We start from the raw sequence: 71,553 nt of genomic DNA, 5'->3' as shown, positions 1-71,553 counted from the left end.
TTTGAGGGTCTGTGAGTGTGAGACCTTAAGAGAGCTGTAGAATTGCATGTGTCCTGGGATCCAACTGAATAATCATTACAGAGTCTAGAATGATAGAATCAGACAGGTTGGAAGAGACCTCCAAGATCATCCAGGCCAACCTATCACCCAGCCCTAGCCAGTCAACTAGACCATGGCACTAAGTGCCTCATCCAGGCTTTGCTTCAACACCTCCAGGGATGGTGCCTCCACCACCTCCCTGGGCAGCCCATTCCAATGCCAATCACTCTCTCTGGCAACGACTTCCTCCTAACGTCCAGCCTAGACCTCCCCTGCCGCAACTTCAGACTGTGTCCCCTTCTTCTGTTGCTGGTTGCCTGGGAGAAGAGGCCAACCCCCACCTGGCTACAAACTCCCTTCAGGTAGTTGTAGACAGCAATAAATCACCCCTGAGCCTCCTCTTCTCCAGGCTGCACACCCCCAGGTCCCTCAGCTTCTCCTCACAGGTCTGTGCTCCAGGCCCCTCACCAGCTTCATTGCCTTTCTCTGGACATGTTCCAGCACCTCAACATCTCTCTTGAATTGAGGAGCCCAGAACTGGACACAGCACTCAAGGTGTGGCCTGACCAGTGCTGAGTACAGGGGAAGAAGAACCTCCCTTGTCACACTGCCCACACTGCTCCTGATGCAGGCCAGGATGCCATTGTCTCTCCTGGCCACCTGGGCACACTGCTGGCTCATGGTTAGCTGCTATCTACCAGTACCCCCAGGTCCCTTTCTGCCTGGATACTCTCCAGCCACTCTGGCTCCAGCCTGTAGCACTGCTTGGGGTTGTTGTGGCTGAAGTGCAGAACCCTGAACTTGGCCTTGTTAAATCTCATCCCATTGGCCTCTGCCCACCCTTCCAGCCTGTCCAGGTCCTGCTGCAGGGCTCTCCTACCCTCCAACAAATTGACACCTGCTCCTAGCTTGGTGTCATCTGCAAACTTACTGACGCTGGACTCAATCCCTTGCTCCAGATTATCAATAAAGATGTTGAACAGGACTGGGCCCAGCACTGATCCTTGGGGCACACCACTAGTGACAGCTGCCAACTGGATGTGGCACCATTCACCACCACTCTCTAGGCCTGGCCTTCCAGCCAGTTCTTGACCCATATCAGAGTGAATCTGTCCAAGCCACAAGCTGTCAGCTTTGCCAGGCATCTAAAAGGTAAGCCCTTCTGATCCTTTTTTTTTTTTCCTTGGGATAAATTTCCTAGTGCACTTTAAGTGTCAAAGTGCAAGTTCCTGTGAGTTTCACATATGCTTCATGTGATGGATATTTGTCCCAAGAGACATGGTTCAACGTTTGGAGCTTGTGCTACTTAAGTAGTTAATGTTAGGTAAGGTTAAGCAGTTACTGTTGTCTTTCTTTTCTCCTACTCAAACTGCTCATTCCAACTTGTTGAGGGTTAACCCTCCTGGGAGAGTAGTCTTGACCCTGACCCCAGGTCCTCCTGACTCCTCCCCAGGGGTGGGCCCAACCCTTACTCCAGGTGGTGTTTAGCCCACTCCCACTTCCAGTCTAGCCCCCTATAAAAACAGAGGAGCTGCTTGTTTTGCTCTCTCTCACTCTGCTTCCTTGCTTGCCGGCATTGCCTTCCTGTTTTCCTGCTGCTCTTTGTTTTACCAGCTGGCCGTCAGTGCACGAGGTGTGGGAAACCCACTGCCATCAATCTGGTTGTTTATATATTGCATCTACTTTCCCTTCCCTATACCTTTTAGTAACTCCCCTACCTTTTATTTATTGTTAAAGTTTTCCTTTTTTCACTTCCAAATTGAAGTGAGACTATTTTGCTGTGTTATATCTTTTCCTCTCTACGTCCAATTCCTTTGCTTTGGGAAAAAGGAGGAAGAGGGAAAGGCATCCTATAAATTGTTATTGGTTCTATTAACTATATTTGAGTCTCTGGGAAACTTCAACTAGAACTGAGACACAGCTTTTGAACCAACTCCTGCAATGTGTCTTTGAACCAAATCCAGCTGGAATGAGTCAACTGAAAAGTAACCTACTGCAGAGTGCTGGGTCTGTCTCGTTGGTTCCCAGGCTATGGAAAGCAACAGCAAGTGAGAATGAGACAAGAGTAAGTGCAGCAGACATGTTGGTGCTGCTGGCTCTCTTGGCTCTCAGGGAGGGACTTTGTAGTTTGTGGAGCACCTCTTAACTATATGCATATCTGCAGGTACCCCTAGGAAAACCTACTAACCACTTATGCTGTGCTGCCATGGCCATTTCAGTGGCCTTTTCCAACTATTCTCGGAAGAATAAGTAGGATGGTGCCTGGGATGTCTCAGTACTGAATTTCAGCCACTTCCTCAGATGGTAGTACTGTTTTCTTCCTGTCATTTTACTCCTTTAAATACATTCCCAAAGACTATTCAAGAGCTCTTTTTGCTCCTAATTAAATCAAAAGAAAAACTTATATTTGCTGGCTTTTGAGGGAGCAGGTTCTGACCACACCATGGAATTAAAACATAAAGCATTGTGCTTCCCTGACAGCTGTGTGCCTCCTGTGAGGGGAGGCCAAAACTCAGCAACAAAAGTCGGTTTGCTTGGGCTGCTTCAAAGTAGGATAGTGGCAAGAGGAAAATACTTAGAAATGTCAGTGTTGGCAAGGAAAGCAGCAAGTCTGTCACCTTTAAGCATGCAGAGCTACTGCATACTGAGGATTTCTGCCTTAGTTATTGAGCTTCTCAGCTGTATGCTGTAGAGGGAAACGTGTATCCTTAAGACTCACCACAAAAGAGCTTTATTTTTTACTCACAGAATCAACCAGGTTGGAAGAGACCTCCAAGATCATCCAGTCCAACTTAGCACCCATCCCTATCCAGTCATCTAGACCATGGCACTAAGTGCCTCAGCCAGGCTTTGCTTGAACACCTCCAGGGACAGTGACTCCACCACCTCCCTGGGCAGCCCATTCCAATGGCAATCACTCTCTCTGGCAAGAACTTCCTCCTAACATCCAGCCTAGACCTCCCCCACCACCACTTGAGACTGTGTCCCCTTGTTCTGTGGCTGGTTGCCTGGCAGAAGAGATCAACTCCTACCTGGCTACAGCCTCCCTTCAGGTAGTTGTAGACAGCAATTTTTTTTACAGTTTGTAAATGTTTTTCTCTTTATTGTGTGTTAAGTTATTTAAATGAGTTTTTCATATAGTAGTATGCAGCAATCTATTATATTTGAAGTAAAACTGTTCCTGCTTTAGGTTTTGGTAATTTATTCCTAATACTCAGGGCACATAAAATGAATTGTTTTATTTGTTTACCATGATTTGCAGGGATATTATTTCATGACAAGGTTACATTGACCTATCATTTCATGCATCAGCAGTTCTTCTATTTCACTGATTTGATCAAGCCTAGTGGATAAAAGAGGAGCAATCCACCCAGTGGACCAAATTAGAATTATAATAAAAAGTGCACATTCTGAAGGGCAAAGTAGTTAAGTATGGTACTTACTGCACTTGGCATGGTTTTGGTGATGTATCCAACTTTACACTTTTTTCATAGTTGTTTGTTCAAACTTCTACATTAAAATATTGTGCTTTGGATTTACCTAAGTGGTGGTGTAGCTACAGTCAAGGAAAAAGAAAAGGCTTTGTAGTTGCCAGAGGCTTTTCTAGGTGAGGTGCTTGTGAAAGTGCAATAAATCTTTCCTATTTTGAACTCAGACATTTCTGGGTATCTCTTTCCTATCTGACTCTAAATAGTGCTGTTGCTCCTTATGCTGAAAAACTTCACTATTTCAGAGTCACGAAATGTCAAACCTAGCTTGGGATCTGCTCACTAGAGTGAAAAGGGACTGCATGGCCTGCAACTTCATGCTGTTTCTAGAGCTGTTTTGTTGCCATTTACTGTCCTTGAATGCTAATAGCTCATGGAGTCAGGAGGGGCTGTATGCTACCTGTTCTCTCCCAGGTAGGTTTTAAGCTGCTTTTTTCCAAGGAATGGTCCAATGTACCTGTAAATTAACTGTCGTGGCCTCAAACATTATTGTAGTAAGATGAAGCATCTTCAAATGACTCAGGAGTAAGATATGTGGAAGTTATAACATAGATGTTTCTCTGATGAAAAAGAGTATATATTAGACACACTTTAAAGACCTTGATGTGCTTGTCTATATTGCTGTGTTGTAATAACCTGCTAGTACTACTTCATCAGTCTGCACTGATGAAGGTTTACTAACAGTGTGAAATTAAGGCCATTGGAAATGCTGATTACAAATTCTAGCACCTCATAAATTCTCAAGAGTGTAATAGTAGCATTCATGTGATTTACTTACTAAAGAATCCACAAAGAAATTCATCACACAAGTTTTAGTGATCTCAATAGGATATGAGAATTGGGTAGAACATGAACATCTATAGAATCAACCAGGTCGGAAGAGACCTCCAAGATCCTCCAGTCCAACCTAGCACCCAGCCCTGGCCAATCAACTAGACCATGGCACTAAGTGCCTCAGCCAGGCTTTGCTTGAACACCTTCAGGGACGGTGCCTCCACCACCTCCCTGGGCAGCCCATTCCAATGCCAATCACTCTCTCTGCCAACAACTTCCTCCTAACATCCAGCCTATACTTCCCCTGGCACCCCTTGAGACTGTGTCCCCTTGTTCTGTTGCTGGTTGCCTGGCAGAAGAGACCAACCCCCACCTGGCTACAGCCTCCCTTCAGGTAGTTGTAGACAGCAATGAGGTCATCCCTGAGCCTCTTCTTCAGTGCTTTGCTGGATAGATCACTTCTAATAGAGATGGAGATCCTGAGGAAGAAGCTTCCCCTCAAGAGCTTGCAGAAAACCCTGGGGAAACCCTGATTAGTTTTCTTTGGTTTGTTTATTGGGATTTTTTTCTTTGTCTGAGTTAGATGTTAAGTTTGCATGAATTAATTGCTTCAGTAACTGATGCTGAGTGAAAACATGTTGTCCCAAGATTTAACAATAAAGCTGAAATGTTTGATTTGTATTGCCATTGAATGTCTATTTGGGCAAACTGTGGTCCCTACACAGTTTGGGGGGGTGTATTTTTTTCTTTTCCACTCAATAGAGTTGCTTAAAAGAGAAAGATGCTGAGCAAGTAAGCATTGTCTTCCTCCAGAATTTAAATATGTACCTTGATTAGTCTAATTTCTTATTTAGACATTCTGTTGAATGATGTTTTAAGTTCCATTGCTTTGAATGTTCATGTAGTAGCCAAATTTTCAGTTGTTTGTGTAGATTTGTGTTGAAATTGCTGAGACGTTTCACTGCCTCAGGAATTTAATGAATAGAAGGTTAATGCTTTATAAAGTTGCTGTTCCTATTTTGGCATCAAACACCTAAAGAAAAAAAGTGGTTTAAGGCCTAAAGGTAAGCTACTTAACAACTGCTGACTTTAAAAACAGTACTTGCTTTAAAATACTTCTTACTTAATTGGGGAAATGTAAGTAAATATGAGGTTGAACAATTTGGTAGTGCATATTTCATAGAATCATAGAATCAACCAGGTTGGAAGAGACCTCCAAGATCAGCCAGTCCAACCTAGCACCCAGCCCTAGCCAGTCAACTAGACCATGGCACTAAGTGCCTCAGCCAGGCTTTTCATGAACACCTCCAGGGACAGTGACTCCACCACCTCCCTGGGCAGCCCATTCCAATGGGAAATCACTCTCTCTGAAGAACTTCCTCCTAACATCCAGCCTATACCTCCCCCAGCACAACTTGAGACTGTGTCCCCTTGTTCTGTAGCTGGTTATCTGGGAGAGGAGACCAACCCCCACCTGGCTACAACCTCCCTTTGGGTAGTTGTAGACAGCAATGAGGTCACCCCTGAGCCTCCTCCAGGCTAAACAACCCCAGCTCCCTCATAGGGTTTGTGTTCCAGGCCCTTCACCAGCTTTGTCACCCTTTGAAGTGGAACCTTTTACAAGATCACCATACAGCTTCAAATTAAAGAAAGCAAAGTTGAGGAAAAATTTGCATAAGGTGAACCAAAATGTGAAACAGCTGTTTTGTATTTGCCCCTCCAAAGTGGTTGCTGAATCAATTCAAGCAGCCCCATGGTAAGAAGATGCTTTGCAGCTGATCTATTACATGCCTTTTTAAGCAATTAGAGCTTGATAGTGCAATCATTTGTCACCCAATTCATTTTGAAAGACTGGAAATGCATGGATGAACTCTTCAACCTGTGGTTCACTTGGTTATTCAGATCAAAATGCAAAAACATTATTAACAATGAGCAAACTACATCATGGGAACTCAACACCTTCATGTTCTGTGACTTGTAATTCAATTTTAAAATCTTTTTTTTATCATTAGTATAAATTAACTTAGATAAACAAATGTAGCATGGTTTTGGTTGATGCAGAAACTGTAAACTCATTACAGCTGGGCACAATACAAGTTTCTACCCTGTATTATCCTCAGTTTTGAAAACCTTGAGGACTGAAGCTAAAGTTCTTAGTCTTCGAAGAAAAAGGTGTAAGTATGCCAAAGTAAACTAAACCCTATGCTGCTTTTTCTATTCCTAATCTCAAAGTCATGATGCTGTTTAAGGTCATTTAGATGTGGCACTTAGTGGCATGGCTTAGTGGTTAAGTAAGGTTGATGGTTGGACTTGATGATCTCAAGGGTCTTTTCCAGCCTGAATGATTCTATGATTCTATTTCAGTGCATCAGAAGGATGCTTCACAACAAGAATCCTGCCTGAAGGGAGTTTGTAACCAGGTGGGGGTTGGTCTCTTCTCCTGGGCAATCAGCAATAGAACAAGGGGACACAGCCTCAAGTTGTGCTGGGGGAAGTATAGGCTGGATGTTAGGAGGAAGTTCTTGTCAGAGAGAGTGATTGGCATTGGAATGGGCTGCCCAGGGAGGTGGTGGAGTTGCTGTCCCTGGAGATGTTTAAGCAAAGCCTGACTGAGGCACTTAGTGCCATGGTATAGTTGGCTGGCTAGGGCTGGGTGCTAGGTTGGACTGGCTGATCTTGGAGGTCTCTTCCAACCTGGTTGATTCTATGAATCAGCTCCTCCCTGAGAGGGGCAATATAAAGGCAGCTTTTGCATGCAAAGTGTACTGAGACCTAGTTTCTGGAGTTTCTGTGCTGAACTTGTACACACTGCAACTGCTGACTCAGATTTGGTATTTTTGAAAGGAGGTGTATGTATTTTGGAATAATAGGTGTTCCAATATGATTTTGGAGATCATCTGCTCTAATGCTCTACTCAAACCAGCAATCTCATGCTGCTCAGGACTTCATCCAGTGGAGAATCAAATGTCTCCAAGGATGGAGATTGCACAGCCTCACTGAGCAGCTTATTTTGCAGTGTTTTGCTGTCCTCATAATGAAACAGTGTGGAGTTTGTTTTCCCTGATATCTAACTCTAAAGTATAAAAAGCAGAAATATGTATCTTCTTGCTTCAGCTAATCTGAAAACTTGGTATTTTCACCTTCTTGGTCTGTGACTTGGTCTGCATTTTGCCTTTAGATGTTGCATTGGTAAACTCACCTTGAGTTGCCAAACTGGCAGCTTATTTGTACAAATGTAAACTGGGGATAATGCTAAGGACTTCAAGGGCACACATCTAGAATCATTCTTATGTAACGCTAACCAGAAATGTGATGATTTTTTTCCCTGATACATGTTACTGGAAAGATGCTTCTCTCTGTAAAGAGACTGAGTCAATGCTGTGTATGTACATGCACAATTAATTTAAAAATAGGGACATTTAGCTCTAGAAAGGTGTGGTGGTTTGGGTGTTACCTGCCCCCCCCTCCCCCTTAAGAAAATCACACAAACTAGATGCAGCTGAGCTGGAAATTAAGGAATGGAGCTTTGTATTTACAGCTTAGCACAGTATACAGGCAGGTATTTACAACATATACAGCTATAGACAGAAATATGAGTTAAAAAGTAATACAGAACCACAACACTCCTCCCAGAAACCAGAGTCCCCAGGAGGGGCTCCCAACCATCCTTCCACCTCCTTTCTACCCCTCTACCTTATCCCAGACTTTGCCTTATGTTCAAGGTGAATTTGGAGGGTCAGCCAGGGGGATTAGGAAGCAGAAGGATTAGTCACACAGACAGCAGGTTAGGGAGAGAGAAGTGCATGCAGTCAGAGCCCAAGAGCAACTGTGTTATGTCTGTCTGTGTGCTTGGTTTTATCCATCTCAGCAAGCCTGTGAGTGCAGTAGACCTCACCATTGTTTCCTTTTCACAGCCTATAATCTAAGTCTTCTCGATAAAATATCCCAGCTAGGCTCAAACTAGCACAGAAGGTACAATAAAGGTTATTCTTTGTAATTGCAGTCTGATAGAGGAAGATTGCTTGACCGTAATGTGCACATTAGGATAACACCTTCCAGCCTAAAGTGGCTATTTTGTTACCTCTGTAGTTTTCATTACGTTTGAGATTGCTTACTCAGTGAAGGAACTTCTGTATGTGTAAGACTACAGACCTAATCTTGTTGAGTACATTTGTATGGCTCCAGAATCAAAAAAACTTCTTAGACTAGAAGTGGAATTTCTGCTTATTTAGCCCTAAATAGGCATGGTTGGCAGAGACCATTCCTAACTCGAAGGGGGCCCTGAGGCAAAGGTTTTCTTACAGAGTTATTTATGCAGAGGCTTTCACAGACTCCCATCTAACTGAGACAATTATTCCTCCCCCTTGTTACATATTCATGATGTATGACTCATTGAGTGTTTGCAGGCCTGTGCAGATACAGTGGGGTGCCTTTCCCATCTAATGTCAGAGGACACATTCTCTAGCTGTTAGTGTTCAATTGCAAGGGTAAATTTTACAGTATACCAAAGAAAGAAGAGGAGTCAGGTATCTTGCAAATTTAGAAACAGTCTTTTAACCTCAAAATGGACTGGATGATCTCCAAACATCTGTCTCAGTGTCGTATCACAGAATCAGCCAGGTTGGAAGAGACCTCAAAGATCAGCCAGTCCAACCTAGCACCCAGCCCTAGCCAATCAACTAGACCATGGCACTAAGTGCCTCATCCAGGCTTTTCCTGAACACCTCCAGGGACGGTGACTCCACCACGTCCCTGGGCAGCCCATTCCAATGCCAATCGCTCTCTCTGGCAACAACTTCCTCCTAACATCCAGCCTATACCTCCCCTGCCACAATCTGAGACTGTAACCCCTTCTTCTGTTGCTGCTTGCCTAGAATAGACCAACCCCCACCTGGCTACAGCCTCCCTTCAGGTAGTTGTAGACAGCAATGAGGTCAGCCCTGAGCCTCCTCTTCTCCAGGCTGCACACCCCCAGCTCCCTCAGCCTCTCCTCACAGGGCTGTGTTCCAGGCCCCTCACCAGCTTTGTTGCCCTTCTCTGGACACGTTTAAGTATCTCAACATCTCTCTTGAATTGAGGAGCCCAGAACTGGACACAGGACTCAAGATGTGGCCTGACCAGTGTTGAGTACAGGGGCAGAATAACCTGCCTTGTTCATCCAAATCACCAGAGAAGACCTTAAACTAGTCTGACTCACCCTGTGGAAAATGACTGAAGAAAACTCAGCCTTGAGCAGGAAGCATCCGTTAGAGTGTATGTAATAATCAACAAAGGGAAAAAAGACATTTGGTGACACTCTGAGATGTTACCTGTGATCAAAGCAATTGAATTGTGCCAAAATGCCAGCCACTTTTATAATGAAATGGGTGTTAGGCTTAAGGCTATTAACCTGAATATGTCCCTCTAAATTCTGTAAGAGGAAAGCAGTGAGAATCACTAAGACTATCCTGGGACACTCAGAGGGCCTGGTTTAAATATATGTTTTCTTCTTTTATGGACTTCACTTCAGCTTATATCACTTATTCATGATCAAGACTTCTTAGTACTTTATCAATTAGGATATAGGATACCTGGGGCAGGAGGTAGAAAGGGGAAAACTTCTGTTCTCTTGCTGCTGTGTAGCTGCAGGAAACGGGAATGACAAAGAAGCTTTAACAGTGACTTGATTCATCTGAGCGTTCTCCCATAAATGAATGACTTTTCTGGTGACCAGCTGTGCTGGCTGTGTTGAGCCTGTTCCAAGTGCAAAGTGCTCACAGCACATTTCAGGATAGAAGCTGACTTTATATCTTGAGCTCTGCAGTCTGCTGCACAATCATTACAGGTATTTCTTTACTTACTAGAAAGGATAATTCGTAGTTAATGATTTAACTGAAAATAGGTGAAGCTGGTTGCCCTACTTGCTTCTTTTTAATTTCTTTTTAATATAAGAGGCAGAGTAGTGATGAATGATCATGTGTATTTTTATGGCAGAAGCAGCACAGAAACTTGCCAGTGGGGAGAGTGAAGATGGTAGTGACAGGACTAGGGGGGATGGAGCAAAGCTGGAGGTGGGGAGATTCAGACTGGACGTGAGGAGGAAGTTGTTCACCATGAGAGTGGTGAGAGGCTGGAATGGGTTGCCCAGGGAGGTGATTGAAGCCTCGTTCCTGGAGATGTTTAAGGCCAGGCTGGATGAGGCTGTAGCCAGCCTGCTCTAGGGTAGGGTGTCCCTGCCCCTGGCAGGGGGGGTTTAAACTGGATGATCCTTGTGGTCCCTTCTAACTCTGATTATACAATGAAGAAACAAGTGATGAAATCAGTGACAGTGGCACAGAGTAGTAGCTGTTCAAATAGCAATGATGACGAAAATTAAGCAAGTTCTGATAATCCCAAGAAAAAATAGTTTGAGGATTCTACAGTTTTTCAGTTGATGATTTTTATTCTCCAACAGGCACATTGAAGTATACTGTACAGTCATAATCTTCCTTACCAATTTCAGTAGTCATCTCTAACACTGATATCAGGTATTAGAATGTTTGTAGTCCTTGTCGTATTTTCAAACCTATGCCTGCAAACGTTACCTTGTTCTGTGACTTGGTGACACATGAAAATTGTATGTATACAGAAGTAATTGATAGAATATTTTCTTCTTGGAGCAGCAAGTCACATGGAAACTGTCACAGTGATTATCAGTTGAGCAAAACTTAGTCGTTGAAGCTGGTGAAGGGCCTGGAACACAAACCCTATGAGGAGAGGCTGAGGGAGCTGGGGGTGTGCAGCCTGCAGAAGAGGAGGCTCAGGGGTGACCTCACTGCTGCCTACAACTACCTGAAGGGAGGCTGTAGCCAGGTGGGGGTTGGTCTCTTCTAGGCAAGCAGCAACAGAAGAAGGGGTTACAGTCTCAGATTGTGGCAGGGGAGGTCTAGGCTGGATGTTAGGAGGAAGTTCTTCCCAGAGAGAGCAATTGGCATTGGAATGGGCTGCCGAGGGCGGTGGTGGAGTCACTGTCCCTGGAGGTGTTGAAGAGAAGCCTGGCTGAGGCACTTAGTGCCATGGTCTAGTTGATTGGATAGAGCTAGGTGGTAAATTGAACTGGATGATCTTGGAGGTCTCTTCCATCCTGGTTGACTCTAAGAGTATTAAGAGCTGTACCACTCAAACAAGGCAAAGCAAATCTTCCAGTGTGATTATATGAAGCTTCCTATTCCATAGAATGGTTATGTAGTTTTTGAGTGACAGAGATGCTGCCTTAAAAACAGCACTTGCTGAAAATTGTTGTGACTTTCATAGTCTTGACAATAAGAAAATAGTTGTTAAGAATATTTGCACTGAAATCTTTGTAAAAATGTATACATGCAGAGAAATTCTCTTGCCTGTATTTGGAAATAAACAGTATAGCACTGCTGAATAAGTGCCAGGTGTAGATCTAGAACTGATGAAATTGTGACTTGTACCAACTTTTGTATTCATTTACTGTTAACAATTATAAGAATTACAGACAGACATGAACTACAGTAGAGACGACCGGATAGAGCTGGGTGCTAGGTTGGACTGGATGATCTTGGAGGTCTCCTTCAGCCTGGTTGATGCTGTGATTCTATAGTAACTGTTGCTGCGGTGTGAAACACCCATATTCACCTGGGGAAGTTTGAGTTCATACTCCTGCTGGGTTTGGTCTGCATACAAAGATTGTATGACCGAGGCTCTTGAGTACATTTACTGCAGATATTCAGCTGTTTCTCTGGCCACAAATGTGCTGCAAAAAGAACATAAATTTAGTTTCTAGAAATGGATAAAAGGTGAGTACACTAATTGTGTTCCAGAGGGAAGTAAACATCTCACTTCTCCCTTCTCACTTAAACTGAAAGAAATTAAAATGATTAACCTCTTTGAGGTTGTGATTCCTGAATTACTAATATTCATTTTAATGCCCACATAACTTAGTTGTTTTTTTCCCATTAATAGAACTTCTTTTTTTGTTGTTGTTGTTAAGAGAACTTTCTCAAGACCTAAATAAATTCCCATTTCATGCTTTTTAAAATGACAGGGAAAGTTCTACTTTACAACTCTGGGTTTTTTTTTCTGAACTGGCATTAAAGCTTTAAAATGATTCAGATATGCTAAAATCCCTTTTTGTATAGCATCTCAAAAATAGATGGGAAGCATAAACTCAAGGTGCTTTACATTTTGTGCTTGTATCTTCTGCTGTTTTTAATGCAGACATCTAAGTAGTATGTCTGCCATATGTATTACCTCAAATCAGTTGGTGTCCACATGGTGAGGACTAAGTGAACCATGTTACAATGCTGAAAGAAGTAGATAATAAGTTAAGCACTTTTAAGAGTTCAGCTAAAACTGGCTGGCATGCCTGTAAAAAGATATGCATCTAACAGCTGGCAGTGCAACTCTCTTGGTTTAAAATTATGAAAGCATACTGTGAGTAAGTCATGTTACTTCAGGTAAGGCTTGAACCCAACTCCCAATGTATTTTCAGGGTGTGTTTTGTTTTTTAATAGCAAGAATTTAATTGTACAAAACCTTAAGTTATATAGGGATGGAGAATTGGGCTGACTAATCACATTGAGGAAAGCCAACTAATGAAAACCAAACATGCTGCTTTGGAGTAGGCAGAAGAAAAGAAGCAATAAACATATTTTATTAAACATGTGAGTACTTTAAAGTTCAGTATTGTTTTTCACTACAAAAATTCTAAGACATGATACTAATGTTTAAGACTATATAGTAGCTATTCCATGCTATAATCTTAAGGGTGTTTTTTAAGCTTTTACCTCAGTGCAAGAAAAAAATCTGCTTGCCCATGCTGCATCTACATGTTGAATAAATGTTTGGCGTGATCTTATTCTTACAAAAAATAAATGCTCACATAATGACATTATCTATGGTTTTATGTCTCAGATAAGTAATTGGCTAATCTTATCACACTTAGGTAGATGTGCCTATAGAAGAAAACTTACATTGGTTTCTTATTGCCTTTAGCTGCTGGTATGTTGTGTTATTTTTCACTAATTCCTGATGCAGATCTGTCTGAGTAAATACAACAGAGATGCTTATCAAATACTTGTTGCTCTTAACAAGGCTTAGATTTGTGATGTCTGTTTAATTCTAGGAGCATAAAGGACATCAAACTATGGATTTTGAGATAATTTATTTCACTTGAAGAGGTTTTTCTGTGTTGCAGAGGTGCCTTTGCAGTTCTTCAGTACTTAATCTTCATACAAGGTAAAATGTTTCTGTACCTTGCTGGCTTCTAATGTCATTCCTGGGTCACTGTCATTGCCACCATATTCTCTTTCTTCATAGAATCAACCAGGTTGGAAGAGACCTCCAAGATCAGCCAGTCCAACCTAGTACCCAGCCCTAGCCAGTCAACTATACCATGGCACTAAGTGCCTCAGCCAGGCTTTGCTTGAACATCTCCAGGGACAGCAACCCCACCACCTCCCTGGGCAGCCCATTCCAATGCCAATCACTCTCTCTGGCAAGAACTTCCTCCTAACATCCAGCCTACACCTCCCCCACCACAACTTGAAACTGTGTCCCCTTGTTCTATTGGTGGTTGCCTGGCAAAAGAGACCAACCCCACCTGGCTACAGCCTCCCATCAAGTAGTTGTAGACAGCAATGAGGTCACCCCTGAGCCTCCTCTTCTCCAGGCTAAACAACCCCAGCTCCCTCAGCCTCTCCTTATAGGGTTTGTGTTCCAGGCCCTTCACCAGCTTCATTGCCCTTCTCTGGACACGTTCCAGCACCTCAACATCTCTCTTGAATTGAGGAGCCCAGAACTGAACACAGTACTCAAAGTGTGGCCTGACCAGTGCTGAGTACAGGGGATGAATAACCTCCCTCGTCCTACTGGCCACACTGTTCCTGATACAGGAACATGTTCATGTTTCTTCTAGAGAATTACTGCAAAGTGAAAGAGAAGGATAAGTGTGGGTCTCTTTTTTCTTTAATTACTTTCAAAATGGGCCTGTCATGTGCTTTCACAGTCCCATGCTCATGAAAAAGGTGAGGTATATGTTGCAATACTCAGTAAGTGTCCCTCTGGGAATGAGGAGTGCTTAAAGTAGTCCAAAATTCAAATGATTGCTATAGACATTTTGTTGTTACTTTCATACAGTGTCCATAAATGAGACCAGGAGAAACTGACATACTCTTGTAGAGGAATTCAACATAGAAGCATAAGCAAAGACAAATGGACTAATAGAAAGGTCTGTGAAGGACATTGAAGTTTTACTTAAACTAATTCTGTCCTGTTATTCAAAATTACAAACCTGTAGGGAAGATCAACCTAGTGACTGATAATGATGAAAGTTATTTTGAGTAGCTAAAACTGAACATGGAAAGCAAAGTGGCAAAGTGAAGGAATTTTTACCTCTTCAGCTGAAGCCATTTAAAGGCTTTTAATGATGTTTTTCAGGGCTTCTCAGTACTGTCTGAGAATCAGAATTCTGCTAAAAATAATTTAAGGAAAATAAGTAATTAATCAAATATCTTGGGTTTCATTTCTTATGTGTAATGGTACTAGATCCTGGTGGTCCTTTCCAACTGTAGTGATTCATAGTGATTAGATGTGCTGAGGGATTTGGTTTAGTCAAGGACTTATCAGTGTGAAACTAATGATTGGACTCGATGATCTTGAAGGTCTTTTCCCATCTAAGGATTCTGTGAAAGTATATTTATAACTGTAAAACTAATTTTCACTCTGCTGAATGTTTAAACAAACTCCCAACACATTAGTAAACACTTGTTTCTTGATCTGTTGAAAGGTTGAAATTGGTCAAATAATTTCTGATAGGGCTTTGGTTTAAAATTTGCCTTTTCAAACTGGCTGCTGACCAGCAAATATTTTAAAGCAGCAGAACAATCTGTAAATCCCTTACTTGAACAAGAACTTCATTAAACTCTTGGCAGTTATCCATCACTCACAATAAATATAACATTTTTCTTGATATTGAAAAACAAAAAACAGAATGCAGCCATACTGGTCTTGCTTCCTGCAGTCTGTTGCAGTGATTCATAGCCTGCTTCTAGCAAGCAATAGACATGTTAACATCTGAACTCATTGAGGGCTAACACCAATACACAAGCCAGATTCTGTGTCTAATAGTTCAGATACTGGAGAGGGGCAATCCTGGAAAATCTAGGAGCTGGCCCTTTTGCAGTATTCAGTTCCCTAAAACCTTTATACAGAATTTTCTCTGAAGGAAGAAAACAGTGGAACTACAACTCTAACTTAAAACTTTTCCATATGGCATTAATGACATGAGCTGGGATATCTGACAAAGCTTGCAGAAGTTTTGCTAGCTCACCATACAGTTGGTGTAGTTTAGACTTCTGTTGAAAGAGATCATCAACCTCTGAGTAAAAAGATATGTCCAGTATAAAATGCTGAGGAGTGAAGTCCCAGATTGGTGCTTGCTCTTTGTTCCCAGAGGAGTGCAAGTCACCTGTTACCTCTGTCCTGTGGAGAACGAGGCTGTCAGAAACCAAAGCACTGTCCATTATACTCACTTGAATCCCTTCCCAGAGACTTCCTTTAAACCCTTGCAAATACTAAGTATCTCTTAGGATCATAAAAAATGAAGTTATGCTTCATTGTTCAGAGCAGTGTTGCTTTTTATCTGAACTGCATAAGCTTTAAAGAATGTGTTATGACTAAATATGAACTACTGAAGATGACATGGCTAAGTTATGTCTCTTGTTCTAGTACTGAGTAGCTAACAGGGCCCCAGATGAAAGCAGCTCTTCTTTTTCCTGTGGTCATCTTCTGGTGCAGCTATCAAAATGCCAACAAGAGGAGTCAAGAGTATAAGGTAAATGTTGGGCTTGCAGAGAGTTTTGGAGGGCCAAATTAGAGGAAAAGAATTTACTACATAACCAGATCAGAATGTGTTTCTGTAACATGACAACTGTAATCTGACTTTTTTGCCTGGAACCTGAGGTCTTCAGTGACTCTTAATCTGGGTGAAGAGTCTTTTCCTTGAACTGCCCCCCTCTGCTCTCATGATCTTCTGGACTAATACTAAAAAGAGAGGCAAGTGTAGCAGCTGGTGGCTCACTCACTTCTGCATTATCTCAGAATAGGAATCTGTTTATTGAAGGTGACAACTAAATCTGCTCAGACTAAGGAATATGAACTAATTAGAGAAAAAGAAGTTTGTTTTTTTTTCTTGCTTGACCATCTGGATTTTCTGGTGGACAAATGCAGTATCTGACTCTTCAGAGTACAGTGTGGCAATGGTCCAGTTTTGTAGCTCTTCATGTTTCTGTGCTATGTTTGCACCTTTTAATAAAATGTAGGTACTGATTTTCTGCTTAAACCACTTTCATTTCAGTCAGGTGCACTTAACCTCCATTTTGGAAAAGGGTTTTTTGGGGGTTGGGTTCTTTTCCTAGATTCCTGTAATATCACAGCTAAAAAGAAAACAGAATGTTGAAGGATTTCAAGTACAGTGCTGCAGATGGCTTACTATGTCACTAGTACTGATGACTATTCAAGGTGAACTGACAAACCCATCAAAGCAAAATCCAACTTATCCACCAGAGGGAAAAGAAAAACAGCCACAACAAAACCACAACACGCAGACACGAAACCAAAAACCTAGTTTAAGCTCACAACTGTAATGATGCTAAAGACTGTTGAGACTTAAGAAAGCCCACACATGAGGTGGAACTACTGAGAAGTCTTTTAAAAAGCAGCAGAAAAGCCCACATTTCATTATTTCATGGGAATTATTTATGAAATATACTTAATTTAAATAAATCATGTATTAAAAGATCCCAGAGTTCAGCTCTCCAAATTCAGTCTGAGGTTTGAGAACCAAACTGCATTATCTCCTGCAACAGTGCTACTGAAATTACTGCATGTTCTCATTGTAAACTGATGCTTTTCTATGGGATAAAAATATATAGTTCAGTGAGACTGAACTACAGGCTGGGGGAAGAAGTGGCTGGAGAGCTGCCTGGCCAAAAGGGACCTTGGGAGTGTTGGTGGACAGCCAGCTGAACATGAGCCAGCAGTGTGCCCAGGTGGCCAGGATGGCAAACAGCATCCTGGCTTGTATCAGAAATGGTGTGACCAGCAGGAGTAGGGAGGTGATCATGCCCCTGCACTCGTGAGACCACATCTGGAGTACTGTGTCCAGTTTTGGTCACCACAGTATAGAAGAGACATTGAGGTGCTGGAGAGGGTGCAGAGAAAGGCAGCGAGGCTGGAAAGAGGTCTGGCAAACATGACTTATGAGGAGCAGCTGAGAGAACTGGGGTTGTTTAGTCTGGAGAAGAGGAGGATGAGAGGGGACCTTATTGCCCTCTACAACTACCTAAAAGGAGGCTGGAGCTGGTCTCTTCTCCCGAATTACAAATGATAGGACAGGAGGAAATGGCTTCAAGTTGTGTCAGGGGAGGTTTAGGTTGGATGTTGGGAGGAAGTTCTTTACTGAGTGGGTGGTCAGGCACTGGAACAGGCTGCCCAGGGAGGTGGTAGAGCTGCCATCCCTGGAGGCATTTAAAAGGAGAGTGGATGTGGCGCTTGAGGCTATGATCTAGTGATTAAGGATGCTAGGATGAAGGTTGGACTGGATGATCCTGGTGGTCCTTTCCAACCATAGCAATTCATAGGGATTAGAAGTTGTGCTGAGGGATTTGGTTTAGACGAGGATTTATCAGTGTGAAACTAATGATTGGACTCGATGATCTTGGAGGTCTTTTCCAATCTAAGAGATTCTGTGATTCTGTGAGACATTTAATAATTATTATGACAGCAAGTCACAAGAGCAAAATCTAAGCATTAGTTGTCATGACTCTACAGGGTAAGTGAGGTAGGTGGGAAATAAATCTTGTTTCAAGCATGGGGTAAACAGTTGCAGTTCCCTAAAACTGGTAGACCATGAACTTACTGGGTGTATTATCACGGCTGTTATTTTGTCACACCACAGTTACAGATCCCCAACTTAATTAATTTTATTAGATCCATCTAGATAAGGTTTTCTGCAGGGTTTTAATTTCTTATAGTTTAGAAGCAAGAGGGTTCTTTGCTTATTTCCATGTATGCTTTGGGATATTGATAATTTGGATTTGCTGCTGCTATTGTTTCAGGAAGTGGCTGGTTCTCTGGATGTTTTTCAGATGAAGCAGATCAAAATGGACAGCAACGTAGAATCAGTCAGGGTTGGAAGAGACCACAAGGATCATCCAGTTCCAGCTCCCCTGCCATGGACAGGGACTCCTTACCCTAGAGCAGGGTGCCCACAGCCTCATCCAGCCTGGCCTTAAACACCTGCACAGATGGGGCCTCAACCACCTCCCTGGGCAACCCATTCCAGGTTCTCACCGTTCTCATGGTGAACAACTTCCTCCTCATGTTCAGTCTGACTCTCCCCACCTCCAGCTTTGCTCCATTCCCCCTTAGTCCTGTCACTCCCTGAGAGCCTAAAAAGTCCCTCCCCAGCTTTTTTGTAGGCCCCCTTCAGATACTGGAAGGTCACAAGAAGGTCACCTGGGAGCCTCCTCTTCTCCAGATGGAACAGCCCCAACTCTTTCAGTCTGTCCTCGTGGGAGAGGTACTGCAGCCCTCTGATTATCCTCGTGGCTCTTCTCTGGACACACTCCAGCTTCTCCACATCCCTCTTGGGTCTCCAAAACTGGATGCAGTACTCCAGATGCCAGTGTGGATCAGGAAGAGGACATCTTGAAAGATGAAGCCACAAAGTACGTAAACCAGTGTGATTCAGATTAGTCTTTTCTAAATGCTCTTCATTGCAGCAGTGATGAAATGTTCTACCTGGAAGCTTATCTTGAGATGTCTTTGAAATTCAAGGGATGGACATGATCCTTAAACATGGGACAATTGGGTACATCAGTGGAGTGATTATAAACTCCAGAGCAAACTTAGCACTCACCATCAGCACGTTTTTATCAAGTGCCATAACCCAGCAGAAGTTATCTGTAGAATAGGAGCATAAATACATAGTCTTCACTAGATTTCAAACTCTAGAATTTTCTAGGCAGGGCCAAATAATGAAAGCAATAGTTTGTTATTTTTCCTTGGCATGTTCTTTTGTTGTTGTACAGTAATTTATATCTCTGTTTTTAACACTGCAGGTAATACCAGGAAAGTTATGAAATACTTTGTTTTGAATGGTTTTCCAGTTCTTCTTTGTCAAGTGTTAAGGAAACTTATCACTTCCATTACTCCATTCTATCAAACATAACAGGTAAATGAAACATAATTGTGTGCCAGAAGTGGTGGGAAAAGAAACAGGTACCTGATTCAACCTGATAGAATAATATCCTGGCTTACAAATTGTTCTAAATTTGTGCCTGATGGAGAAAGAAAAAATAATCATAGACTGCAAAGATATAAATACAAAACCACAGTGTTCCAAGGTTAGTGTACATACCCTTGTATACATTTTTAATGAAAGAGCATTCCTCATCCCAAACAGCTAAAATACTGTGACCAGTTCTGGGCTCCTCAATTCAAGAGAGATGTCGAGATACTTAAACGTGTCCAGAGAAGGGCAGTGAAGCTGGTGAGAGGCCTGGAGCACAGCCCTGTGAGGAGAGGCTGAGGGAGCTGGGGGTGTGCAGCCTGGAGAAGAGGAGGCTCAGGGGTAACCTCATTGCTGTCTACAACTACCTGAAGGGAGGCTGTAGCCAGGTGGGGGTTGGTCTCTTCTGCCAGGCAACCAGCAACAGAACAGGGGCACACAGTCTCAAGTTGTGTCGGGCAAGGTCTAGGCTGGATGTTAGGAGGAAATTCTTGCCAGAGAGAATGATTGGCACTGGAATGGGCTGCCCAGGGAGGTGGTAGAGTCGCTGTCCCTGGAGGTGTTCAAGCAAAGCCTGGCTGAGGCACTTAGTGCCATGGACTAGTTGACTGGCTAGGGCTGGGTGCTAGGTTAGACTGGCTGATCTTGGAGGTCTCTTCCAACCTTGTTGATTCTATGATTCACAGTCCAAACAAAATGACAAAAGGCAGCAGACAGAACACTCATGGAGGAAAAAAATCATAATTGCTAGAAGGTTATTTTATTGCTTTGGTATGGTGAAATGCATATATAACTTGCCTAGAGGTCAAAATAAGAAGAAAGGAAATACAGTATGTCACAAATATACCCTGTGTTTGCTTTTCCATTGGCATGTAGTTACATTGTGAACTCCTTACAGTGTAGGCAGGAGGTGCTCCTGTCTATTTGGTGTGGATAAATGCATATATAGCTTGAATAGAAGTCAAAATAAGAAGGAAAGAGATGCAGTCACAAATGTGTCCTGTGTTTGCTTTTCCATTGGCATGTAGTTACATCATCAACTCCTTATGGTGTAGGCAGGAGGTGGTTCTGTATCTTAAAATATAGTGTGCAGGTCCTAACAAAATGACTCCTCAAACCCATAGGCTGCAATACAAATAATGATTTTCTTCTGTTCAGTGGTCATTTTTATACATCTACAGTTTATTGTATAATCATTGACTGGTCTTTGTTGCTAAGGATGTTTATGACATAAATCCTGTGCCCATCCAGGGTATTCAAGATTCATATTTTAGCATGTTCAGCTTGTGGATGGAGTTCATCTTAAAAGATGATCCGTGTTCTGGCTTTTGAAAGGAAGTTACAAGCTTCAGCTAAGAGAAATACACATCTGTATCCTGCTGCCTTGCTGATACTGTGGGTTAGTATTTTTTTCCTGTGTGTTTCCAGTCCTCGGTAAATGTCTGGGTTCAAATCAAGGCTGAATTCTGAGCCTCCACCCTGCAGCGGGATGCCTTGTAGCCTCTGCCTGCGCTTTGCTCGAGCAATAGCCACAGGGAAGGGGCTGACATGGGGAAAAGAAAACAGCAAAGAGGGGCTGAGCAGAAAGCTCAGGCAGGGCAAATGGAGGGGAAGGCAGTGAACTGTCACACTGAAACCCGTACCTCCCTGAGCCACCCCGCCTGGGCGTGTGCATCTGACGAGGAGGTTTCAAAGGTCTCAGCTGCTTTGGCTGGTACTGAATGAAGCCTCCAGAGCGCTTTTGGATCGATTATAAGGCAGTTAGTTGCAAATGAGTTCCCAGGCGTTTCTCATTGCGGTGTGTCAACCGCGCCGTAGGCGAGCGAGGGGGGTACCCGTGGAGCCCCGAGTTTGCTGCGAGGCTGCGGGAGCGCTCGTAGCAGCGGCTGGGAAGAGCCGCGGCCGCCCTGAGCGGGCCCTGCGCGGGGCTCTTTGCTGCGAGGCCTGCGCTTGGGACACAGCACCACCTAGAGGCCACCGGGCTTCGGCGTGCTCTTGCCGGCCTAGGCGAGAGGGGAGCTGAGCCCCCGGCTGGGGCCGCGCAGGGCGGATGCATTTGCCGCCCGGGGCCGCACCGCTGACCTTGGGCAGCGTGGAAGGCGCGGCAGAAACGGGGCGGGCGCTGTCCGTGGTGCTGAGCTGCCAAACTGCGCCCGGGCCCAGCGCGGCGCTGGAGGCATCGAAGTGCTGGCGCGACTACTTTGCAGCGAGCGGAAAGCCCGCTGCTCCGGACTGTCTCCGGACACGCCTCAGCTTTTCCCAGGGTGTAAATGCTTATATTCAAATATGTCTGTTTACTCCTGACACAGGCGCTGCTGGGAGGCCAGAAGGCAGGGGGCCAGCGCACATACAGTGTGCCACACGTGTGCCCGCCGGGCGCAGACCCAGCAGGGTCGCGCTTTGCAGTGACTGGAGTTCTTTGTGTAACCTTGCGTAGGCTCTTCGCATGGCGATCACGCCACGATTTCTTATTAGTGTTTATTTGTGTAAAGACGATTACCTGAAGTTATATTAGTATTTCTCACGCTTTGCACTGAGCAAACATTTTGCCCGATTTGTTGAAACCACTTTTAAAAGGATAGATGGGAAAAGGTCATGTCGGTTAGAATTGTTGATACCTTTAAAAATGGCTTTTTAAAAGAGAGCTTTTGAGCTGTCAGTGTTTTCGTTACACGTCCAGTTCCTAGGCAGTAGATGTGCTCGGCAAAGCAATCGTTTGGGCTGCTTAACGCTGTCAGTTGGACGGTCTCCTTTCCCAAAACGGCTTATAAGTTTTTGCTCTTTGCTCGAGTCCTTCAAGAAGGACACATTCTTCCTGACGATTGTGCTGCCCAGCACACGCACTTCTCCACAGGGGATTAAATTCTCTGGTTCCACCAGGCTCTTTCCCTTCCTCCTGTCTCATTGCAGATTCCTACCGGCCCCTTACGAGCCATCTTTGTGAGAAAGGTTTGGTTTAGGCATCTGCGTAGCTACCACGACATGCTGAAGTGTAGCACCGGCGTTACCACTGCAAAATGTTGTCAAAGGATATGGAATGGAGAAACACAGATTTGGGGTTGTCGGGGGTACAAAAAAAAAAACCAAAACAAACCACAAACCAGAATTAATGTTTCTCGTTTTATCGAAAGGATATCTGGTATAAAACTGCAATCCAACAGCAACAACTGAGGGCAGGTGACAGGAACCCAGGTGTTCCCCTGCGGCCGGGAAGACAAGCAGAGAGGTAGTGCCTGTGCCTCTGCCACCATCTGGTGGTTGCCGGTGGCCGGCCGCGGCCAGCGCCGGGGTAGACAGCGACGCACATCGAACCCTCGACACAGAGAAGGGGGGTTTTGCTAAGATACGGCTCACACGGAGCAGGGGGTTTTGCTGAGCTACAGCTCACCTGATTCATTCGGTGCCTGCACTGTGCGCAGGGCAGTGCGAGGACTGCAGGAACGGTAAGAGCGGGAGTCCGCCGCTGCTCTGCCGTCTGTTAACACAGCCGACGACCTCGGGTCAAGCCAGTGCTATCTAAGGAAAGCCTCCAACACCGTCCGCGTAAGGACCTCAACGAGAGACACGCACGGCAGACACCCACGCCTGGGTTGCCTCCCCCACAGCTCCGAGGCAGCCCCACCCGCCGCCCCGGGGCGAAGCAGACCGGCGGCGGCATCCGAGCCGCCCCTTCCCGCCCCAACCGGCCGCCCCGGCGGTCCCCAGCCCTCGTGCGGAGGGGGTGGCGGCAGCTCTGTGACTCATGCCTGCGTCGAAGCAGATCAACCAGCGATTCACTCTTTTAAAAAAGCAAATCCGAGCACTTCTGGAAAAAAAGGTCATCTCGCATTAAATTCCGCGGCGCAATTGGTATTCCGACGTCGTTTCTGGCGGAGTTTATAAGCGGCGGGTCGCTCCTAGACTGGAGTCGCCCTGCCTGCCTGGACTCCGGCAGCAAGAGTGTCCGCTCGCCCCTCCGGTAAGTGTCCTCTAAACAGCACCTTATTTTTTCAAACCTTTGGGAACCTCTTTCAGGATTTGAAGTTTTTTTTCCCCCCTTAAACCCGGGTTTGCTCGCTGTCGTACCTAGGGAGAGATAATGGGTATTTTGAGACAGAGCTTTAGCCATTGTTTTAACCTGTTACTTCACTTCCAGGCATTGTCTAGAGAATCTCTTCTGCTTGATGGTTGTTTTCTTTTTCCTGATGGAAAAAGCGAAATGTATGTTTTCCTTTGAAATCTTTGATCCGTCGCGTTTACACGCGGGCATAAATCCGCCCAGCAGTGGAAATTAATCGGTAGCTACTGACTTGAAAAAAGCCACTAACAAAGAAAACGTTCGTTCATTACCGCGACCTTCATTTTCTTTACAAGGGGACTAAAATAAATCTCAGGTAGCTACGAGAACAAAGAAAGGAGAGGCGCGCTGACCCGGCAATTTTCGATCAGCGACTCTGTATTGGTTATCGGACCGCCGTCCGCCAGGAAAGAGCTGAACATCTGGCGAGAAGCGAGGGCTGGTCCAGCACCTTCCCTCTCCAGACATGCCTTCTCCTGCATTTGTGCCGGTGAAGAGAGCGCGGGCACGGGAGAGCGCTGGCTAGTGCTGAAGCACGTACTGGTCCCGATCTGCTGAAACGTGTGTGTGAAAATACACGTGTGTGGGGCCTGTCAGTGGACCTGGGCAAAGCACACCATTGCGCTGGCGGGGATCTTTCGGTCAGTCTTTCCTGAACGCTTATCCTGGCGTGTGTCTGGGGCTCGGATGATAACGAACAGAAGCGGGCTCCGCGTGGAAGTGTAGGTCATTTGGGCTGATAATTTCCAAGCCCGCTTTGTGAGCTGGTATTCATTTGACGTGATCCACATAATTGCCCTGCTCAGCGGCCGCCGATATAATTGCGATAGACTTCATGCTCCGCTAAACCCGCCACTCAGGCGCTGGGGGCAGCGCCTTGGCGCCCAGCGAAAGGACGAGTCTTCTCCTCAGTCTCCCGAGCCGTTTTCGCCGCGCGCCCCTTGCGCCCGGTCCCGCGGCCCCTGCACAGCCGCTCGAGCCCGCCGGCCTCTGCCCGTCCTGCCGCCGCCCCGGGACCTGCGCGGCGCACTCCGGGCTGCAGGCTGCTGCCCGCCGGTCTCCGGACGGGACTCCGGTGCGGGTCTCCATGAGACAGGACTGCTAAAACAGCCTTTTCTTCCTTTCAGCAAATTCCTTGCTGCCCACCCCTCAGAGGAAAGCCGGGCTCCGGGGAGTGGGGCCCTTCTGAAGAGATGGCTTCCTCTGCTCCCTCGTCCTCCAACGACGCTCCGGATCCCACCCCAACTAATTTACGACCCACAAGTAGGTTTTGTTCTTTTCCTCGTTTAATGTGCTTTGGGAAGCTTTCTCCACCTAGGCTTGGGAAGACCAATTTTGGAACGAAACGATAAATCCGTTAAGCCCTATTCCGCACCGTTAAGCAAGGTACGGAAAGTGCTCTACACAAAGAAACCGCCTTCCTGGTGAGAGCAGGAAAGGTTGGTCCATGGCGAATAAAACACTGAGAGGAAAATCCCACCTCAGAGGCCAGCGCTGCCTTTATCTCACAGACACATTTGTGTTGTTTAGACACTAAGCTGAAGCCCCAGATGGCCCGAAAATAGAGACGTTGTAAGGAAAATAGAGAAATTTAACAGTTAAAGGGCGAAGTTACACCAGTGGCTTTAAAGCGGGTGTGGCCCCCCTTGTATTTTATAAATGCTAATGTTGCAGCTTCCTTTCAGCCTGCGCTGAAGCCTGTAATCAAGCGAAATTTGGATGCTAATTGTAGCTTTTCAAAGCCTTGTGTTCCTAATTGCTCTGAATTCGCCTTGAGTTATTGAGGTGTGAGTGGGAAGCAGAGGCTGCTGCAGGTGGGTAGAGAATCAGTTGATAGCCCTGCCAGGCAATTCAGACCGTCGCCTGATGAAAATAAACAAAAAAGAGGCCCGATGCAATAAGGCATCAGAGACAAAGAGCGGGCAGCAGTGCGAAATGAAAGGTTGTCAGGCACAGCAAAGCGGGAAATAGCTTTTAGCCTAAAACGGCTACGAGGCACGAGCTTCGGAGTCGTTGTCATTATTCTGCAAGCAGAATGAACGGGGCAGGGGGCGAAACGCAGCATCGGGTCTTGTTCCAAGCATGGGTGACAGGCACTGCTGCCTTCGGCAGAGGTGGCACATGTAGAAAACGAATTAAGCGGGAACGTGGCTAAAACCGAAATAACCTCTGACAGCAGCACCCCGCCCTGCCCTCCCAGTGCTTCCCTCCTGCCCGCGCGGGGAGCGCCCCTGCCCAGAGGGCTCCTTCGCTGGGTCAGCGGTGCAGGAGGCTCTTTCCCCGCTTATTTCCCCACGGAAGCCCGGCTGCTGCCCTCCCCGCCTAGGTGAGCGTCCCCAGCCCCTCTGCCGTCTTTCCTCTTCACGCCCCAACGACTCTTCGGCCCCGCCAGCGCCCTCCTTCCTCCTCGGTCGCCCCTGGGGTCGCGGCGGCCGCTGCTGCCGCTGCTGGGTATGCCGTTCCTGAGGGGCTGCAGGCGAGGCGCCAAAGAGACTCAGCTGAGCCAAGGTCGACACCCCCACCATCTAAACTCCGGGCTTCGCTCCCCGCTCCCCCCGGACTCAGCTGGGGCCGATCGGGGCGTGACCGGGCGGCGCCTCACAGGGGCTGGGAGGGAACCTGTCAGCTCCGTCGGAGCGGGCTCGTCCTTGGCGTTGCCCGCACTCAGGAGCATCTCGGCAGTGTTTCCTTGGGCATGCACGGCTGGCTAGTGAAGGGCTGCGGGCCCCGACGCCACTGTGTAGTAGGCCGGGTCGGCTGAGCCGTGAGACACAGGGCAACGGCCGCGCCGGGAGCGTCCCTGGTTTGGCCCCTGGCGGCTCGTTAGTCCAGCGGAGACTTAGTCATGCAAGTCCGATCATCTAGTCAAATACCATTTTTCACCCAATTAATTCCTGAACTCTTTCGTGACCCCATTTCACGCCACTTTATTTTAAGATGCCGCTTCCCTGGAGCCCCGCCAGTAAATTATTAGATGTTTGTGTCCCAGGTGCCTTTCCCTCTCCTTTTGGCTGGCCAGCTTGTCACCTCACTGTCACCAGCTCCTGGCACGCTCAGAAAGCCACCTTTCTTCCCAGCGAGGGGGCTGCGGGGATGTGCAGGGGGCCGGGAGGGCTGCGCAGCGGCCGGGCTCTGGGCTCTAGGGAAACGACTCTCTTCTCTCTTCCAGCTTACGACTCGTGGTGCGGCGTGGCTCACGGGTGCACCAGGAAAATCGGGCTGAAGATATGCGGTAAGTCCGCCCGTGCGACACGCTTCACACGGCGCTGCGCGATGCGCCCTGTCTCTGTCGCCGCGGGCGGCCCTGCTGCCCCGGGGCAGCGCCGGCCTCGGCCGCCCCCTGCTGGCCGCACAGTGGCTCCGCTCCGCGGCCCTGTGCGCGACCCACCGGCCGCCGTGCCCTCCCCTGGATTTGCGTTGTTCGAGGCCTTGTCCGCCGCGGAAGGAATGGCTTCTCCGCCCCTCCCTCAATAAACGGGGGTGGGCAGGAGCCGGCAGCCCCCGGCGGGGGAAATGCAAGGCCCACCGGAGAGGTCGGCATCGAGAAATGAGCCGCGGGGTTGGCCGCCTCTTACTGTCTGAATTTTTTCAGCCTTATCTGACTAGAAAATACGGATCTCCTGGGGGGGGAAAGATTAACGAGAGCCTTATTAAAGAGCAATTCGTCAGCTTGCTGTTCTGGTAAGATAGCGCTGGCAGCCAGTCAGCGAGCAGGCACATGAAATGCAGGAAGGGAAACAAATGCACAATCAGATCACAACGTTATAGCAAGAGATTCATTTGCAGATAACAAGCTGTCTGCCTTCTCCAGATCCTCGGCAGCGCCTTCGCTTTCAGAGAGAAACAGTCAAATCTTCATTTTCTGATGGGGAGAATCATTCAGCTTAGTCTGTGCCCTTATGAATAGAAATTATTTCCCATTTCCCCCAACTATCTATTTTTTTGTGCGGATGGGAAATTAACTCGTCTGAGAAACTGGCCTCTTTTCAAAGCAAACATATATATAAAACTCTTGCCCTACTTGCCCAAGTTGAAGCTCATTTGGTAAGTGTTTTGTTGCCTGGAAGTCTGGACTGAAAAGGATCACAGTGCGACTGTTTAGCCCTGTGTCTATTAGAGATTTCATTGGCACCCGCAGGCGATATTAACGAGTAGTCGCTTAGTTCTATAAATAGCTCCTGATCTGGGTTTAATGGACCGTTTCCTTACCAGTCCCTTCAGTGGCTAGAGCAATGGGCTTTTTCATCATCATTTTAATTTAGCCCGGCAAGCAGAACTGATAAAGTAACGCACCGTTAGGTTTGCTCCGTGTTGCTAGACTACCGGGGTTACAGGGGGACAGCGCAGCTTCTCTCCATGAGATCAAATACACTGAAAATTAAATACCCCACCATTTTGGATTTGAGAAAGGCAACAGAGAGTGTAGCAGAGGCTTTGTGACGGGAGTTCAAAACCAGCAAGGCTGCTGTATTTTTGGTGCTTGTTATTCCCTTTCTGGCTCTTCTCTGTTTTACACGAAAACCAAACCAAAACATACTCTTAATAGCAACGATAATTCGAAACAATCGAATGTGAACGTGACCGCTGGTTTTGCTTGTACGAACTCTCCCGGTCCGCTTTGGTAAACGTGTAGTTTGATGTATTAAAGGTACCAAGAATCCTAATTAAACATGCTAAAACAGGTTGACGTTTGACTATTAGGGATGGTATATCACTCACTCTTACCTTTCACGGGACATCATTCCACACCCTATATATTGTGCAGTCATAAAGCGATAGTAAAGCAGGGGGCTCGGAATTGTTCTTTCTATGTGCATCACAGAGCCATCGATTAATTCTGAATGCAAACTTCAAATAAGGGTTGAGGTCAAAGAAAAGGCAGGTCTTGAACAATGAGTCCTTCCACCGATGTTGTATGTTATGTGTTTGACATTTTCAGTAATTACATATTCAAGATATGTGTAATTTCTTCTCAAACAACTGACCGATTTTAGGATTAGTTCCTTTCTGTTTGAAAGCCACCTCCTGAAAAGAGCCCTGCCACTGCCACACCCCCACACTCTTGCCTCTGCACATATCCGCTGGGGAAACAAAACAAAACAAAACAAAACATTTTTTTTTTGGGTAAGCGGTTTAATGAACTGTCGCGGCGGGCAAAGTACGGGCAGATCTCTCCCATCTTCCTTTCACTCCCACCTCAGCAATTATGATTGCTGTTGGGACCGATCCTGCTAACGTTTTCTTGGCATCAGTGGAAATACTCGACGTAGTAAAACTGCTCAGATGCATCTTTGGCTGTTTGGCCCCGGCCAGATGACGGTTCCCAGCCCAGCGCAGAAGAGTGGGATTTCAAAAGCAGTCATGTGTATTAGAAACTCACTTTGTCTCCGGAGTCGGTGGGATTTACGCTGTCAAATCACGCAGGCGGTGCCGAAACCGTGGCCGCGGAGGAGCCAGGATCTCTCCAGATGTGCTGCGGCCCCAGCCCGGCAGGTCTGTCCCTACAGGGCAGAGAGGCTGGGCTGGGGAATGATGTCATATGCCTACCTTCTACAAAACCCTATGTGGAGTCATGCCGGACTTAATCGTCACCCTGTGGACTGAGAACTCTCTCACCAGTCTGGGCTCACTCGTCTTTTTGAAAATACGATCTGTTAAAGCACATCGATGAAAATACCTGTCAGTGGAGTATCTGCGGGGAGTAGCCGCTGCTGCCGGGGGAGAGCTGCGTTCTCCGCTGCTGCAGGAGAAGCAGCGCGTACGCTATTTTTGCGCTGCTGCTTGCTGAATCTCTCATACACCGACCTTGCTTTTCACATAGGATACAGATGAAAGGTTTTCTATAGTCAAGTGCTTCCCTTCGGGCGTGGAAAGAGTCATCGAAGGCAGGCTGCCGCGCCCCCCGCTCACTCCCGGAGAGGAGCTCATTGAACAAGGGAGCCCCAAAGCAGGAGGCTGGCTGTGCCCCGCTGGACTCCCCCGTGTGCTAAGCCTTTCAGTTCCGTTAGATTCTGCGGCGACCGAAGGACTTGGGCAAACGACGGTTATCTACAGCCGGATGGGCTGATGCTGGGATGCCGGGCGGCAGAACGTTCCTCCCTTCGGTTCGTTGGTTGTTGGTTGTTGTCTTTAATTTAATCTCCGCCCTCGAGCCGGTCCACGCGTGGCTGCGCAGCCTCCACGCTGCCAGGCCCTGTGCGAAGCCGCTCCGTTCCCTAGCTGATCCCTGCCGCCGGTTTCGATGCACAGTGCCAGGGCCTGGAAGCCCTCCTGGAAAGTAATTTGGGCAAGGGGTGTCACTTCCCTGGCGCAGAACTTAGGCTAGATCTCTCTTCAGAGAGCCCCGGCTTCACTGAGCCTTATACGAGCCTAACCGGAGGCAGCTGCATCCTGTGTCGGTTACTGAAGCGCTGCCCTCGCCTTTCCCCGAGCCTCCTAGGCACGCCTGTCCGCACGCCGAGAAGAGGCCAGCTGTGCGGGATGAGCGTTGCTGTTCCTGCAGACACCTCTTTTCATGTAACTATTCCCACTGGGCATCGTCACCCAGAGCCTAAGAAAAAAAAGACAGGCGAAGAAATAAAGCAAAATGAAGCCACGAGACCTGGGGAAAAGGAATCTCTCCGGCATTCAGTCCAGACTGCTTCGATATTAGCTGCTCCACCTCAGGAGCCGGCGAACAGCGCTAGCTGTTGCAGGACCTTTAAAAGCAGTAGCAACAAACATAACATTAAATATAAACCGAGGTCGATCCTGAACAACTGCTCTTAACTTATGCACGAAGAGAGTTTCCGTTAAATATTTTTTTCTCATATAACTCCTGCTCTTAAAACCGTCATAGAAAGAATCTAGCAAGTAGAATATCAATATTAAAAGGCAAAACGTGAAGTTTGCTGAAAGGATGGGCTTAAACATACCTGCCTGCAAACAACCCTCTTGGAGTTCGTTCCGGCGCCTGACTGCTGCGGAAGGGATTCGGTAGCTCTTATGGGACTAATAGCTGGCAGCAGGGTCCAAGGCACAAGCATCGTGCTGGGAGCCATTCGCCCAGAGGCTCCCGAGTCACTGCCTTTTCTTCTCACGGAAGGGCAGCCCCTGGGCCAGATCCAGCCACAGCAGCCCGGAGTGGGCCGGCGTGAGCGTCCGGCATGAGGAGCCCGAAGTCCCGTCTCGCCGTCGGTGTTCCGGGAACGGCGTCATATGGCTGGAAAACGGAGGGCGCTGTAGAGAAATGGCGTCCGGAGACGTCTAAGAGCGAAGTTACAGAGTCGGTTTTCCTCCTCTCTGGTTGATATTCGCTGCCGCCACGAGCATTGATTTCAGTCGTTACTTGTTTTAAAAGAAATTGAAGGGGGAAAGGCCGGTGCTGCCGTATTGTCCTCTCCAAACAGAGCAGGCTACTAGCTGCAACCTGGAAGGTTAATCCCTTGCCTTCGTTAATAACGGAAAACTCAACACCACGCATGTTTTAGGGAGCATGGATGCAATGGGTCAGATCCTGAACATTAATTGATCTCCCTGCCTTGTTAAAATAGACATGTCTCGTTACTTTCTAGGGGCCATCCTTGGCGCTCACCGCTGTAACTATGAGGTTAGGGGATTTATTCTTGCTGCTGCATCTAACAGCACCAATTGTGGTCAGCTGCTGGGTGTCAGGGATGCGTCTCCCGTGAGAGCGGGTCTCTGTGGACCCCGGAGGTAGTCAGTGTTAGTATCAAAGCATCTTTCCATGTGGAAAATCCGCATCTCCTGAACCTGTGCCGGTACGTACTCAGAACAGGAAGGTGGGGTTGATGAGTGCTTAGAGCTTCAGCGCTTATGGATGCTTTCTTGTTCTCATGCCTTTTGTATGTGAGGGCACCACGAGGAGAACTGAAAATGGCCCTGATTTTAAGCACACATCATTGCCCCTGTCTGCTAGGTCCATAAACTTCGCCTACAGGCTGAAATAGCATTGACTCATCCTGAACTCTCTTCCAGTGGCTGATTACTGAAGTGGAATCTGTCTGATCGACTTAATAAGAATTTACCACTGCACTAAATGACGGTTTTGTGTGTGTGTGCGTGTGCATGGCTGAGTTTTTGTAGTTGATGGCATTTTGAGCTCTCCTTCCTGGAGGCAAACAATCCCCATAAATACTCTTATTCCTGACCTCATTAGTCAGATCCAGAGCCAGCGCTGCTTTGAACTGTTGTCTGGAGAGCTGCTTTTAGATATCTCTAAACATGTTGGGAAGTGAGAAAACTCTGACCTGTGCACCTTGCAATAACAATGTAGGGTTCCTGCAAAGGACCAACAGCCTGGAAGACAAGGGCCGGATCGTCAGCTCCCTGAAGGAAAGGCAGTCTTCTAAGAGCCTGCTGGCGTGCGAGAACAGCGAGAAGGAATCCAGGTTTCGGCGGACCGAGACCGACTTCTCTAATTTGTATGCCAGAGGTAAATGCTCTCTACAGCTTTTGCTTGCTACGTCTCGGACGAGTCCCTTAGCAGCCTGCCCTCGCCTTCCTTAGAAGTGCAGCCACGTTCAGACTCTGCTTTCTCTTGATTGATTGTGAGGGAGGTTCTGTGTATTCGTGTGTTTGCTTAGGGTCGCACTGGCGATGTGTACGATTTTCCTGAAATCCAGTTTTACATACACTGGGCGGATGTTCTGCAGCTCAGCCCCCGCTGTTCCTCGGGGGTGACTCCAGATCCATCCCCTGGGAGGGGAGTAATTTCATGTTTTATTTCCTTCTCAGTAAAATAGCAATGAAATCGCTTGGTGCGGGGCCCTTGACGAGGAGGGTGGGGAAGAGAACGATCCTTATGTGGGGCCTGAGGCGGAGCGTTGCAGGAGAAAGGCAGGTTCAGATTTGGGGAACTCTTGCCCCCCATAAGGTGAGTGCCCCTTACTGAGCAGCGTTGTAGGGTGCGTTGGAGGTGTCCTCGCTGTTCCCATAGGCAAGCTATGCTCACCCTTTTCCACCGAGTGAGGGAGGCCAGGAGTCCCGGGGACAGTGGCGGACTTCACAGCCAGGCTGAGTCGGGGCGAGGGCTTCAAGGCTCGGGAGGAGCTGCGGGCGACAGTCTGGATCATCTTCACCTCTCACTCCCAAAGCAAGCGCTGACAGCCGTTTTACCCCGCAGATTTGCTGCCCGCAAAGAATGGCGAGGAACAGACCATGCAGTTCCTGCTTGAAGTCGTGGACATTCTTCTCAATTACGTGAGGAAAACGTTTGACAGATCCACCAAAGTGCTGGACTTCCATCACCCGCATCAGCTCCTGGAGGGCATGGAGGGCTTCAACCTGGAGCTCTCGGACAACCCCGAGTCCCTGGAGCAGATACTGGTGGACTGTCGTGACACGCTGAAATACGGCGTGAGGACAGGTAGGTTCCCGCACACTACCCTGGAGAATCCCTCCTGGGACTTTTCTCAGTCCCAGGGTAGAAGGGAGCCAGCTTAAGTCTATGAAGGTAAGCCCACCACCCTCCACACCTTCATCTGTGCCTTCCTGGAGGCTCAAATCCAGGGCTGTCTGCAAGTGCAGGAAATGTCTCTGCTCAGAAAGTTAAGTTAGTGATGCTTCACCCGTCCCCAGCGGGCAGGGCTCGGTGCTGTTTGCAGAGCCCAGAAACAAGTTTTTAAGACGTAATCTCTTTCACTTGATGAAATGCGAGCTGTCTGTATCTCCGGGGAGCAGTATAATTAGGTAAATGAGGGCATAAATGACACAGAATCTGCAGTTTTTCTTCTTTATGTTCAACAGACGTTTAATGAAAAAGAGAGACTGAAATCCTAGGAATCATCAATAAAAGAACCCTGTGGATTTCACCCAGGAGCCCCGCCTCTTCAGATCCTTCTGAATCAGATAGAAATGCCCTTGTATGATCACTGTTTTTACAGGGTGAGCTGTAGCCAAGCTCTAGAGAAAAGTCTCTGTTCTCTCAGGATGTTTGGCATGGAAGGTTTTACATCTGTACCAGTAGAAAGCTCGGCTGGCAGCAAGCCCTGGCAGCTATACGTACTCTGGCAGGTACTGTAGCGGTAATAGGGAGGGCGGCGGTCCCTCCGCTGGGTTGGAGCGGCGGGAGCTCGTAGAAGGGGGCTTTTGTTTGAGAGTCTCTCGCTGTACATCTGCGAGCTATGGCAAGTGAGGGACGGGGCGCTGCCCTCTGCAGCTGTGAAAACCCAACGCAGTGCGTTCAAGGAACAAAACCTTGACAGGAAATGTGGCCATTAACTTCGTGCCTTTCCCCATTTATCAGTAGTGGTTTGATTTATCCACGAGCATCAGGGTCACGTTTTGATGTTGTGCCCCTAATCAAAAGAGAGCCTGTTCTACTCCCAAAGCCCGTGGGTGGTGGAACAGGTGTAGGTGGCAAAGCCAGTCACTGCGGTCCGCTGACCACTGCACTTGGCAGTCGACCGGGATGTCGAGATGGAGCAGAGATGCAGGTATCAGATCAGATACAAGCTCTGTTCGAAGCAGCATCTGATGCAGCTTTAGAGTTGTTCAGACCGTGTGACAAACCAGGACATACGCCTTGTCTTCCCAGTCTCCCAGGCTCACGTTGTTTTTCCAGGCGAAGCTGCAGCCCAGCCTCAGGAGGCCTCGGGCTAGACGACAGCTTTGGGAGGTCAGCGAAATGTCTCTTAAAATAACTTTCCAAATTGCGTATCGTGGCAAGGGAGCGAAGTGCCGATTTGCAAAGCAAATAGCCAAGCCCCGGCTCCCCGAGGCGGGAGCAGCTCTTTCGCTTCGCCAACACGTACCGCCCGTTTCCGCGGCAGCCCGGACGTGCCGAGGTCTGGCAGCGCCGGCAGGCTCCCGCCTCCCAAAGGCTCCCGCTGACACCGCTCGGAGCGGATTCACATTTATTTCTTTATGTCAAAAAGATGCTGAACATCAGCCAAATGCGATGTGACAGGGTCCCTCCGAGCATCGAGCGCTGACCTACCCTCTCGGGCTGGGCTGTCCCCAGCGTGTTATCTGTGTGTCCTATCCTAAGAGAACAGAGATGAGGGATAAATTGTGACAACTTCCCCCCGCAAGTCCATCAACTTTATTTAGGAATTTCGTATCTTCATGCTAGTAAAGTACAGAACAGAATTAACCAGGTTGGAAAAGACCTCTCAGATCAAGTCCAGCCTATCACCTAATCCTTCTAATTAACTAAACCATGGTACCTTCATCCAGCCTCCTTTTAAACACCTTCGGGGATGGTGACTCCACCACCTCCCCGGGCAGCCCATTCCAATGGGCAATCATTCCGTGAAGAATTTCTTCCTAACGTCCAGCTTAATCTTGCCCTAGCCCAGTTTGGGACTGTGTCCTTTTATTCTGTCACTGGGTGTATGGGAGAAGAGACCAACCCCCGCCTGGCTACAGCCTCCTTTCAGGTAATTGTAGAGAACAGTGAGGTCTCCCCTGAGCCTCCTCTTCTCCAGGCTGAACAACCCCAGCTCCCTCAGCCGCTCCTACTAGGGCTGTGCTCCAGGCCCCTCACCAGCCTTGTTGCCCTTCTCTGGACACTTTCAAGCATCTCAGCATCTCTCTTAAACTGAGGGGCCCAGAGCTGGACACAGTACTGAAGGTGTGTCCTAACCAGGGCTGAGTACAGTACGTTCCCAAGCTTATAAAAGTTGTTTAAGCAAACAGGAATATGCCTGACTTCGGTTCCATAGCAAAGCCTTTGCTCATGAGGTGAATCGCATGGGGAAGACGCCCATGCCGAGGAGCTTTTGAGGGGCCGCCAGCACCCCGCTGCAAGAGGACACTTGTAGCCGGAACCTCGCGAAACGCCGCTCCCAGGGCAGTGCAGCCCATCGCAGTCATCCCTACAGGTGGACGAGTTTTTTTCCCCTCCATTCAAATGCAAATGAACCATCACCTGCAGGTTATTACTGCTAAGTACCTCGCCGCCGCGCCCTCCAGTTCACAGCACAGTAGAGGTCTGTGGCGGCTCTGGAGCTGGGTTAGCTCGGTCCCTTGCACAGGTTTCGGAGGTGGTTTACAGGCTCAGTCTCCTCTGAGGTGCTCTCTTTTCATTTTAGCACTAACGATTCCATACAGGAGCGGTTTTTCACTTCAAGTGTGTTATGAGCGCAAACCTATCGTCTGTGTCAGAGGAGCTGGATGGTTTAAAATGAAAACGTGAGCGATACCTACGGAGTTGTTCTAAAGTGCTTTCAATTCTCTTTTCAGGTCATCCTCGCTTTTTCAATCAGCTGTCCACAGGGCTGGACATTATCGGCTTGGCTGGAGAGTGGTTGACATCAACTGCTAACACAAACATGTAAGCACTATCTTGTCAGCGTCTGTGGTTGGTGCTTACAGGGGCTGCTACTCACAATAATAGACATGTCACAGACGTGTATAATTTTATTCTTTAAACGGTAATTGCTGTGTATTTTCAATGAAGTAATCTTGTGTTTTTCGTACTGTGGCAGTAGTACAGTGAAAACAGTTACATAAAGTTAAACAGTTTTACATGTCTGATAAACAGAAATATCCCAGAGCACAAGGCAAGTAAGATGATGGTTCTAATTTTAAAAAAATCAAATAATTCTTCTTTTGGACTGATCTTCTTTATGTGTTCCCCATTTGTTTGGTTGGTTTTGTTTTTAAGCTTTGTCTCTAGGCTAATTCTGTACTTATGCATGTATTAACACAAGAATACAAAATATGGAAGTTTATTGCCTTCTTAAGGCAATTTAAGACTGCCATCTTCAATTTTAAACTATCATTAGAAAATTAAATGTCACTGTGAAGGTAATACAGTAAGCATAATAAGCTTCCCACATTGACTTGATAATAATGTATCAGTGTGATGCACATAGTTCAATCACTAATCATATGGCCTTCAGGGTGGAAATAGAAGTTTCCATTATCCATCCAGCTCTAGGGAACTGTAGCACAGGGCATTTGCTTGCCATGCAGCAGCCCGATGAGGTTAGAAAGCAGTGTTTTCTGGAAGTTCTCTTTATGCCCACTGTTAGCCAAAATGAGAAAACTGGTATTTCCAGTGTTATGCACTTAAGAAAATATGTCAGAAAAAAAAGTAAAATGCTCCACCTTTATTCTCAGAATGCTTTTTTACGTACTGGGAAACAGGAGAATAGCTTGTTCGAATGATTTGGCCTGATAAATTGATTTGGCCTTTATGTGAGAGCAGTACTGATGCAGCACTACCCACTATCAAAAAGCACCATTCATTTATTCTGGTAGTTAAGAGCTGAGGGTCATGACTGTTTTAGTTAATCCATAGGAATACTTGTAAAGGTTGTAACTGTGCAAGAAATCAAATCAGTATTTTTGTCAGGAGATTGGTTCTGCAGTCTACATACAAGCCAAACACATTTCTGCATTTAACTGAATAGCTCAAAATCATTTAAGTTTAAAACAAACAAGTTGGAGTGAACTTTAGCAAGATGTGATTTTTTTAAAATCATAGCCATCTTTTAAAGTAGCTGCATTGATCTTACCATTTATAACAACATACAGTATTTTATTTCATTATCAGTCCTCAGAGACTTAGAAAGTAATTGCATAATAAAATAAACACTGGTTTACTTGGAATTACTCAAAAATGTCCTTGTATTTCATAATTTATATATATATAAACCAACATATAATGTGATTTATATATATAACAGTCTATGTATATTTGGACAAATTCTTCTGGAGTGTACATAGAGATCAATGTGCAAGGTCTTAGGACAAAAATCAAAGCATGATCCAACTGGCAGAAGAAAAATCACATTATCTTCAGTGTATCTTCTATTAGGCTTCAGTGATCTATGATTTAGGCAAGTTCCTGTTAATTTCAGTTGGTAATTCTGCCTAAATAAAGACTTGAATGTATCCTAGATTTACAGTGCTTAAAATAAAATCAGAAACCCCCCAATGTTAGGAGGTACTCACTGATTTACTAATCTTGTCTTTCTAAATATTGACAGCCCTAAAACTCAGATAAGTGTTCAGTTATCTGTCTCTGGCAGTTCTAATAATAATAGAAGCAAAATAAGCAGTGTTTTGGCCTCTGACAATAGCAATTACAACAAATCACAAACGTTTGATCTTAAAGGAATATGTTTTAAATAGTTTGAGTGTTTCTCTGATAGATTAAGGGCAGTTAAGGTTTGAAACAAAAAGTATTTTGATTCACCAGCGTAGTTGTAAATAAAAGGAAAGCTTTTTGGACACACATTCCCTTCTTCATATCATGTGCCTCCTTGAGGGTGGCTGCACCTATTCTCAAAATGTCATTTTAGTGATAGAGAGACAACACAGATATTTTGGTGAAATTCTTCAAGTGGAACCCATCAGTCAGATCCAAAGTATCAGAGCATCATATTCTTGCAGACTGTCTTGGAAATAACAAGTTAATGGTTTAGTTTCTTTCTGTTTTCTTCCTCCCTGACTTTTTTTTTTTGGGGGGGAGGGGGGATGACAAGGATGGGAGGAGGATTGGCTTACAGAGCAAACAGAATTTGTTTACAGTGGTATCAATTTATCCATCTACCTTGATCACCAAAAAATGGTTGTATGGCTGTCACTTTCCATCCAAATAGCTGTCTGTGGCATTAGGCTATACCAGACCATGCAGTGGGTTTTTTTTTCCCTCATTAAGTGGATATAGTAGTTGATTGCTGACTTGTTTTTGGAAACTGGTAATTAGAAAATCATCATTTATAATTAGTCTTGACAGTTATTGATCACATGGTATTGTAGAAATAAGTTGTCCTTGGAAATCATCAACAGAATAAATCCACATCATTAATTGTATTTAGACTTTGAAGCCCTAGCTCAATACTTCTAATTATGGTTGAGTTTAACTCAGTGAAGTTCACTCTTTTCATAAGGATTTGGCAATGTTATTCCACAAATTTGGAATTGGCACTTTGGGAAACAAATGTGCAATCTTGTACAGCAGCCAGCAGAGCTGAATGAGTCTTATATTGGTTATATGGAAAGATGCAGAAGAGCTCATTCTGTAGTTCTTATTGACTGATATTTCCAGTATTGTCTTCCTGAGGATTTTTTTTTCTTGGGTAATGATTGCAGTATCAGAACCTCAATTTATAGGAGAGATTTCAGGAATCTTGAGCATTTTCACAAAGAATCATAGACTAGGATTTTTTGGTGTGTTTTTAGAATCTATGTTTGATTTCTTTCATTGGTTGTCAGTCTGGTCTTTGTTTGTTTGTTTTATCCATATAGGTTTACCTATGAAATTGCTCCTGTTTTTGTCCTCATGGAACAAATAACACTTAGAAAGATGAGAGAAATTATTGGATGGTCAAATAAAGATGGTGATGGGATATTCTCACCTGGTGAGTTTTTTCCTATGTTTTGGTGGTTTGACTCAAACTTCAAAAGCTTATATAAACATAAGGTATGTCTGAATGCCTACATTATCTGCAACACAAAACAATGCACCTGATATTTAGAAGTAGGAATGCTTTATTTAAACATACCACTAAATAAAAAAGGGAAATAATAATAAATTATTAATATTAATATTATTGTTATTATTATTATTGTTATTATTATTGTTATTGTTATTATTATTGTTATTATTATTATTATTATTATTTTAGTATGGCTATGTATCATGGCTGGTCAGCATTACAAAACTAGACTACAAGCTGTTATAATTAAGCATTTAAGCACCCTTTAATTGCACTTAATTTATGGAGGTGCTGAGCAACCACCATTCCTGATGATTGAGAGCTCTCAAGAATCATATATTGATGTCAGTGAGGATTTGGACTTCCAGTCAGGAAAAGGTTGTGACTGTCTCTCACTTTCTGGAACATATTATATGTGAACTAATCTGATTGGATTCACAAGTATCACACCAGTATGAACAGAAGTGTCTTCCCATGAAGGTGATATAAAGGCTGTCAGCAGTAACAGAAAAGACTGGTAAATCATATGGGGGGTCCTGGGCCTGTGTGTGAATAACACAGGTGGCCAGCAGTGTTCCAGAGTTCTTGATTTGGTATGGAGGAATGTCCTCCTGTTCAGTAGGATGAAAGATAATTTCACCTCCTTTTGCAACAGCCCACATAAAATCCAGCAACACGCACTTGCTTGGTCTCCAGTCTTGTCTGCTAGGGAAACAATGCTCTTGTTGATGAAGAAATATAAGAGGAAGAACTTACCCTAGGCTGTATGGATGAGATTCATCTTACTAAATTTTGAAGTTTGTTGTAGAATTCAGCTAGTTGTCCTGGGGTCTTTTTATCAGTAAACAAAGAGAAATAGGTGCTTTCCCTCAATTCAAGTTCTTCAAAAGTAAGTGTCAAAATAGATTAACTGAATTACTTTAAAAGTGCCATAACCTCCAAACTTCCCTTGATTGTCTGTAAGGAAGCTTAAAACTACCAGGCAGCTGTAGAAATCTACCTTTAAGGCATCTACCTGTATACCTACAGCGAGATGTGATAAATCCATCCAGTATGTGACATTTCTTCAGTCTCAGACAGTTTGATTGCTTACAAGAAGTTGTCATGCAATTGTAGCACAGTGGTAGCTGAACTGCTTAGGAATGTGTTACAAAATGTTAGCCTTTGAGAGAGATGATGGATAGGAAATTCTGACTATGACTTTCTAGAGGCTCTGTCCCTGTGCTGTTTAGACAAATGATCGTGCATTTGAGAGATTTATGTTTGCATAGTTCGCTGCCACTTTCACTGCATAATGCAAATGAGACTTGTATGTCTTTGCTCTGATGTGTATTTTGTTCCTCTCTTTAGCACTACTTTATATTCCTTCATTTACCCATTCACAGGAGGAGCTATCTCCAACATGTACAGCATAATGGCTGCACGGTACAAGTATTTCCCTGAAGTCAAAACCAAAGGCATGGCTGCAGTCCCTAAACTGGTTCTCTTTACCTCAGAACATGTGAGCTTAATAGACTGCTAATTCTAGTTTATTGCTGTATATGGTGGAGGTACTTCGTCATTAAACGTGTGTATGTTTTGCTGCAGAGCCACTACTCGATAAAGAAAGCTGGAGCTGCACTTGGGTTTGGAACAGACAACGTGATTTTGATAAAATGCAATGAAAGGTAGGATGAATGCTAAGGTTTTGATGTATTCAGTGTGTTCATCTGTTAAATTTGTTGTATTGTGCTTAAGGACTGATTCAGTACAGTGTGTCAAGTCGCTAATGGCCTGTTGAGAAGATCCTATTCAATTATTTCCACTGTAGCCAGTGTTGCCATATGCACTCTCTAATTTCCTTTGTCTTTCTGTTTCTACAATAATTACAGAGGCAAAATAATACCAGCTGATTTGGAGGCAAAAATTCTGGAAGCAAAACAGAAGGTTTGTGTTTTTATAAAACAGTGCTTAACTATTAGGCTTAGTAATATTACCTCTTCCTTTGAAGGCTGAGGGTTAGTGTTAAAAGATAACATTATAATGAAACTTACTATAATGTTTATATCATAGCTGCTTGAATCAGATGCTTGTGTCTTGATACAGTTTCCATTTACTGTTTAAAACCAAAGTGGTTTTAACTTTCGAATCACATCTGTATTTTATGACTCCAAAAACCAAACCTGTGTGTCTTGAAATATAGAGGGGAAAGTATGAAAACATGGAAGCAAACATGCTTTTATTAAGACTTTAAAGTTTTAGCAACAAAAAATTTCTGTGGAATTCCCAAAAATGCCCATAGACTTCAAGTGTGAGGCTGCAGGGTTAGTAAATATAGCCAGTAAGTTTCAATTTTTGAGGCACAAGTTGTTATTTCTTGAATTGATGTAAAGACAAATCCACTGTTTTTGTATAAACCCACCAAAGTCAGAGCAATCAAGATTATAATTTGTGTATTTATTAGCTTCTTTATACTTCATCGGTCTGAAATGGCAATTCACTTTTTTGTGACCATTCAAAGTTGTCTCTCTTTGATCCGATAGGTTCACATATTGCTTTTGTTTTGGATTGCTTTGTTCTGCCTTGTTCTGTTTCTTAGTAGATAAAGGCTGAAAGAATAATTTTGAACCTTCAAATCACATTTAATTAATCTTCCTTTATACCACTGTAAAAGTCTCAACTCCAGTTCACTGTTGCCAGCTTTCTACTAGAATATTTGAAGCTCCTTACTAAGAGATTAGACAAAAGAATATTCTCTGTCTTCTGTAAAAGAATATTCTCTGTCTTCTGTCTAGTTAATTTTGTGAAGTTACAGTACAGTAAAAAAGGATTTTTGTTCCTACCCTCTATACAATTTGTTAGTTTCTGCTATTGCCTATATGTACATTTACATAGAAAAAGCACTTCTTTTTTTTTGGCTAGAAAATGAGATAGCAAAGTTTCTAAAGTGAATTTCACCTCTTTTTTTTTCTGAAAGAGGTTAGATTTTTGTATTTAACACTTCTATTTTTATTGTAGGGATACATTCCTCTCTTTGTAAATGCAACTGCAGGCACAACAGTATATGGAGCTTTTGATCCAATACAGGAGATTGCAGACATATGTGAAAAATATAACCTCTGGCTCCACGTAGATGTAAGTAACTAAATTAAGTACTTCTATTTGGGCAAATTACAGTTACACAGTTTGTATTTATGACTGAGTAGATTAAAAAATGTTAGGCTCTTACAAAACAGTGAGCCTTCTCTTTTTTTCTGTCTCATCCAGGCTGCCTGGGGAGGTGGGCTCCTAATGTCTCGAAAGCACCGTCATAAATTGAGTGGAATAGAGAGGTACTACATGGCCTTTATTTGTAATACTGTTCATAGGGTCATAGGATGTTAGGAGTTGGAAGGGACCCAAAGAGATGATGGAGTCCAACCCCACTGCCAGAGCAGGACCACACAATCTAGCACGGCTCACAGAGGAACACAGCCAGATAGGCCTTGAAAGCCTCTAGAGGAGGAGACTCCACTCCGGAGACTTTCAAGTGACTAAAGTACTTTCATAACATACACGACCCTTCACTAATTCATGAAAAGCTGAAGTTGCTGCATTAAGGAGTTGAAGCATTAAACAAAAGCAAGACAGGAAAGGTCCACCTCAGGAAGAATGAAACAATGCTACAGAAGAAAATAACAAGGTACATCTGAGTGAAAGGTAAATACGCAGCTGCTTTCAAGGAGGACAAGGATATTGCTTGGTAAAAAGAAAGGGAGATTGCCCTATGCATAGCTTTGAAGGGATCAGAAGTGTGGGAACGGGTGAAGGATTAATTGTGGAAAAAACTAAGTGTGAGTGCTACACAACGTTTGAAATTCAAGACTTTGAGAATAGCAGTGAGAAAGGAGTGGTCCAGAGAAAGAGTTTGAGCATGAGTACCTATGATAGGAGGACATGATATGGTGAGAATTTGTAGAGATTCTCTCCTGAAAGATGCTTGCAGTTATTTCCAGCAAATGAAGAGTGTATGCTCTGCCTGAAAGTAAGTAAATTAAATTTGATAGATACATATATATATATATATGCTTGCTTTGTATTGCACTTGCGTGTACACATTCATGTATAATTGTGTATACAACATAAAGAGGAATGCATGGTAAAAGCTAAATTAGCAGAGGATATTTAGGGATTAATTTCATTACTGTAAGGCTGGAGAGGACAGAGCTGGTACAAATCTACTGTGCTAGGCTCTGAAGATGAGGGAACTTGCAGGAAGGCCAGAAAGAGTCACGGATATTCACCACATCTCAGAGCACAGGGACCTAGGAGTTGATGCCATGTGAGGATCACATGAAACAAGCAGAAAGGTCTTGCACAGGTGAGAGTGATGTCTGCAGAGAAGATAGCATGTGTGCTCCCAAGCACATAATGCATGTTACCAAGATACCCACTGAGACCAGAAGCCAGCCTTTATTACACAGTTAATTGAACCAGATGTAAAAAGGCAAGGCATTTGTGTTAGAAGTACAGCAGAGTGAGGGCATGGCCCTTTCTTCAACCTCTTACAATTCAAAGAGGGGTCCCATGTGCAGTCTTTGGCACAGTTGTTCCCATATCCAACGATGACTGGGCTGTGGTCTGTAGAAGATGCTGTTTATAACTCCATGCCCCAATGGCCATGTTTGCCTTTAGGTTGCCATTGGAACTGCTCTGTCACAGAAGGCTGCCTATCTAAAAATAAGGCAAGCAATGAAGAACCAGAAGCATCTTTCCTATCATTGCAGATATCAGCTTCCAGGGAAGCAAAAAAAGACTTGAAACAAGTTCCACTCTACAAATTGGCACCAAATTGCTTCCTTGAGCCAACCATACTGGATGCAGACACTATGTATAGGCATAAAATCAGAGCAGTGAGAAATGTTCTTTACAGAAAGCAAACTTTCCTAGTAGTGGGGATCTCATGCAGTAAGAGAAGTAGAAGACAAACTGTGTGGCCCCTTCTGGGGCAGGAGTACCCTGATGTATCCAATTTTCCAGTGACTCACGTTATGGCAACATGTCGAATATGAGGTCAGCATTGCAAAGTAATTTCCTTCAGCCACAAAGGCTTGGTCACAGTAGCTCAGCAAACCTCTTTTGACCTGAGGTTAAACCAGAGGTGCTAATTAACACCCTCAGTTAATCAGCAAATACAGAAAACAGCAGGCCACAAAGCATGATATTATTTGCTCTGTAGTCAGCTGTCTGGATCCTCAAACACGGGATGGGGCTCACATGCATTGTGTAATTGCCTGTCATGGGCCTCAGCTGGGGTCTGTTGCTTAACACTCAGGCTAGACTTGGCCCATGCAGAGACACAGGCATGTGGGGACTGGCATGCTGCTATGGTACAGAGCTGGGCCTGCCTGAGGTAGGATAGGTGCTGGCTGCTCAGGGTAGAGAGTGATGTTGTCATCTTAAAATAAACCTAGCACTCCTTGCAAAAATGAATTGAAATTGCCTTTGTTCGGAACACTGGAAGTTAGATAGAATCATAGAATGGTTTAGGTTGCAAGGCACCTCAAGGATCATCCAGTTCCAACTCCCTACCATAGGCAGGGCACCTCCAACCTGGCCTTGAACACCTCCAAGGAGGGAGCATCCACAACCTCCCTGGGCAACCTGTTCCAGTGTCTTGCTGCCCTCACTATAAGGAACCCTTTCCTAACATCTAGTTTGAATCTCCCCTCTGCCAGTTTAAACCCATTACTCCTTGTTCTGCCATTACAAGACCTTGTAAATAGTCCCTCCCCAGCCCTCTTGTAAGCCCCCTTCAGATACTAGAAGGCCACTATAAGGTCTCCTGGAAGCCTTCTCTTCTCTAGGCTGAAGAGTCCCAACTCCTGTAGCCTGTCCTCATAGCAGAGGTGCTGCAGCCCTCTGATCATCTTTGTGGCCCTGCTCTGGACTTTCTCTAACAGTTCCCCGTCCTTCTTGTGTTGGGGGCTGCAGAACTGTACACAGTATTCCATAAAATGTGCTGAAGTGAAGGAAAGGAACTTCTGTTTCTTGACTTCTTCATCTGAAGTAGTCACTGAAGTTTTTTAAAAGTTAATTGCCTCCTGAGCTCTATGCCTGCTGGTTTGGACTGCCTAAGCAGGAGACTTGAGAGGTTTGTTGAGCTCCCCAGGTACAACACAGACCCACTGAGAGAAGGGTGTAGAGGTGGAGGACGTATATTTGCATTGCCTTCCAGTCACATTGTAAGGGTATATACATAGTCAGTGAAATGTGATTACAGACTTTCTTCCCCCTTCTAAAGCACCCAATGAATCAAGGGGACATTTGGTAATTAATGACTTAGGGTGAAGGGGTCAATGGATGTATAGTGTTGGCACATTTATTTTAGTGTCATCATTAAGCTGTCTAGGATAGTGTGTTAGAAATGTAGAACATCTCAGCTGTTTGGCTAGCAAATTAGGTGATCTTGTGCCTCCTCCTGTGTTCACACGTAAATAGTTCTAAGGTTTACATACAGAGAGGTAGATTATAATGTAAACTTTTGTAGCCTTCTGACAATGCACAGCCTTAACAAAGCTATTACAGCTAAGGGTCTCTTGCTGCTCTGACTGGAAAAGCAGATAAGCATGAAGAATGTAATTTTCCTTGCTTTTCACTTTTTCAGCAGCTGCTCACTAAAGAATTATGTTAGAATCCTAGAATCAACCAGGTTGGAAGAGACCTCCAAGAACATCCAGTCCAACCTAGCACCCAGCCCTAGCCAATCAACTACACCATGGCACTGCTTCATCCAGGCTTTACTTGAACATCTCCAGGGATGGTGACTCCACCACCTCCCTGGGCAGCCCATTCCAATGCCAATCACTCTCTCTGGGAAGAACTTCTTCCTAGTATCAAGCCTATATTTCGCCCGGCACAACTTGAGATTGTGTCCCCTTGTTCTGCTGCTGGTTGCCTGGGAGCATATTCCTGCTTATTGTCCCTATGTTATAAATAGTTAAACCAAACTCTAAGCTTCAGTTTCTAGGTCAACAGAACTAGTAGAAAACAACCATTTGCTGCCTTTGATTAATAAAGCCCACAAGCACCTTCTTAAACATAGATGATTATTTTAATGAATACCATAGAACCATTTATTCCTTTCTGTCTTGCAGCAGAGTCTCCAAAGAAAATGCTTGGGTACCTAGTGCATTATCAAGTATAACTAGAATGTATCCAGTTGTCACAAAGAGCAAACCAGCACAGACTGCTTCACTCCATCTTCAAACAGTTGCATATATAAAGAGGTTGCAGTTTTTCTTGCAAGTAACATGAACCCTCCAGTACTAGGTGTTTCTCTGCAATAGTTCACATTCCTTCAGGATTCCTCATGAAGAAAGGGTGGATGCTAAGCAAATGGCAGATTCCTTGAGACTGTGGAGAGCATTGCTTGCTCATTCCTCTGACAACCCCTTCCCCCACTCACTACCTTGAATTGATAGAACCTGTCAATTATCTTTTTTTATGTTTTTGGAAGTGGAGTCTTTTGAGGATGAAGTTTGTGTATCAGCTAATCAGCATAGTCTGGCATCAATTAGCTAGTATTAGTGATAATACTGGGATTGTTTAGCCTGGAGAAGAGGAGGCTCAGGGGTGATCTTATTGCTGTCTACAACTACCTGAGGGGTGGTTGTGGCCAGGAGGAGGTTGCTCTCTTCTCTCAGGTGGCCAGCACCAGAACAAGAGGACACAGCCTCAGGCTGCGCCAGGGGAAATTTAGGCTGGAGGTGAGGAGAAAGTTCTTCACTGAGAGAGTCATTGGACACTGGAATGGGCTGCCCAGGGAGGTGGTGGAGTCGCCGTCCCTGGAGCTGTTCAAGGCAAGGTTGGACGTGGCACTTGGTGCCATGGTCTAGCCTTGAGCTCTGTGGTAAAGGGTTGGACTTGATGATCTGTGAGGTCTCTTCCAACCTTGGTGATACTGTGATAATATAAATGAATTTGAAGTCTGACATTACAATGTTAACACGCATGCAAATAATTCCTTTCTTGGACAGTATAGCTGGGAAAGAAGACACTTGAAATGCTAAAGGAGATTATTGGCATTTCAAGTAATATTTCTCATAATAGTGAGATTATTGATCAAAATCCCATGCATTTCCATCTGAAAGTAGAAAGCAGACATATCAGCTTCAGGTTAAGTTTCTGTTTTTCCAAAGATACCTGAATATGTGACTCTTTTACAGAGCAAATTCAGTCACTTGGAATCCACACAAGATGATGGGAGTGTTGTTGCAATGTTCTGCCATTCTTGTCCGGGAGAAGGTCTGTTCTATGTTTCTTACCTGTGAAAATGACTATGAATTTACATTGCATTTAAGAGTATATATATTTTGGGGTTTGGTGCTGTCAGATCTGTAGACAATGTGGGTCAGATCTTTAGCTGTTGAATCTGCATATTCTGTTAACACCACAGCCATGCTAATATACTTCACCTGACTTCACAGTCTAAACTGATTAAACAAGAAGCAGCTTCCCCCCACCCCTTAATCTATTGCAAAGAAAGCATTCTGAAGGTCTGCCTTCTATTTCTTACATGTAAAAATAACTATGAATTTATATTGCATTTAAAAATGTATTTATTTTCTTGGGTTTGGTGTTGTCAGATCTGTAGACAATATGGGTCAGCTCTTTACCTGTTGAATCTGAATATTCCATTAACACCACAGCCATGCTAATATACTTCATCTGACTTCACAGTCTAAACTGCTTCATCAAAAAGCAGCTTCCCACCCCCTAAATCTATCGAAAAGAAAGCATTCTGAAGGTCTGCCTTCTATTGCTTACATGTGAAAGTAACTATGAATTTACATTGCATTTAAGAATATATATATATATATTTGGGTCTGGTGTTGTCAGATCTGTAGACAATATGGATCAGCTCTTTATCTGTTGAATCTGAATATTCTACTAACACCATAGCCATGCTAATATACTTGACAGGCTAAACTGCTTAAATAAAAAGCATCTTCCCCCTGCCAATCTATTGCAGAGAAAGCATTCTGAAGGTCTGCCTTCAATTTCTTATATGTAAAAATTACTATGAATTTACATTGCGTTTAAGAATGTATATATACTTGGGTTTGGTGTTGTCAGATCTGTAGACAATACGGGTCAGATCTTTGCCTGTTGAATCTGCCCCTGTACTCAGCACTGGTCAGACCACACCTTGAGTGCTGTGTCCAGTTTTGGGGTCCTCAATTCAAGAGAGATGTTGAGGTGCTGGAACGTGTCCAGAGAAGGGCAACAAAGCTGGTGGAGGGCCTGGAACACAGCCCTGTGAGGAGAGGCTGAGGGAGCTGGGGTTGATTAGCCTGGAGAAGAGGAGGCTCAGGGGGGACCTCATTGCTGTCTACAACTACCTGAAGGGAGGCTGTAACCAGGTGGGGGTTGGTCTCTTCTCCCAGGCAACCAGCAACAGAACAAGGGGATTAAGTTATAGGCTGGATATTAGGAAGAAGTTCTTCACAGAGAGAGTGATTTCCCATTGGAATGGGCTGCCCAGGGAGGTGGTGGAGGCACCGTCCCTGGGGGTCTTCAAAAAAAGTCTGGCTGAGGCACTTAGTGCCATGGTCTAGTTGATTGGTTAGGGCTGGGTGCTAGGTTGGACTGGATGATCTTGGAGGTCTCTTCCAACCTGGTTGATTCTATGATTCTATGATTCAATCTGAATATTCTACTAACACCATAGCCATGCTAATACACTTCACAGTCTAAACTGCTTAAATAAAAAGCAGCTTCCCCCCTCCCCAAATCTATTGCAAAGAAAGCATTCTGAAGGTCTGCCTTCAATTTCTTACATGTAAAAATGACTATGAATTTACATTGCATTTAAGAATGTATATATTTTTGGGGTTTGGTGTTTGTCAGATCTGTAGACAATGTAGGTCAGATCTTTAGCTGGGATATTTTAAATATATAAAGATATGTATCTTTGTGCATATTCTATTAACATCACAGCCATGCTAATATACTTCACCTGACTTCAGTCTAAACTGCTAAAATAAAAAGCAGCCTTTTCCCCCTCCACTCCCCCCCTTAATCTATTGAAAAGCATTCTGCTTTTGTTATGATTCCATATATGTTTTTAGGACTTTCTTCTAGATACTTCATTGTCACCAGTGAAATCATAGAATCAGAGTTAACCAGGTTAGAAGAGACCTCTGAGATCAGCCCAACCTATCACCCAGCCCAATCCAGTCACCTAGAAAACCAAGAGTAGTGCCTTAATTCTTTTAAGCAGTATGTATTTTCCTTAGGTGATAAAAATAAAAGAAAGATCATCTGTGGGTAGAACTAATTCTGTTCATTAATTTCTGGCATGTCAATTGCTGCTAGGAGAGGTTAGCTGAAGAAGTGGTGCCTGTTCATGGAACTGGGGTGAAAGAGTTGCGGGTTCCAGCCCTAGGGTCGCCATTGCTCTTCCAGGGGATCCATATCTAAACTGAAGAGAGCAGCATTTATTTCCCTTTATAAAAGGGAGAGAAGAACTAGCTGTTATTTAGTGGCACATAGGACTATTATGTCAGATATTGCAGAATTTTGTATATATATATATTTTTTAATTACCTATATGGGAACTTTGGTAGATGATTTTGTATTTGTCATCAAGCTTCTTCAAAGAACCAGTAATAAACTGTGAAGGACATGCAAACCACTTTAGATAGGTCATGTTTAAGCATTGATACATAAAGGAATTTGCTCCTTTATGTTTTTTTTCAGGGATGTTTACCAGTAATCTGTAAGTTTGTGTCCCATAGTTATTTGTAAGCAAAAAATAAGAGTCTGTTTTAGGTGGTTTGCACTTCTAATGTTAAGGGTCATAAAGTTGGATGATATATAAAGTTGAAGCCTTCAATTCCTTCTCCTTTTTTCTTAATTTTAGCCAGCCCTCTGTTGCACTGAGAGACCACAGCCTTTACTTTAGTGTGCAATTTAGCACATCAACAATTTGAGTCTTAAGACTATAGTGCTACAAAGTGAAGTGGAAAAAGCAGCAAACCCCAAGAATCTAAATGAATCTGAGAATATTTCTTCAGGTGTGGGTTTGTAAAACCACATGACTACTCAGGGGGTTCTAAGAGAGCCATGTCAGGTTGTGAGATTGTTTGTGTGCCTCAGTGTTTTATGATTTGACCCACAAATGAACAATTCTTCTGAATGTATTTGAAATATTTTAGAAATTACAATTAGTGCATGCAGTTTCAGATGCATATATGCCATTCATAGAACCAGTCAAGGTTGGAAGGGAACACGAAGATCATCTAGTTCTAACCCCCCTGCCATGCCCAGGGACACCCTACCCTAGAGCAGGCTGGCCACAGCCTCAGCCAGCCTGGCCTGAAACACCTCTAGGCATGGGGCCTCAACCACCTCCCTGGGCAACTCATTCCAGGCTCTCACCACCCTCATGCTAAAGAACATCCTCCTTACATCTAGTCTGAACCTACCCATCTCCAGCTTTGCTCCATTCCCCCTAGTTCTGTCACTCCCTGAGAGCCTAAAAAGTCCCTCCAGCTTTTTTATAGGCCCCCTTCAGATACTGGAAGGCCACAAGAAGGTCACCTGGGAGCCTCCTCTTCTGCAGACTGAACAGTCCCAATTTCTTTCAGTCTGTCCTCACAGCAGAGGTGCTGCAGCCCTCTGAGCATCCCAGTGGCCCTTCTCTGGACACGCTCCAGCATCTCCATATCCTTCTTGTAATAGGGGCTCCAGAACTGGACACAGTACTCCAGGTGGGGTCTCAGCAGAGTAGAGGGGGAGAATCATCTCCCTCGCCCTGCTGGCCACACTTCTGCTGCAGCCCAGGATCTGGTTGGCTTTCTGGGCTGCAAGTACACGCTGCTGGCTCCTGTTGAGCTTCTCATCCAGCAGCACCCCCAAGTCCCTCTCCTCAGGGCTGCTTTCCAGCCAGTCACTGCCCAGCCTGTATTTGTGCTTGAGATTGCCTCTGCCCAGATGCAGTTGCACTTGGTCTTGTTGGAGCTCATGAGGTTGGCTTGTGCCCACCTCTCCAGCCTGTCCAAGTCCCTCTGGATGGCATCCCTGCCCTCCAGCCTGTGCTGCACCACACAGCTTGGTGTCATCAGCAAACTTACTGAGGGTGCACTCAATGCCTCTGTCCATGGCACTGACAAAGATGTTGAAGAGGCATTCAATACTAAGCACATGTTTTTCATTGCAGGGTATACTTCAAGGCTGCAATCAGATGTGTGCAGGCTATCTCTTCCAGCCAGACAAACAGTATGATGTATCCTATGACACTGGAGATAAGGCAATACAGTGTGGTCGACACGTGGACATTTTCAAGTTCTGGTTGATGTGGAAAGCAAAGGTAAACCATAAAAGTGCACCTCAAAACATCCAGAAATGTAATGATTTGATTTCTAAATCTCATGTAATGGAACACAACATAAATTTTGTGTGATTCCAATCTCTAATTACACAGGCATCTGGGCATTGAATCAGAAAAGTGCCATTTGAATAGCAGAACACTGACCATCAATAAACTCATCTGGATATTAGAAGAAAGATTTAAGTAATTTGATGAGTCCTGTAGTAAAACTAGTGAGGGAAGGACACTGAAATGGTGCCTATGCACTTGCATAAGTATTTTATGACAGATTACTTGTAGTAGCAGCAGAGTAGTCCTGTAGTAAAACCTGTGAGGGGAGGATGCTCAAATGCTGTCTGTACACTTACATAAGTATTTCATGACGATTACTTATGGTAGCAGCAGAGTAGTTCTGTAGTAAAACTAGTGAGGGGAGGACACTGAAATGGTGTCTATGCACTTGCATAAGTATTTTATGACAGATTACTTATGGTAGCAGCAGAGTAGACTTCATGACTTACACCAGTCATTTGGTCATCACGTTTCAATGTGTAGATTCTAGAGAGCAATTTTGAAACCAAAACCACCTTCTTAAGAAGCTTTGCCCAACTGATGATTTAATACTTGATTCCCTGGCACTGCTGTGGTATACCTGTGACAGCTGAATTTTAGTATGGACTTGAGTGTTCACACAATGAGTGTCTGCATAGTCAAGAAAACACATTTAATTTATATTTCTTTACTTTGATTACTATTCTTTAATGTTATTACTATAATAACTTTCATGTAATAGTAATAACTTCCATGTTATTACTGTTCTTCCTCCTCTCCTGCTGACAAAACGGGAGTTCAGTTGGGTAACCTGTCCACAGTCAAATACTTTGGTTTATAAACTATTTGACTGATCTAATGTCAAACTGCACAACCATAAACCAACTTTTGCTTTGAGTGTGAGTGAGACAGCAGCAGTAAATAACCCATGATAGTAAAAGCTAAGTTCATGCAGAATTCCTCAGTGCTGAAGACTGAGGGAAGAAAGTAGCAGAACTTTAGATGTGCAGTTACTTTTAAAGAGATTGTAGAACTGTGGTTGTTTACTTTTAAAAGCAGGTCAGAGAAAGAAACACAAATCTTCAACACAAAACATCTGTGACAATTACTGTAGTGATCAGCCTAGGTTTGATTACCAGGCTAAGTAGATTTCAGTTCAGGCTCAATTCTTCCTCTAGAATAAATAACTTTGGTGCTGCAAGCCATCATGTGAAAATGCTTATGATGCATTAGAATCAGGCTGTGACTAGCAACTTTGGAGTGTGTTGTTTATGCTTCTAGTTACCAAGTGCTGACTACAGACACTGCTAAAGCACAGGCTGAACCTGTTTTCCTAAATACCAGCCAAACACATTTTGTGAGAGCTAGCACCCTGATTCTACCTCTGCTGTGTTAATTCACCTGTTAAACTGACTTCGCTAATGAAGTAAAGCACTTCAGAGTAAAGAAAGAAAATAGAGTGGAAACCATAATGGATAAAGGTCCTGTGTAAAACTCAGAAGAGATTTGTGGATGTTATTCTTTAACAATAACACAGATTAAATATCACAGTATCATCAGGGTTGGAAGAGACCTCACAGATCATCAAGTCCAACCCTTTACCACAGAGCTCAAGGCTAGACCATGGCACTTTCCTGAATTTCTTTGGAGATTAGTTGCTTTGGATTTCTGTTTGTGTCTTAGGATGCATTCAGGTTTCTTGGATCCAAGCTCTCTGAGACATTGGATAAAACCTGTTTCTAACATATTGCATTATATCACAAAATTGTTAAGTAAACAAAGCATGAGGAGCTATGACAATTTCTCCTTCAGCATTAGCCACCGTAAGAGATTATATTCTTGTACTCACAGTAGAAATACATAGCCAAGGGCCAGAAATATCCTTGTGACTTTGACTTCAGTCATTTTATTCAGTAGAAAGAACTTACCCCAAATGTACAAGAAGTAAATAAGGTACTTGTCATTCTTCAGTCATGTACAAAATTGTGCTACTTTGAAGCTAGCTGGGATATTTTGGTGAGAAGAATTAGGTTATAGGCTGTGAAAAGGAAACAATGGTGATGTCTACTGCACTCATAGGCTTGATGAGATGGATGAAAACAAGAACATAAATATAGGTAATGCATTTGCTCTCTGGCTGCCTGCACTTCTCTCTCTAACCTGCTGTCTAACTAATCCTTCTGCTTCCTAACCCCCCTGGCTGATTCTCCAAACTCACCTTGAACATAAGGCAAAGCCTGGGATAAGGTAGAGGGGTGGAAAGAAGGTGGAAGAGTGGTTGGGAGCCCCTCCTGGGGACTCAGGTTTCTGCGAGGGCTGTTGTGTTTCTGTATTACTTTTAACTTGTCTATTTCTGTCTCTAGCTGTATAGATTGTAAATACCTACTTGTATATTGTGCTAAGCTGTAAATATAAAGCTTCATTGTTTAATTTCCTGCTCAGCTGAGTCTAGTCTGTGTGACTGCACAAGGCGGGGAGGGGGGGAGAGCAGGTAACACCCAAACTATCACAAAAATGTACTTAATAAAACCCAAACAAACACCATGACTCTCCCCCCCCCCCTTTCTTATTTTATTATTAACATTAATGATGTTTCTAACCGAATCAGATATGACCAAAGATCAATGGGTAAGTAAATTAATTTTAGTAAAGATATTGCAGACTTTTGTTTGCTGACTTCCTTTAATGCAAATTTCTAGCAAGCTGTTCAGAGGAAATAACTTTTGCCTGTTCAATTGAGCTGAGCAGTCTTTCAGCAAGAGAAGGGAAGCCAAGACTTAATATTAACAATACTTTTGGAAATTAAACAAAAAAAACCCCAAAAAAAACCCAAAAAACTCCAACTCAAAGCTCCCCCAAAATCCCAAAGCTTAAAAAATATCAAAAGCCATTGTTATTATCATAATACATGTTCTTAAAACAAGAGCAAACCCAAGTTTGATCCAAGTTAGGCCACCCTTAGCCAATTTTATGGTGTTGATTTAACTTCACTTTTAAACTACAAGAAATAATACTGCTAAATATCTTCTGACTGAAAATGTGTTAAGAGCAAAGCCTGTCTGAAAAGATGCTTCAGCAGTAGTGTAAAAATGACCATATAACTAACACTTGATTTCTTTTCAAAACAGGGTACAGTAGGATTTGAAAACCAGATCAACAAATGCCTGGAGCTGGCAGAATATCTCTACACCAAAATAAAAAACAGAGAAGAATTTGAGATGGTTTTTGAAGGGGAGGTAATTTCTCTTTTTGTTTTATCCTGTGTGTAGGAGCCAAATCTTCATGGAATTCTGAAAACAGTCTGCTTTGTACTTCTCACAGTCCTTCAAGCCAGTTAGTAAACCACATTTATTTTCTAAAGAACTACATGACTGTTGGCATCTGGGCTTTTTTTTTTTGCCAAATGCATGTGGGTTTGGACCCTACATGGCAGATTTGCCATTAGAATGGGCTGCCCAGGGAGCTGTTCAAGAAAAGATTGGATGAGGCATTTAATACCATGGTCTAGATGACTGGATAGGGCTGGGTGTTAGGTTGGACTGGATGCTCTTGGAGGTCTCTTCCAACCTTGTGGGTTCTATGATTCTCTTCTTCAGATGGCTCAGTTTAGGATGTGAAGACTACCTTATTACAACCTACTCGTGCTGAGAACGAACATGAATAACTGAGAACTTGCTTTTTGTGCTGTTATGTTCTGTTGCTAGTGCCACTGCATAGGCTCCTGGTTGATAGGGTCATAGAATGTCAGGGGTTGGAAAGGCCCCAAAGAGATCATTTAGTCCACCCCCCTGCCAGAGCAGGATCATGCAATCTAGCTAACAAATACTTTTCACCTCTCCATTTATTGGGGGGGGAGGGGAGGAAGGGCAATTGGGTTGCCCATGCTGCTATCCTAGAAAAGAGTTTCCTTAGAGCTGTATGAAGTTGGAAAACATTTTCACATCACTAGAACCCTAAAGCATAGTATAGGAAGTGTATAGGGACATTATACAGGCCATGTATAGGGACGTTAAGGCAGCAGATGCAACCAGTAGTACTGTAATCCATTTATTTTTAACATGCAGAGCTAGAAAAGTTAATACTACATTTTGTTTCCCATTGTCTGTCCTAAAATATGCTACTGAGTGGCCTTTAGTGTGTGACCAATCTGTATTATTTTGTTTATTGATGTATGTGTTTGTTTCTTTTTGCAGCCAGAGCATACAAATGTATGTTTTTGGTATATTCCACCAAGCCTCAGGGGAATGCCAGACTCTGATGAGAGAAGAGAAAAGTTACACAGGGTAAGTGGGCTTTGTTAAATGCAAATGTGTAGCTGGGATTGGTTAGCCTGGAGAGGAGGAGGCTCAGGGGTGACCTTATTGCTGTCTGCAGCTACCTGAAGAGTGGTTGTGGCCAGGGGGAGGTTACTCTCTTCTCTCAGGTGGCCAGCACCAGAACAAGAGGACACAGCCTCAGGCTGCGCCAGGGGAAATTTAGGCTGGAGGTGAGGAGAAAGTTCTTCACTGAGAGAGTCATTGGGCACTGGAATGGGCTGCCTGGGGAGGTGGTGGAGTTGCCGTCCCTGGAGCTGTTCAAGGCAAGGTTGGACGTGGCACTTGGTGCCATGGTCTAGCCTTGAGCTCTGTGGTAAAGGGTTGGACTTGATGATCTGTGAGGTCTCTTCCAACCTTGATGATACTGTGATACTCTTTCAACTCCATTCTTTTAGGTAAAAATAATGTATCTATGCATTGACAGGTATTCCAAATTCTGGAATGTCAGTTCTCCAATTACTTTTTATGACCTTGATATTTGTTCACCTTTGTCTCCTGCTTCCATTGAGTTTGAAGTCACAGGATCACAGGTTGTTAGGGGTTGGAAGGGATACAAGGAGATCATCGAGTCCAACCCCCCTGCCAGAGCAGGACCACACAATCTAGCACAGATCACAGAGGAATGCATCCAGAGAGGCCTTGAAAGTCTCTAGAGGAGACTCCACAGCCTCTCTGGGGACCCTGTTCCAGTGTTCTGTGACCCTTACAGTAAAGAAGTTCTCTTTTGTGTTGAGGTGGAACCTCTTGTGCTGCAACTTACACCCATTGCTCCTCGTCCTATCCCAGGGAGAAAGTGAGCAGAGCCTGTCCCCCCCCTCCTGACCAGCCCTCAGGGGTTTATAAACATTAAGTCCCCTCTCAGACTTCTCTTCTCCAGACTAAAAACTCCCAGCCACATTTCCCTATAAAACCCAACACAGGACATACTCAGCAATTCTGTCTTTTGTATCACTTTTGTGCTCCAAAAAGTGTAACACATCTTGGAAAGAGTAGCTAGGTGCAAAGATCTTCCAGCGCTTTCTGAACAGGATAGAATAACAACAAGTGTCATTATTTGAAATGCTGGGGCAGGTAAAGGACATGGAAACCTCTAAGTCCTTCTCAATTCTCTATTTTGATCTTTAAATGTGCCTGGTTACTCGTGCATTGATGCATTTCAGTGAAAAATGAGTGTCCTTTGGGAGACTGAGATAAATGTGTTCGAAGAAATGACAGAGGGAAGTGAAGGCATCATAAAGGCACCACCAGGAAAAGTACTGTGTTACTTAGAACTTGAGGGAAGGTAAATACTTTCATTTTGTAGTAGCATTTTAGGCAGAAATGGAACGAAATACATCCAGCAGATGAAAGAATGACTTTATAAAAGTCAAAATTAATTGCCTGGTTTTTTTTTTTTTGAGAAAGGAGGAGGATGGGTGGTTTGGTAGAGGATTTTATCTCTGCGTCACACTGGAGAAAAGGAACAGAAGAGGAAAGAAATTCCTGGGTCAGCCCAGTGACATGTTAGATAAAGAAACTGCCAAAGCAGAGAGAAAAGGGGAAGGCAGATAAGACTGTTGAGGAGGATGAAACATTTGATTTGACTCTGCTGAGTGTTAGAGAACATTATAAGAGATGCCAGTGAACACTTGCAGCCTAGAAAGCTAACCACATCCCATCAAGTGTGGTCTGCAGGTCAAGAGAGATGATTCTCCTTCTCTCCATCGCTCTCTTAAGGCCCCATCTGGAGTACTGTGTGAACCCTTATTACAAGAAAGGTATGGATGTGCTGCATCGTGTCCATAGAAGGGCCACGGGGATGAGCAGTGGGCTGGAGAACCTCTCCTATGAAGACAGGCTGAGAGAGTTGGGATTGTTAATTTTGGAGAAGAGAAGGCTCTGAGGAGACCTTATCGTGGTCTTCCAGTACCTGAAGGGGGCCCACAAGAAAGCTGGTGAGGGACTTTTTAGGGTGTCAAGTAGTGATAGGACTGTGTGGAATGCATTCAAGCTAGAGGAGGGTAGATTTAGATTAGACATTAGGAGGAAGTTCTTCACCATAAGCATGGTGAGACACTGGAACAGTGCCCAGGGAGGTGGTGGAAGCCTCATCCCTGGATGTTTTTAAGACCAGATTGGATGTGGCTCTGGGCAACCTGAGCTAGTGGAAAGTGTCCCTGCCTATGGCAGGGAGGTTAGAACTAGAGGTGCCTTCCAAATCTGACAACTCTGTGATTATAAAGTGTCCTACAAAACAGTAAAAGAACAGTTATCTGACCTTGTCTGGCAGACAGCAGAGCAGGAGAAAGATGGTCTGGATGGCAAAAACTGGGCTCAGTCAATACCAAATATTAAGACAGTTAGGATATTATTCCTTGTAAATTAAAATGAGGAAGAGAAATTGCAGTAAATGCACAGCACTGCAAAACTACAGGAAGGTTTCCAGAAAATACACTTTATGACAAAGACCTTATTGAACATTTTCCATTGCTGTCCATTCCATGCTTCTGCAAAATTACTTTGAGAATCCATAATATTATATTTTGGACACTGGAATGGGCTGCCCGGGGAGGTGGTGGAGTCGCCGTCCCTGGGGCTGTTCAAGGCAAGGTTGGATGTGGCACTTGGTGCCATGGTCTAGCCTTGAGCTCTGTGGTAAAGGGTTGGACTTGATGATCTGTGAGGTCTCTTCCAACCCTGATGATACTGTGATACTGTAATATCCTTTATCCTCAAAAAAGGAGGTTCTGGAGTAGGTTGTCATAAAGACAGGAAGCATTTCTTCACGACAGAATCTTCAGAACGAGGAGATGAGACGTGCATTTAATAACATTATTGCACAGTGCATACTGTAGGATGCTACTAGTAAAAAAAAAGATGGATATGATTGCAGCCAATTTTAAACATCTAATCCTGCATAATTATTTTTGCAAGCTTTTTCTGTTACAGAGGTTTTCATTCAAAAAAAGTGCCTTTCTAATCTGTTTTTCTCCCAAATTAAGAAGTGTTGTGAAATACAAAGAAAGGTTAAAACTTTTAAATCCTTCTTCTCTTTCTCTCTCTTTCCCCTTTTCTCTTTTTTCTTTTTATATAAATGCTTAAGGTGGCACCGAAAATCAAAGCTCTGATGATGGAGTCAGGTACTACTATGGTTGGATATCAGCCTCAGGGTGATAAAGTCAACTTCTTCCGAATGGTCATCTCAAATCCAGCAGCAACTAAGTCTGACATTGACTTCCTCATTGAGGAAATAGAGAGATTGGGGCAGGAGCTGTAGTACAGTGGTCGAATGATTTATTTCTCTAATTCACTGGTTTCCAGCACTGGTTATTGTTTGTTGTTTTTTTAACCCAGTTCTGCAGAACATGTCTTAAGGAAATTCTCTTTCTGTAACATCCTTAACAAAACAACTATAGGCTACTGAAACACATGTATTGGTAGATCATATTACTGAGGGAAAATGTATTATCTTGAAGTTGAAGTGCTATTGACTCTTACATTGGTTTTGTTTATTGTAGTCAGCAGGAAAATAAAGAGTACTAAAGTAGCAAATTAATAACTGCACAGTATATATGTACAGTATAAATAAATATATATAATTATATATATATATACATACATATATATATACAGAGAGTGGTTATAAACTTAGATCTCAGCCACAGCATGTTTTCCACTTTAAGAGAATAAACTTTTCCTTCAACTAATGATGTGGATAATGTGCTACAGATTTTTTTTCTGCCAGGTAAAAATAGACATAGAGAAACCTTTCTGAAAAAAAAAAAAAAAAAGTAGATTCTTAGGAGCTAAAGAAAATGTGTAACAGTATTAAATCTTATTGTTGGTGCTTCTCTAACAGCAATCTCTAACAGCACCTTCAAGTAAAATAGTTGCATTTCCCCTTTAGTGTCACACCGGGGGGATAATAGTAGCAGAGTTGTCGTAACAGGTATATTATTGCTGTATTTTTAGAGGTTAATTTGTGTAGATTGTGTACATTATTGTTAAATGACTTTGTGTAAAAGGATTTAAATGTAATAGTTTTACAGCAGGATAACTGTTGAATTGTAGGTATATGAAATATTTGCTTATTTATACGCAGAGATTTACCATGCTGAAGAGTTGTCTTGTATTTTCTTCCATTTGTAATGTATCCTATTTATATATTATTGAAGTTCTAAATAATGTTTATGGTATTTTAGTGTCTTTGTGAGCCAAAGAAAAAGAAAAAAAAAAAACCAACAAAAAATATTAGTTGACACTTTCATTAAATCCTAGTGCCCTTAAAATAATAACCTACAGATGATTTTACTGAATATAAGGAATTCATGGTGTATAGACTGTCAAATTATGAGGTCCCTTTAATCTATTAGAATCTAAAGGTTTATTTATTGTAATGTCAGACTGTCTGTTCAGTGTTCTGGATGCTTTCCTAGTGAATATCATTTGCTAACCAAGGCCCCTGTTTTTTGAGTTGTATCTCACAACAAAGGTCTATGACCATTTTAACCAAATTCTGTGGGAGGTTTAATCAGCAAAATTCTTTTAGTGAAATAGAATTCACTGAGTGTTTGCAAGTCTCTAAAGCTAATAAAACCAAAAGTGACTTCAGAATCTTGAAACACTGCTGGTTTGTCATAACAGTTTCAACTGGCAAGACTTTTCAAAGTATAAACACCAGAGTTGTCTGCACTTTGTTCAGTTTCAATCATTAGATAATCAATAGCACCAAGTGGAAAACTCCATGCTGGAAGAGGAGTAGTGGAACAAAGTGAAAATTCAATAACCCTCTGCCTACTGTGTTACTGTCGTGGTGATAAATGGAATATGCTAAATTAAAATATCTTAATGTGTGATTCTATTGCTGTCTTCTATGGAAGTCAGTAAGTAATTGCTTTTTCTTTTTCTTTTTTTTTCTCCAAAATCAGTAATAAAATTAAATTCTGTTAGAAACATTCAGGGAAATGCAGTCATGCTATGCAGTTCTTGCAGCCTCTTTGGCCCCCTTCAGTTCTGTGGAAGGACAGCTACAGCCAGGAGTGGTTTCCATCCTGCAGGTCCCACTGGCAATCTTCTAAGGATGATGTCTTACATCTTTGGCTGCAGGGAGAAGGAAGGAGCTGCCATGGTAAATGCCATATCATATAACACAATCTTTCCAGTTTGTCAGAGAATTATTCCTTATCACTCTCCCATAGCCTTCCATAAAAGTTTTTCTTGGAATTATTTGGGTTGAATCTAAAACTTACTACAGATATTTCACTGTCTTTTAGATTTATGAATATGCCTTTTAAAATACTACCTACATCACTACTTTTATGTGATTAATACCCCACCCCCAGTAATCTCACTGGTACAGTGTTTCTTTGATGATGTTATTTTCCTCAAGACAGTTTCTTGCTTTCTTCATCTTAAACCTCACTCTTCCTCAATTACAACCCTGATATTTTACAACGTCTTCAATGCTTAACATTTATTGATGTCAACATCCATGCTGTATGACCTGAGGCCTGCAATACACAAGCAGTCAGTGTGAATATTGACTTCATTACCAAATTCCATAATATTAAATGCTACCCTTTATAGATATCAGGTGTTGATCAAAATGAAAAGGCCTCTCATTGGGAGCTGTTTCTTGGAGTACAAAAGTAAGCTTATTTTGAAGAGGGAGTGCACATGATAATTCAATGTACAGACTTCAGCCTGAAATTTGGTCATTATCACAGTTTTACTTTATTCAAAGGGCAGCTACAGAAGGCTGAAAGATTTCCCTAAGTTCTTCCTGTTTATGAGGAATGATATAAACTGGTGTCATCAATGCAAACACAAATAACTGCAGACCTAGCTTCACTAGGGGATTTATGTCTTCCAGCAGCACCATAGCGCTTGCGATTTCTTCAACCAGTTCTTAGGCAGGAGTTTCTGACTTAGTCCATCTCCCTAGTCAAGATATTTCAGCAATAGTATTTGTAAAGAGCTCAACTTATCCTTGATCTCTAACCTTGATATTTCAACCTCACAGATCTTAAAGCTGAGGTAAAGAGAGTCATCCTCATGTAACTGATCACAAAACTTAGGAAAGCCTGTAATTTAGTTTAGTGTAGTCCATACAGTAAAACTTGGACAGTCCTGTGATGGGGTCAGAAATGGATCTAAATATCTTCAAGACACATGTAATGTTTTGCTCACTAATATTTCTGCTTCTTCAGTTAATAGAGTGTCTTGTGTTTTGGAGGTCAAAAGCATCAGAGGTTCTATACAGTGCCATTGATGGTTTGCAGCTAGGTGGAAATGATGGAGCTCCTTCTGCCTGTTTTGGAAGCGAGACAATTAACACAGAGGTGTTTTCTCCAAAGACAAGGAGTTTAAGTTTATCTTCCTGCTGGCTTCATTTTATCTATCATTCTGCAGTGCTGTGCCTTGACACAGCTGATGCCTGCAACTCAAATTTTTGGTAAAGCTTTCAATTCTAATATCAGACTCCCTGTTTGTAAGTACCTGCTTTCATAGGCACAGGACTCAAATTTCTGACTTGGTAGCTGATTTTAACAGAACAGTTATGGTCATCAGTAAGAAAACTCATCTGTGTTTTCTCCTCAGTAGGCAATTTTCATCTGAGTAATATGTTACAGCTTCTCAGACAAAAGCTCACTTGGGATTTTCCTGCTTTTTAATATATACACTATTGACTGTGAGAGATCAGGAAGTGTGGATATACAAAGATGTTGACTAATTCAAAGCATTGCAATTCCAGGTGAGTTACTTTTTTGTTTTTCTGAGGTTTAAAACATACTCTAAAGTGGCAACTTTGCCTTTAAAAATCACACAGACAGTGACTGTAATTTCGTAGGGGGTGAATTCAGGTCAATAAACAGTTCAAATAAACAACAGGCAAGATCTTAGCTGAACATGGAGCTGCAGTGCTTCTTCACTGATGTAACTGATTTGGAAAAGGCTGACCACAGAACAAAAATCAACAGCAGCTGTTGATTTTGAATGAAAAAAAACCTGAGTGTATTGTTAGATAGATATATATATATAGAGAGAGAGATCTTGATTATACCATTCGGGACAGACAGATGGAACCGGGGCCTTGGGAATAATACAGAATACTAAAATCATAATTGACATAACAATCTGGTTTTTTTGAATGGTAACAAATGTGGAGGGATTTTCTAAGCTGAATCTCTGTTTTGTGGTTTGAGAAATGTTGAAGTTATAAAGGAGACAAGCGATGCAGTTGTAATTTTCCAATAAAAGTCAATCTTAAGACTGTCTGATTTGCTTCCTATCATTTTTGTGAGCTCATTCATGTCCTTAAGAATATGAGACAAAAGCCTTATGATGTTATCTCGCACATTAAAAGTAATAAGACAAATGTTAAGGCTACTATTTAGTTTTAAGTGTGAATTGAATGTGAGTTTGTCCCAGCTGAGAAAGAAGTGCAAGCTCTGAACTTTGATAAGTTTGAATAGGGCTGTTGAGGCCATACTACTGTGTAGAAACACCAAAACCCAGAGAATCCAAACCTCTTTCTTTGTGATGTTTTATGTACTGTCTGAAATCCTAGTCCAATGTGTACAGAGTACCCAAGAATCATAGAATCATTGAGGATGGAAAAAAACTTTAAAGATTGAGTCCAACTGTAACCCAGCTACCCTGGACACTAAACTGTATCCCAAAGCTCCACATCTACACACTTCTTGAACACCTCCGGGGAGGGTGATTCCACCACCTCCCTAGGGAGCCTGCTCTAATGCATCACCACTCTCTAAGTAAAGATTTTTTTTCCTAATGTCCAATCTATACCTCCCCTAGCACAAATTAAATCCATTTCCTCTTGTCCTATTTCTAGTTACCTGGGAGAAGAGACCAACACCAGCCTCACTACAACCTCCTTGCCAAGAAAGTAAACAGGAACTTTGGAATGGGTAAAAACAAGCTCTTGTGGTAAAAAGTCTGTTTAACCTGTGGATACATTTATAACACTTATTTCTTGTAATGCAGGTTGAATGAAGCTTATATTTACAGCTCAGCACAATATACAAGCAGATATTTACAGTATATGCAGTTATATACAAGGTAAAAGGTAATACAGAAACAGAACAGCCCTCCCAGAAACCCGAGTCCCCAGGAGGCAGATGGCTAAGTTTGCATGCTTTACAAGGGTACAGGTTCATCTCAGTGCTAAGCATGTTTAGGCACATAATCAGAACTAGGATATTTTTGTTGAATCAAAATTCTACTTGACTGAAAAAATGTTTTACTGTAAAAAAAAAAAAAAAACCAACAAAAAAACCCCAACAACTCAAAACAAACAAAAAGCCCCAACAGAAATAAAAAACATAGGTGGAATTGGACCAGGCTGTGCTAGTTTGAAGCTAGGTAGAATGGTTTGGTGAGAAGGATTAGATCACAGGCTGTGAAAGAGAAACAATGGTGATGTCTACTTCACTCATAGGCTTGCTGAGAGGTATAAGAGCAAGAATCCAAACATAGATAAAGGAGTTGCTCTTAGTTCAGGGTGTGGGCTGCATTTCTCTCTAACCTCACCTTCCATCTCTCTGAGTAATCCACCTGCTTCCTAGCCCCCCTGGCTGACCCTCCATTCTTCTTTAGGGCACAAGGCAATGTCTGGGTTGGGGGGTGGGAAAAAGTGGAAAGGTGGTTGGGAGCCCCTCCTGGGAACTCAGGTTTCTGGGAGGGCTGTTGTGCTTCTGTATTACCTTTTACCTTGTATATTTCTGTATATAACTGTATATACTGTAAATATCTGCTTGTATATTGTGCCAGCTGTAAATATAAGCTTCATTCAAATTTCCAGAGCTGGCTGAGTCTAGTCTGGGTGATTTCCAAAGTGTGAGGGGGCAGGTAACACCCAAACCACCACACAGGCCTAAAGGTGTTTTGAATAGCATTTTGTATGTTTCAGCACTTCGGTGCTTGTCAGGCAAGAAATGATAGAGAGACAGCAAGAGGAGCCTTCATGGTCATGCAACAGTACACTGTGGCATTAGTACCATGGAATAGTGGGTGCCTGACTGTAAAAGCATGTAAAGTTTGCTGAAGTTCTTCAGCTAAAGTTGCAGAAAACCTGTGAATGTTCTTATCAGTCAGTTAGAAGTGGGTTTCTTTGCTCAGCCACTTTCGCATTAAGCATTATGGTGCGCAGTCTTTCACGTGAAAAATAGTTCCTTGAAGCAGAAATAAATGAGAGATGGCAGCTTTATTTTGTGAGTGAAGTAAACATACCTCCTATGAAATATTTTTGTAAAGGTGTACCAGGGCAGTTGAATCTTGGCCCTGTAGATAGTGACAGAAGAATTGCAGCTGATTGTGTGAGCCAACCCTTCCTGTTCTTGGAAATGAAATACCATCCCCTAATAAAATGATAGAATGAGATTCTAAGTCTGAGGGAGGAAAAAACACTGGAATTTGTGTATTCTCTGAAATGAGTCTGTGTGGAATATGACAACATCAAACACATTCAATTTATTTAATATAGGCTCACAGATGGTTTAAAATACACCAGAAAATACAGTAAGGCTTTTTAGCACAAGATACGTCTTTATCTATCTATGCATGGTACATACTTGATCTATATCATGTATAACATGGAGAAGGTTGTGATGGTGTGGGTGTTACCTGCCTCCCCCCCCCCCACACTTAAGAAAATCACCCAGACTAGACTCAGCCAAACTGGAAATTGGAAGAATGAAGCTTTATATTTACAGCTTAGCACAATATACAAGCAGATATTTACAATATATGCAGCTATAAACAGAAATATACAAGTTAAAAAGTAATACAGAAACACAACAGCCCTCCCAGGAACCAGAGTCCCCAGAAGGGGCTCCAAACCACCCTCTCACCTTCTTTCCTCCCCTCTACCTTACCCCAGACTTTGCCTTATGTTCAAGGTGAGTTTGGAGGGTTGGCCAGGGGGGGTTAGGAAGCAGAAGGATTAGTCAGGCAGCCCAAAAGCCCCAAGAGAGACTCTGTTATCTATGTTTATGTTCTTGTTCTTATACATCTCAGCAAGCCTATGAGTGATGTAAACATCACCATTGTTTCCTTTTCACAGCCTACAGTCTAATTCTTCTCACCAAAATATCCTGGCTGACTTCAAACTAGCACAAAGGTGATGAAATTTTCTCCATTCTACCCCATATCCTGGGGGTAGCCTGCCATTCCTTTTTTTTTTAGTACACCAATATAGTGAAACATAACATTTTGAATTGATGAAATGTACTTTTTTTTCTTTTTATGACACAGACAAATTCTAATTAATTACTGCTTTATGCTTTATCCACAGAACTATCACTGATTTTAACTGTATGTAACACATTTGATTTTGATTGCTTTAGGGTGTACCTTGTTTACCTTGCACAAGGCAGGCCAGAGTCCTTAGACTTAGTGGCTCCAGGTTCTTTTCATAGAATCAACCAGGTTGGAAGAGACCTCCAAGATCATCCAGTCCAACCTAGCACCCAGCACTACCCAGTCAACTAGACCATGGCACTAAGTGCCTCATCCAGGCTTTTCTTGAACACCCTCAGGGACGGTGACTCCACCACATCCCTGGGCAGCCCATTCCAATGAACTTGCTTCTCTAGTGGGGCAGAAAAACATGCCTGGGCAAGCCAGTATATGTATTAAGCCTATTAAGCCTATCAAGCCTACCACAACAACTGTTTGCATCTTCATGGCTCTTCAGTTGTTTTGCATATTTTTCAAGAAGAGGCTTGGGATTTTTCCCTGACACAGAGGAACCACTTTTAGTTTCCCTGCTGTAAAATTCTCCTTATTGGTGAGTAGGTTTTTTTTTTGTTTTTTTTTTTTTGGTGGTAATTGTTATGTAAGTAAAAATGAATTACCAGCATCATCTTACAGTATAATGCAATGCATATTCTCTTGTCTTGCCATGGATATAAGGCCTATCTTTTTTTTTTTGCAAGATATGGTAAATCACAGACTGCTAATTTGTGACCTGGCTCCTCAGCAGTGAGAATTGTAATTGCCACCAGACAGCTCCCTCTGCTTTCCTCAGTGGGCACAGGCAGACTGATTGCAGCTAGTGCTGCAGCTGAAAGAAAGCCCAACAAAATTCCTTCCTTTTGAATGCATCATTTAAAAAGAGCTACTAGGCTGCTAATTGCTGCAATTTTCCTTTCCAAAAAGCTTAATTTTTTGGGGGAGGAATGGTTTTTTATTTTTTTTTCCTTCTCTCAGAGATTCTGTGACTCTAATGTAAATAATGATGCTTAGCTGTTGTTGAACCACTTCAGAACCCATGTTGATTTTCTATACATAATGCTGCTGAGAGTACAATTCCTGGTGTGCTGGAAGCAGGCCAGAGGTGAAGCAGAGGTTCTCAGGGGAATTGGAAAACTTTTCCATTTGTTCTGTAGCTCAGTCCAGAACTGTTTCCATTAAGCAAAGTGGCCAAAAGAAGGGACTGAAATCACTAGATTACACCACGGAGACTTTGTTAGATACTCAGAAAAATGTACACTGCTTGGATTTACTCTTTGTTTTGCTCTTTGCTCCACTCTGCTTTGCTCTGCTCTGCTCCCATGTTTTAGTAAAATCAATTAATTAAAACTGCCCTTTCTGGGGACCATGTCCTTAATTCGGGATTTAGGTAGTGAGCTACTAATTTATCTGTCTTTCATAGAATCAACCCCATTAGAAGAGACCTCCAAGATCATCCACTCCAACCTATCACTCAGCCCTGGCCAATCAACTAGACCATGGCACTAAGTGCCTCATCCAGACTTCTCTTCAACACCTCCAGGAGCAGTGACTCCAACACCTCCCTGGGCAGCCCATTCCAATGCCAATCACTCTCTCTGGCAACAACTTCCTCCTAACATCCAACCTAGACCTCTCCTGGCACAACTTCAGACTGTGTCCCCTTGTTCTGTTGCTGGTTGCCTGGCAGAAGAGACCAGCCCCAACCTGGCTACAGCCTCCCTTCAGGTAGTTGTAGACAGCAATGAGGTCAGCCCTGAGCCTCCTCTTCTCCAGGCTGCACACCCCCAGCTCCCTCAGCCTCTCCTCACAGGGCTGTGTTCCAGGCCCCTCACCAGCTTTGTCACCCTTCTCTGGACATGTTCCAGCACCTCAACATCTCTCTTGAATTGAGAAGCCCAGAACTGGACACAGGACTCAAGGTGTGGCCTGACCAGTGCTGAGTACAGGGGCAGAATAACCTCCCTTGTCCTACTGGCCACACTGATCCTAATCCAGGCCAGGATGCCATTGGCTTTCCTGGCCATCAGAGCACACTGCTGGATCATGTTCAGCTACTATCTATCGGTACCCCCAGGTCCCATTTTGCCTGGCTGCTCTCCAGCCCCTCTGTCCCCAACCTGTAGCACTACTTGGGGCTGTTGTGGCCAAAGTGTAGAGCTGGGCCTTGATAAATCTCATCCTTTGGCCTCTGCCCAGGCATCCAGCCTGTCAAGGTCCTTCTGCAGGGCTCTCCTACTCTCCAACAGCTGCTCCTAGCTTGGTGTCATCTGCAAACTTACTGATGCATACACAAGTCTACACCTCTAGGCTTGCAACAAGTTATTCTCCACTTACAAGAATAGCTTTTCTGTTAGGCTACCTAGCTATTCTTCTACACCTGTCTTTGAATGGATGAGTAGATTGAGAGGTTGTCCTAACAAAAGAACACTAAACTAATTTGAACACCCTGACTTTGGTGTGATTCTCAGGTACTAATAAAAGGGAGATGAGAGACAAAAGGATTGGTGATGCTATATATGCTTATATGTACATATAAGGCTAATGTCAAAATAGTAAAATTATCCAGCAGGCAAACAGCAAAGATGCAACACACTTCACAGTCTCAAGTTGTGATGGGAGAGGCATAGGCTGGATGTTAGGAGGAAGTTCTTCACAGAGAGAGTGATTTTCCTTTGAAATGGGTTGCCCAGGGAGGTGGTGGAGGCACCGTCCCTGGAGGTGTTCAGGAAAGGACTGGATGAGGCACTTAGTGCCGTGGTGTAGTTGACTGGATAGGGCTGGGTGCTAGGTTGGATTGGGTGATCTTGGAGGTCTCTTCCAACCTGCTTGTTTCTATGATTCTATGTAGTTCACAGCTATCCGTGCTCTATAAGCCGTATCATCGCTGTAACTAATAGCATGAGTCTGTATTATTTGTAAGTATCTGGACTCATTAGCACTTTAGAAGATACAGATGTTGAATTGCTTTTAGCTGCTTCAGTAATGGTTGCAATTGTTTTGCAATTGACTGTAATTCCTGAGACTTAGTGGGTTTGCTGTCTTAAAACAACTCCACCACCAGCAGCAGCAAAAGAAGAAACCATCAATAAATTACATTCTTAATTTATGAAGTTAGGTTGTTGGCTCTTTAACATATTGAGACCTAACAGAATAAATGAGGAGTTAGTTTAGAACTTAACATAAACCCACCCAACCAAAACCCAACAGTGGCTTCATCCTTATGGAATTCTATTGAGATTTAATGACAATTCTGAGACTTGTTGCTTTTGCTAGGAAGGGTGCAAGGATGAAAAACAAAGCAAAACTGAAATGAGTCAGGGAACAGTTTCAAATGTTCCATTGTATATTTCAACAGACAAAAATGACTTCTATGAAGTGGAGATTTGTCATGGAAATAGTTCCACTGCCATTTGTATTTTAATATGAAAAAACACATTTCTAAGGTTTCAGTAAAGCCTGCAGTCAGTAGATTCTGTGTTTCCCACTGTGCTTTATCTAGTCATTGAACAGAAGCAGTAGCTGGAGAAAAGGCAATTGGAGGGAAGGGGAGGAAAATTGTGCACCTAGGTGTCTGGGTGAGGACAGAGCTTACATTGGGTAGGCCTGTGGCTGTGAGCATGACTCCTTCAGCTCCTGCTGGACCTGGACCTTAGCCTGCAATTCCTGACTCTTGCAGCACTCTTTGTTCTTTTTTTCTTCTAAGCCATCCTGTGGCTTCCATTGAAACCAGTGGGTAAACTGCCTTTCCTCTGATCGTTTCCTGGACACAGCAATTTCCTCTGTGCTCGTGTTTGTTAGACTCTTTATGGTAACTGCACCTTTTCTTCTGCACGCTGACTCAAGCAGGAAAAAATCCCAAATGATCATCTGTGCTCAATTTTCTTCAGCCATTTAACTCTTTTTAGACTTGATGTTGCTTTGCCACATCTTTCTTAGCAGCTTCTCAGCCCAAATCCCTGGTCCTGCAGTGTCTGGGCTTAGGACAACATCCAAGTTTGTGATGGAATTTAAAAGCCATGTGGGCTATTCCATAGCTCACTGGGTCTGACACCATATCAAGCCAAGACACTTGCAGAAATACACTTGGTAGGTGATACTTGTCTTCAAAACAGCTTCTAGAAACATCTTTGGAAGTCCTCTGCTCATCAGTTCTCTCTAACACATGGCAAAACACTACACCTATGAGTAGGACAGAAGCATCCCTCTAATGATTTTCAGTGTCATGAACACCACCACACTCTTCATGGTGTGCTACAACATAGAAGTTAGTCCCTGCTGTCAAAGAGGTACTCTCATCCTTGCAGCACTTGAACTCCCAACTCCAAGAGTGATCTGTCCAGAACAGTAAGAGGAGAGTTGGTGACAACAGGAATGAGAATGGCTCCAGAAGCTGGAGTCTTTCTGGCTGGTATATTGTAGTAAATCACCAGTCCTGTTGATTTTAGTGACACCTGAAAATCTCAAAATACATGGAACATTTTCCAGCACATCCCACTGGCATCCAGCTGGTCTCACCAGCCTCTCATCTCCTAAACTCCATGCTTGCTGGGAAAAACATCCAAGCAGGTGGCATTAGCAAGGACCATTGAATCATTCTTGTCAGCAGCATGGAAAAGCATTTTTGTTCTGTGTTGTTTGGCTGATTTTCAATGACAAACTGCTCTTTTGGTTTTAAGCTCAGCACATGAGTGACGTTCTCTGCTGCTGCCTGTGGGACACTGCAGAAAGTAGGGAGAGCTCCGTCTGCCTGCATTAAAGTGGAAAACCAAGTGAGAGGGATATAGATGCCTACCTAGGAACAGGGCATTTTGTCTTAGCTGTTGCTAAGTCTAGTTTAACACACCTAGGTAGCTCTGGAAGTAACCTCTGATACGTTTTCTCTTTCTAAAGAGAAATTTTGCTGATTTAGCCAGGAAGTCCTGTAACACTTCCTCTTTAGAAATAGTGCAAAGAACTCTCAGCTAGGAAATGAAAGAGGGATCAGCATCAGCCTCGGTACTTGTGAGAGAATCATAGAATCATAGAATCAAGCAGGTTGGAAGAGACCTCCAAGATCATCCAGTCCAACCTATCACCCAGCCCTATCCAGTGAACTAGACCATGGCACTAAGTGCCTCATCCAGTCTTTTCTTGAAGACCCCCAGGGACGGTGCCTCCACCACCTCCCTGGGCAGCCCATTCCAATGCCAATCACTCTCTCTGTGAAGAACTTCTTCCTAATATCCAGCCTATACCTACCCTGGCACAACTTGAGACTGTGTCCCCTTGTTCTGTTGCTGGTTGCCTGGCAGAAGAGGCCACCCCCCACCTGGCTACAATGCCCCTTCAGGTAGTTGTAGACAGCAATAAGATCACCCCTGAGCCTCCTCTTCTCCAGGCTAAACAGGCCCAGCTCCCTCAACCTCTCCTCATAGGATTTGTGCTCCAGGCCCCTCACCAGCTTTGTTGCCCTTCTCTGGACATGTTCCAGCACCTCAACATCTCTCTTGAATTGAGGGGCCCAGAACTGGACACAGGACTCAAGGTGTGGCCTGACCAGTCCTGAGTACAGGGGCAGAATAACCTCCCTTGTCCTACTGGCCACAC

At 43.8% G+C, this 71,553-nt stretch overlaps 1 protein-coding gene and 1 long non-coding RNA gene across 3 annotated transcripts; one reads left to right on the top strand and one right to left on the bottom strand.

Annotated features, from left to right (window-relative positions):
- Positions 1-22,927: 22,927 nt before the first annotated feature.
- Positions 22,928-62,987, top strand: GAD1 (glutamate decarboxylase 1). Of its 2 annotated transcripts, none has more exons than XM_064163164.1 (17): positions 22,928-23,536; positions 24,763-24,898; positions 26,805-26,867; positions 31,911-32,069; positions 32,760-33,002; positions 35,822-35,912; positions 38,840-38,952; positions 40,416-40,531; positions 40,618-40,697; positions 40,902-40,956; positions 42,028-42,144; positions 42,277-42,341; positions 47,217-47,295; positions 51,215-51,364; positions 54,544-54,651; positions 55,609-55,698; positions 58,814-62,987. In XM_064163164.1, exons 2-17 carry the CDS (start codon positions 24,829-24,831, stop codon positions 58,985-58,987), a joined length of 1,773 nt encoding a protein of 590 aa, XP_064019234.1. In that variant the 5' UTR covers positions 22,928-23,536; positions 24,763-24,828; the 3' UTR covers positions 58,988-62,987. The 2 variants fall into 2 exon arrangements, with proteins under 2 accessions (XP_064019234.1, XP_064019242.1); XM_064163172.1 differs by lacking the exon at positions 22,928-23,536 and adding an exon at positions 24,138-24,156.
- On the bottom strand, positions 24,210-30,296 carry LOC135185944 (uncharacterized). Its single transcript, XR_010306698.1, has 2 exons — positions 29,313-30,296; positions 24,210-29,136 (listed from the first exon to the last, which is right to left on the bottom strand). It is a non-coding gene; the product is annotated as an uncharacterized LOC135185944 (long non-coding RNA).
- Positions 62,988-71,553: the final 8,566 nt, after the last annotated feature.

Source organism: Pogoniulus pusillus, chromosome 2, assembly GCF_015220805.1.
Source record: "Pogoniulus pusillus isolate bPogPus1 chromosome 2, bPogPus1.pri, whole genome shotgun sequence".
Lineage (NCBI taxonomy): Eukaryota > Metazoa > Chordata > Aves > Piciformes > Lybiidae > Pogoniulus > Pogoniulus pusillus.
Note: the sequence above shows the minus strand (reverse complement) of the source record. Positions and strands in the feature narration are given on the sequence as shown.

Bases quoted from the DNA above. Each gene is read 5' to 3' on its own strand.
- GAD1 (XM_064163164.1), top strand. From the start codon at position 24,829: ATGGCTTCCTCTGCTCCCTCGTCCTCCAACGACGCTCCGGATCCCACC. The intron at 35,913-38,839 runs GTAAGCACTATC...TTATCCATATAG, and splicing joins TCAACTGCTAACACAAACAT to GTTTACCTATGAAATTGCTC. The intron at 54,652-55,608 runs GTAATTTCTCTT...TTCTTTTTGCAG, and splicing joins AGATGGTTTTTGAAGGGGAG to CCAGAGCATACAAATGTATG.